This window comes from Eretmochelys imbricata, chromosome 23 (genome assembly GCF_965152235.1).
Source record: "Eretmochelys imbricata isolate rEreImb1 chromosome 23, rEreImb1.hap1, whole genome shotgun sequence".
NCBI lineage: Eukaryota > Metazoa > Chordata > Testudines > Cheloniidae > Eretmochelys > Eretmochelys imbricata.
The window spans coordinates 6255906-6323401 of record NC_135594.1 but is presented as its reverse complement, the minus strand read 5'-3'; the positions used below and the strand labels follow the sequence as shown (position 1 = coordinate 6323401).

General features: G+C 62.5%; 4 protein-coding genes across 7 annotated transcripts in view; 2 read left to right on the top strand and 2 right to left on the bottom strand.

The window, feature by feature from the left end:
* Positions 1-8025, bottom strand: part of RTN2 (reticulon 2) — a 19338-nt gene extending 11313 nt beyond the window's left edge. The window contains exons 1-4 of the mRNA XM_077840772.1: positions 7995-8025; positions 3429-3473; positions 1529-2017; positions 804-992 (exon numbers count right to left, since the gene is read on the bottom strand). Of these exons, the coding sequence (XP_077696898.1) occupies positions 804-992; positions 1529-2017; positions 3429-3473; positions 7995-8025 (754 nt within the window). The remainder of the gene's footprint in view (positions 1-803; positions 993-1528; positions 2018-3428; positions 3474-7994) is intronic.
* Positions 8026-12163: 4138 nt separating this feature from the next.
* Positions 12164-15413, top strand: PPM1N (protein phosphatase, Mg2+/Mn2+ dependent 1N (putative)). Its single transcript, XM_077840771.1, has 5 exons — positions 12164-13069; positions 13890-14011; positions 14302-14412; positions 14635-14695; positions 15363-15413. The coding sequence occupies exons 1-5, from the start codon at positions 12164-12166 to the stop codon at positions 15411-15413; spliced, it is 1251 nt and encodes a 416-aa protein (XP_077696897.1).
* Positions 15414-38035: 22622 nt separating this feature from the next.
* VASP (vasodilator stimulated phosphoprotein) lies at positions 38036-52844 on the top strand. 4 transcript variants are annotated; one of them, XM_077840667.1, is made up of 14 exons: positions 38036-38108; positions 39075-39224; positions 45818-45989; positions 46836-47004; positions 47246-47309; positions 47853-47896; positions 48334-48569; positions 48855-48979; positions 49325-49385; positions 49629-49680; positions 50005-50050; positions 50967-51042; positions 51597-51654; positions 51923-52844. In XM_077840667.1, the coding sequence occupies exons 2-14, from the start codon at positions 39190-39192 to the stop codon at positions 51958-51960; spliced, it is 1176 nt and encodes a 391-aa protein (XP_077696793.1). In that variant the 5' UTR covers positions 38036-38108; positions 39075-39189; the 3' UTR covers positions 51961-52844. The 4 variants fall into 4 exon arrangements, with proteins under 4 accessions (XP_077696793.1, XP_077696794.1, XP_077696792.1 ...); XM_077840668.1 differs by having other exon boundaries at positions 48852-48979; positions 49632-49680; XM_077840666.1 differs by having other exon boundaries at positions 48852-48979.
* Positions 52845-58743: 5899 nt separating this feature from the next.
* Positions 58744-60921, bottom strand: OPA3 (outer mitochondrial membrane lipid metabolism regulator OPA3). The gene is made up of 2 exons (XM_077840272.1): positions 60756-60921; positions 58744-59304 (listed from the first exon to the last, which is right to left on the bottom strand). Exons 1-2 carry the CDS (start codon positions 60895-60897, stop codon positions 58976-58978), a joined length of 471 nt encoding a protein of 156 aa, XP_077696398.1. The 5' UTR covers positions 60898-60921; the 3' UTR covers positions 58744-58975.
* Between the last annotated feature and the right edge of the window lie 6575 nt (positions 60922-67496).

Sequence of the window (67496 nt, the reverse complement as noted above, 5' to 3'; positions counted from 1 at the left end):
AGAATGCCGAGCTGACTCCAGCTGAGAAGGATTCTGCTAACTGGAACCCCCTTTCCCCTGCAGGGTCAGTCGGATACACCCTGTTCTTCAGTGCTGCACAGCTGTGTAGCAGCCCCTGCGCCCCACCCCAGAGCTGGCTGCATTACAGCACTGGGCGAGGGATCCCTGTATAACCAGCCCCTGCGCCCCACCCCAGAGCTGGCTGCATTACAGCACTGGGTGAGGGATCCCTGTATAACCAGCCCTTGCGCCCCACCCCAGAGCTGGCTGCATTACAGCACTGGGCGAGGGATCCCTGTATAACCAGCCGCTGCGCCCCACCCCAGAGCTGGCTGCATTACAGCACTGGGCAAGGCTCCCTGTAAAACCAGCCCCTGAGCCCCAGCCCAGCCTGGCCCTGCAGGAGGCTGGAGCGTCCCCGTTCCAGCTGTGGCATTCTCTGGGAGGCATCTGCCAGCCCCAGTCTCTCCTCTACTGCTCCGGGACGTGCTGCTGTCAGCACCGGGGCTATGTTTACCCGCTGACTCGCCTGCCCTGGGATCCTGCTCTGGCACCAGCCCAGAAGCTGGGAGGAGCTCTTGGGGGCGGGGGCTGAGGCAGCCCTGCCAGCACCCAGCTGGGGACTCCAGTGCTGCGAGTTCCCCACGGCAATGCCCTATCCAGAACACCAGTGCGGTGAGCTTCCCCAGAGCAGTGCCCTGCCTGGGACTCCAGTGCTGCGAGATTCGGCCACAGCCCTGTTATTCACCTGTCCCTTGGCCCCCACCCAGCTCCCAGCTTCTGCGTCTTCATTGGCTGCTCACCTATCATGTATACTCCCAGAGTGCTCCCGGATTGGTCCAGCCCATCCAGCTGCTGTTCTGTGATTGGTTCCATATCTACCGGCTCCCCCTCCTCCTGTGGCTCCAGATCCTCCTCCCCTGGGCTGGGGGCGGCTGAGGTCTGTGGTGGGTGCTGGCTGCCCTCGGCGTAAGCGAGCCCAGGGGTGCCCCCTGCAGGACACGGCATTAGGGCTTTGGGTCCCGGGCGGTCCCCTGGTGCTGTCTCCGGAGCAGCCTCTGCCACAGGCAGGGGGGTGAGGGGTCATTGCCAGGGTCATCGCCTGCCTGACACCCCACGAGCCCGGCGGTGGTCCCCTCCAGCAACACAGCCTGCTCCAGCCCCCCAACAGAGCCCCTGCTCCATCCCCCAGCCACCACCTCCCTTCCCTTCCCCCCGCCAGAGCCCCTCTTCCATCCCCCCATCTGCCACCTCCCTTCCCTTCCCCCCCCAACAGAGCCCCTCCTCCATCCCCCCAGCCACCTCCCTTCCCTTCCCCCCCAACAGAGCCCCTCCTCCATCCCCCCAGCCACCACCTCCCTTCCCTTCCCCCTACAGAACCCCTCTTCCATCTCCCCATCTGCCACCTCCCTTCCCCCCAACAGAGCCCCTCCTCCATCCCCCCATCCGCCACCTCCCTTCCCTTCCCCCCCAACAGAGCCCCTCCTCCCCCCCCCCCACAACAGAGCCCCTCTCCCATGGTTCCTACCTGAGTGTGCGGTGAGGGCTCCCGGCTGCTCTGCTGCCCCAAAAGGGCGGGGGCAGGGCCCACCCCTGCCTGGCATGACTTGTGGCTCTTCCCACCCCAGGGAGCTGGGCTCATCCGCGTAGCTCAGCGGGGCATCCCAGGCCGAGAAGGGTTCCAGCCCCTGGCACTGCCCGGCCAGCAGCCCCTGCTCGCCCTCGGGCGACTGGCACAGGCTGGGGATGTTCTCCAGGCTGTCGCCCAGCGCGGGCACCAAGGTCTCGCAGGTCTCGGGGCGGGGCAGGGGGCCCCTCATCCGGCGGGCCAGGGAGTCCCGCCGCCCCCGGGGGCCAGGCTCGCTGGGGGGGATGGCGTCGGGGCCACCCGCGAAGGTGATGTAGGAGAAGGTCAGCTCCCTCGGGGTCCCCCAGTCCAGGGACGTCTCCTCCTCCTCGTCCTCGGAGAACTCCCGCGCCGTCTGCAGCTCCGGGAAATCCGACTCGTCATTGCCGCCTGCCGGGGAGGCGCGGGGGTTACTGGGGCAGAGAGGCCGGGCAAGGAGGGAAAAGGAACCTCAGACCCCTGCCAGGGACTGGACTGTGGGGGATCTGCCCTGCCCCCCTCCCCCCACAACTCCCTGATGAAGACCGGACTGTGGGGGATCCAACCCCCCAAACCTCACCAGGGAGCGGGCTATGAGGGGCTCTGCCCCCCCTCAGCCTCCAATGGGGGACTGGACTGTGGGGGATCCAACCCCCCAAACCCCACCAGGGACCAGGCTGTGAGGGGCTCTGCCCCCTTGTGATGAAGTGGGGGGTTTTCTTGTTTTTTTCTTGTTTTTTTCCAATGGTTTGCATGCAGAAGGGGGTGGGACTCAGTTTCCCTGGGTATTACTGGTTTAATGAGGTGATGGGAGAAGGAGTTTGTTGGTACAGAGAACCCACGAGGGAACTTGGGACCCCGGCCAATGGCCTGGAGAATGGACACCCCAGCGACTGGTGACCAGGACGCCCAGCTCGGGAGTCACAGGCGGGTCTGGGCAGTGGGAGAACAATGGGCTGCGGAGAGAGGACCCTGGTGTCCTGACCAGCTGGTTCCAGCAAAGGACTGGCTGAGAGGAGAGGAGGCCCAAGCAACCCTGTTTACCTGGATAGAAGAGAATGGACAGAGGTGGGGCTTGTGGGCAGGTGATATCAGATGCCCAGCTGGAAAGGGGAGGTGGGGGGGTGGGGGTCTCGGGACTGGAGAGAGAGAGCAGGCAGAGCCCACCTGGATGCAGGGGAGACTTGGATGTGCTGGGCTGAGGGAGGCCAGGCCTGAGGCCCTGAGAGTTTCCTGTGCTGGGTTCAGACGCTCAATAAACACTCCTGTTTTACACTGGCTGAGAGTCGCTCTGGTCTAGAGATCAGGGTGGCATTATTCCCTCTGGGCGTGGGGGTCCCAGGGGTCCAGAGCGAGTGGACTCCCTGAGGGGGCCCACACCGAGAGACAGGTGTGCTAAGGATCAGAGAGGTGCGGTTCCAGGAGGCGGAGGGGCTTAACCCCCCAGACAGAGTGGATCCCCGAGAAGGGCTGTCACACTGAAGGGGACCATACGGGGCCAGGAGTGGGCAGGACCTGTGAGTCCGTGACACCCGTCATCCCCCCGATGGGGACCAGGCCATGGGGGATCCAACCCTCCAAACCCCACCAGGGACCGGGGCTGTGAGTGGATCTGTCCCCCACACACTGTCAACCTCCCAATGGGGACTGGGCCATGGGGGATCCAACCCCCCAACCCTCATGGGGGACCAGGCTGGGAGGGGATCTGCCCCCCATCCTCCAGGCTGTGGGGGATCCAAACCCCATCAGGGATGGGACTGTGAGGGGCTCCGCCCCCTGTGCTGGGAGCTCTGGGGACAGGGCATGGGGGGCAGAGACTCACCGTCTGTGGAGTCAGGTGTGGTGGAGACAGTAGAAGGAGATTCTTCTGCAAGAGACAGAGGGAGGCATGAGGGTCAGTCTACTCCAAAGCCCCAGACCAGCAATGAGTCCACACACCCCTGAGCCCCCAACCCCTCCACCCCACTCCCTGCAGCCCAGCGCCCCCTAGCGCCACACTGGCTCATCGGGGCCAGCACTGACTGCCAGGGGAGAGCACCCTCTACTGAGCACCTCAACCCACTCCCTGCCAGGCACTGAGCATTCCTGGGGGCTCAACCATTTTGCATCTTTTACTACCAGACCAAACCCTGAGCAGTGATTCCAAGCAGCGCAATCTAACCCACTGCCTCACCCGATGCCCAGGCTGCGGGCAGGTGCTGACTAGAACATCCATTGCAACAAACTCTCTCCTATTCCCGGCCCTGCTGACCAGCGTCCTCACTAATCCCAGGGGAGAATGCCCCGTTCAGCTGCAGGATATAAGTACCTGTATGAAAAGACCCAGGGGATCTCTCCAGCACCCAAGCTGCATCCTTCGCCCACATGCTGTCTCCCACTCTGTTCCCCTTCCTTCCCCCAGCCCCTCCCAACCATCACCACCCCCCTTGCTCTAACTGCCCCCCAATATATGCAGGAGCAGTTTGCTGGGGAGACTCAGAGACAGGCTGATCTGAGCTGGGGTCCTTGGGATGGCTTTACCCTGCAACCCCCCCTATTGGGTCACTGACTCTTGGGGCAGCCCCTTGGGGCAAACTTCTTGGTTGGAGGGCCACATCTGGATGGGGAAATTGCATGCAGGGCCAAGAATGTAGGGCTGGGGCAGGGAGTTGGGGTGCAGGAGGGAGTGTGGGGTGTGGGAGGAGGTGCGGTATGCAGGAAGGGTCTCAGGGCAGGGAGTTGGGGTGCAGGGTTCAGGAGGGGTGCGGCAGGGGGCTCAGGGCAGGGGATTGGGGCGCAGGAGGGGTGTGAGGGCTACAAGGGGGCTCAGGGCAGGGGGTTGGGGTACAGGGTGCAGGAGGGGTTCAGGGTGCGGCAGGGGGTTGGCGTGCCGACAGGGAGCTTAGGGCAGGGAGTTGGGGTGCGGGGTGCAGGAGGGGTTCGGGGTGCAGCCTCTGGCCTGGCGCCACTTACCTGGAGTGGCTCCAGGATGGCAGCAGCATGCAGCGGGGCTAAGGCGGGCTCCCTTCCTGCCCTGGCCCTGCGCCGCTCCAGGAAGCGGCCAGCACCATGTCCCTGCGGCCCCTGGGTGAGCGGGGGGCAGAGGGCTCTGCGCACTGCCCTCCCCTGTGGGTACCCATTGGCCACGGTTCCCATTGGCCACGGTTCCCTGTTCCTGGCCAATGGGAGCTGCGGGGGACAGTGCCTGGAGGCAAGGGCCACACACGTAGCCATCTGCCCCCTTCTCCCCCAGGGGCCGCAGGGACATTGTACCGGCCACTTCCAGCAGCAGTATGGGGCCAGGGCAGGCAGGGAACCTGCCTTACCCCCGCTGCGCCATGGGGCTGGCAATCCCGCGGGTCAGATCCAAAGCCCTGGTGGGCCGGATCCGGCCCCCGGGCCATAGTTTGCCCACCCCTGCCCTAGCCAGACCCAGGGGGCCTATTTCAGGCTGCCCAACAGGGGGCACCACGTGCGAGCCCCACTGGCTGAGGCAGGTCTCTCCCCACAGACGGTCGGGCAGGTGCTGCCACCTCCCACCACAGTCTGTTCTGGGAACTGACCTCATCCCCTCCCCACGGCTGCTCAGAGCCCCGCCATGTTGAGGCCAGGGGGTTAATGCAGGAGCTGGGCTGGTGCCAGGGCCCTGGCAGGTGAAGGAGCCTCCTCCTGCCCCAAACTGTCCGGTTTCCTGGCAGGTCTGGTCAGGACAGGGGGGCTTAAGGCAAAGCCCAGCTGCTGAGAGGAAAGGGCCGGGGGTGAAGGGAGGGGCACTGTGCTGCAGGGTTCGGGAGGGGGCGCTGTGCGGCCAGGGCAGGGCTCAGGAGGGGGGCACCGTGCAGCCAGGGGCAGGGCTCAGTAGGGGGTGCCATGTGGTCAGGGCGGGGCTCAGCAGGGGGCGCTGTGCGATCGAGGCAGGGCTCAGCCCTGTGGTCAGGGGCAGGGCTCAGTAGGGGGCGCCATGCGGTCAGGGCGGGGCTCAGCAGGGGGCGCTGTGCGATTGAGGCAGGGCTCAGCCCTGTGGTCAGGGGCAAGGCTCAGCAGCGGGTGCCATGCGGTCAGGGCTCAGCAGGGGGCGCTGTGCAATCGAGGCAGGGCTCAGCCCTGTGGTCGGGGCAGGGCTCAGCAGGGGGTGCCGTGAGGTCAGGGCTCAGCAGGGGGCGCTGTGCGATGGAGGCAGGGCTCAGCAGGGGGTGCCGTGAGGTCAGGGCTCAGCAGGGGGCGCTGTGCAATCGAGGCAGGGCTCAGCAGGGGGTGCCGTGAGGTCAGGGCTCAGCAGGGGGCGCTGTGCAATCGAGGCAGGGCTCAGCCCTGTGGTCGGGGCAGGGCTCAGCAGGGGGTGCCGTGAGGTCAGGGCTCAGCAGGGGGCGCTGTGCAATCGAGGCAGGGCTCAGCCCTGTGGTCAGGGGCAGGGCTCAGCAGGGGGCGCTGTGCGATGGAGGCAGGGCTCAGCAGGGGGTGCCGTGAGGTCAGGGCTCAGCAGGGGGCGCTGTGCAATCGAGGCAGGGCTCAGCCCTGTGGTCGGGGCAGGGCTCAGCAGGGGGCGCTGTGCTGCTGGTGGGAGATTGTTGTCCTTTGAATCACTGATGTTAAGGCCCTGACTCATTCACCTTCCAGTTCCCCAGGCTCTTCCGCAAAGGGCTGAGCCCCGACCCCAGGGCACTGGCCAGCCTCTCACTTGGGGAACAGCCAGTAACGCTGGTGCCTGGGGTCAGCCCTGCCTGCAAATGTGCCCCACAGCACAGCGCCCCCTAGTGTGATTGCGGGAATGGGTCAGCCCTGCCTGTGCCTATAGCACAGCGCCCCCTAGTGCAAACTGCAGGAATGGAGTTAGCCCTGACCACTCGCCCATCGAGTCCCGGTGAATAATGGCAGGGAAATGAAATTCCTGTTTTACCAAATACTTAAAGAGTTTTTGGAACTTTGTTTTTAATCTGTGACTGGGACCAAACCCCTCCTGCATGTTCCTGAAGCAGGAATGAGGTCGGCTCCCCGAGGCGCATCTAGGGAGCTGCCCAGAACAGAGCACATGATGTCTCGGCCACCCAGGGCCAGAGAAGCCTGGGGGCTGGGAACGATTTTCGGACAGAAAAGGGAAATTTTAGAGCAAAACCGAAATTTTCCTGAGAAATGTTCAATGTTGCAGAAAGTGAATTTCCCTTCAGAAAGTCTCAGTAGTAAATTCCGGACAGGGACATTCAGCTCTGTGTGTGTGCAGGGCCTGGCACAATGGGGCCTGCCCCATGGCTGCAAGGTCTTAGGCCCTACCATAACACACCTAATAGCTGTAAAATGTACAGCACCTGGCACAATGGGGCCTTCCCCATGGCTGAGGGGGTCCCTAGGCACTACCGTAATACACCTAATAGCAATACAAATGTACAGCACCTGACACAATGGGGGCCTGCCCCATGGCTGGAGTTCCCAGCTGCTACAGTAACACACCCAATAGCAATACAAATGTACAGCACCTGACACAATGGGGGCCTGCCCCATGGCTGGGGCTCATGGATGGTACCCTAATACACCTAATAAACAATAATCATTCCTGCCAGCACCTCTTGTACCCTGCGGCTTGATCCTTAGCAGCCTCAGGCCTGGGAGTCCCCCCAGCTCCCGCGGAGCCCCGACCGCCCCCGGCCCTGCGTCCTGGGCTGGAGTGGGGGGTGGCTGGGTCACCCACCGGCCCCGCCATCGGATTTCAGCACTGTCCCCCCGACCCCCCAGAGCAACGGCGGGGAGCGGCCCCAGCCTGGGGATGCGGATGGAGCAGCGCCCCTGGGGGCACCAGCTGCGGCAGGGGCCAGACTCCGCCCCAGGCCCTCGGCTGCCGCTCTCCGCCCAGCCCAGGTGCTGAACCGGCCCGGAGCCCGCGACGCGCCCCGCCCAGGGGCCCTGCAGCCCCCGGGAAGCCGCCTGCCGCCGCGCTCGGGCCACGGCCAGGCCCCGGGGCGCAGAGCAGCTGCCCGCGGAGCCGGAGAGAGATTCCCCCGCGTCGGGTCCCCAGCGGCCCGGCTCCGTCCGGGGACCCCGCCAGCACCGCAGCTGGAGCCGCTAGGCCGGGCGGGGGGCGCACGGGGGCACCGGACAAGATCCCTCCACGCCCGGGCCCGATCCTCCCCACGCCCCCCCCCCGCCCCGCCCGGGCCCGATCCTCCAGCCTGACCCTGGTCCCGCCCGCCGGGCCGGGCCGATGCCCCCACCCAGTCCCGATCCACCCTCCCGGCTCGGGGCCCGCTCCCCCAGCCTGCCCAGCCTGCCCCTGGTCGCCCCCCGCTCAGGCCCCATCCCACCTCCCTGTCCCGATCCTCCCCCCCGCGGGCCCGATCCCCCGGCCTGACTCTGGTTCCTTTCCCCCCCCCGCCCGGGCCCGAGCCCCGCGCCCCGCCCCGCCCCGCCCGCTACGTACTGCAGTGGGCGAACCCCAGGACCTGCCCCATCGCCCCGCAGTTCCCTTCATGGGGCTCGCGGTGCGCTGCGGCGGCGCTGCCCCCCGGCTCCCCCCGGCTCTCATCTCCCCGGCCCCATGCTGCTGCCGCCGGCCGGCCTGATGGGGAAGCCGCGGCTCTGCAGCTCGCTGCCCCCTCCGCGCCGGCCTGCGAGCGATTGCGGGGGGGGGGGGTGGGGGGGGCTGCGGAGGAGGGAGGGCGGCGGCTCACAAAGGCGAGGGGCGGGGAGTGTGTGTGTGCGGGGGGGAGAGACGCAGACAAAGGGGGACTGAGACAAAGGCGCAGGAGAAGGGAGAGAACGTGGGGGGCAGATCCTGGTGGGGATGGAGAGGGAGGGGTGGGGGTAGGTCCTGGAGGGGTGGAGAGGGAGAGGTGGGCGTAGGTCCTGGGGTGGGTGCAGAGGGAGGAGTGGGGGCAGATCCTGGTGGGGTGGAGAGGGAGGGGTGGGGGTAGGTCCTGGGGGGATGGAGAGGGAGAGGTGGGGGTAGGTCCTGGGATGGCTGGGGGGGGGGGGGGTAGGTCCTGGAGGGGTGGAGAGGGAGGGGTGGGGGTAGGTCCTGGAGGGGTGGAGAGGGAGAGGTGGGGATAGGTCCTGGGGTGGGTACGGGGGGGGGGGGTAGGTCCTGGAGGGGTGGAGAGGGAGGGGTGGGCGTAGGTCCTGGGGTGGGTGCAGAGGGAGGAGTGGGGGCAGATCCTGGTGGGGTGGAGAGGGAGGGGTGGGGGTAGGTCCTGGGGGGATGGAGAGGGAGAGGTGAGGGTAGGTCCTGGGATGGCTGGGGGGGGGGGGTAGGTCCTGGAGGGGTGGAGAGGGAGAGGTGGGCGTTGGTCCTGGGGTGGGTGCAGAGGGAGGGGTGGGGGTAGGTCCTGGAGGGGTGGAGAGGGAGGGGTGGGGGTAGGTCCTGGAGGGGTGGAGAGGGAGGGGTGGGGGTAGGTCCTGGAGGGGTGGAGAGGGAGGGGTGGGGGTAGGTCCTGGGGGGATGGAGAGGGAGGGGTGGGGGTAGGTCCTGGGGTGGGTGGAGAGGGAGAGGTGGGGGTAGGTCCTGGGGTGGGTGCAGAGGGAGGGATGGGGGTATGGCCTTGGGGTGGGTGCAGAGGGAGGGGTGGGGGTAGGACGTGTCTGAGAGCACTCTGGGGAAAGAGGCATTAACAGCGTGATGGGATGGGAGTGGGGGGGGAGGTAGTCGCAGGGGCCATGCTGGGCGAGGGTAGGAGCCCCTCCTCCACCTGGTCATCCCAAACCGCTACCCCCCAGCCTATGCCATGCCCCCCTGGCACTCTGAGCCCCTCCAAACTCACTCTCATGCCACCCCAAGCACCCAGATCTGCAGCTCCTGGGCATGGGGGCCGGAGTGCCTGGCTCACCACCCGGGGTGCAGCTGGTAGGGCCTGTGGGGACAGGGCATCTCCATGGAGATGGTGGGACCCTGGGCATCACTTCCCCCAGTGGGTTGAGGGCGGGGCCAGAGTTGAGCCCCCACCAGAGGTGCAGCCCAGCCCGGGACTCCTCGCCAGGCTGAGTGGGGTGGCACGGACCCTGCACTGGGGTGACCAGACAGCAAATGTGAAAGCTCGGGACAGGGGTGGGGGGTAATAGGAGCCTATATAAGAAAAAGACCCAAAAATCAGGACCGTCTCTATAAAATCAAGACATCTGGTCACCCTACCCTGCGCTGCCCCACCTCCTGCCTAGGGGTATACAGCCTGGGGACCACAGGGGACAGCACCGCCCCCTTCTGGGCGTAACAGAGTCAGCACGTTAGTAATGACCCAACACTTCTCTAGTGCCTCTCCCTACGGATACCCCCAGCATGCTATGCAGCTACCTCTGGGGTGGGGCATGGGGCTGTTTATACAGGGATCCGTCGGCTGGTGCTGAGATGCAGCCACCTCTGGGGGGAGGTAGGATGCATAAATACAGTCACCCAGCAACTGTGATGAAGTGGGGGAGTTTCTTGTTTTTCCTTGTTGCCTAGGGGGAATTTTCTTGGTTTTCCTATAGTTTGCATGCAGAGGGGGTGGGACTCAGTTTCCCTAGGTGCTACAGGTTTAACAAGGTGATGGGAGAGGGAGTTTGTTGTTACAGAGGACCGGCGAGGGAACTTGGGACCCCAACCACTAGCCTGGAGAATGGATACCCCAGCGACCGGTGACCTGGTGACCCGGAGGCCCAGCTCAGCAGTTGCAGCCGGTTCTGGCCAGTGAGAGGACAATGGGCTGTGGAGAGAGGACCCCGGTGTCCTGACCAGCCGGTTCTGGCCCGTGGGAGAACAATAGGCTGTGGAGAGAGGAGAGGAGGCTCAGGCGACCCTGTTCACCTGGAGAGAAGACAATGGACAGAGGCCAGGATTGGGGCTGGTGTTAGCAGATGCCCAGCTGGGAAGCAGGGGGGCTCAGGGCTGGAGGGAGAGAGCAGGCAGAGCCCAATTGGATGCAGGGGAGACTTGGATGTGCTGGGCTGAGGGAGGCCAGGCCTGAGGCCCTGAGAGTTTCCTGTGCTGGGTTCAGATGTTCAATAAACCCTCCTGTGTTATGCTGGCTGAGAGTCTCTCCAGTCTAGAGAACAGAGGGGCATCATCCCCTTCGGGGCGGTGGAGGCCCCAGGGGTCCAGAGCGAGTGGACTCCCTGAGGGGACCCACTGCGAGAGACAGGTGTGCTAAGGCTCAGAGAGGTGTGGCTCCAGGAGGCAGAGGGGCTTAACCCCTGAGGGAGAGTGGACCCCCGAGAAGGGCTGTTGCACTGAAAGGGGCACCCCCTATGGACCGCACAGGGCCAAGAGTGGGCACAACCTGTGAGTCCGTGACAGTAGGGCCTGTGGGGATGGGGCATCTCCATGGAGACAGTGGGACCCCAGGCATCACTTCCCCACGGTGGGTTGAGGGTGAGGCCAGAGCTGAGCGTCCGTCACAGGTGCAGCCCAGCCCAGGACTCAGCGCTGCCCCTCACCGGGCTGAGCGGGGGGCACGGACCCTGTGCTGCCCCCGCCCCCCACCTTGGGACCACCAGGGGACAGCACCGCTCCCTTCTGGGCATAACAGAGTCACTACATTAGTAATGACCCAATGCTTCTCTAGCGCCTCTCCCCACGGATACCCCCAGCATGCCATGCAGCCACCTCTGGGGTAGGGCATGGGGCTGTTTATACAGAGATCCGTCGGCTGGTGCTGAGATGCAGCCACCTCTGGGGGGAGGTAGGATATAGAAATACAGTCGCCCGGCAACGCTGCCCAGCAATTTGGGACAGGAAGTGAAAACAAGTCAAGTTTCTGTGTGAAGCTGTGTGGGGAGAAGCCCTGAATTCAACCTGGGAGAAAAGCAGCATATGCCAGCTGGGCCCTTCTGCTCCCCCCTCCCCAGCTGGGCCCTGCTGCTCCCCCGCAAAAGCCCAGCTGGGCCCTGCTGCTCCCTCCCGCCACAACCCCAGCTGGGCCCTGCTACTCCCCCACACACAACCCCAGCTGGGCTCTGCTGTTCCCCCCAACCCCACAACCCCAGCTGGGCTCTACTGTTCCCCCCAACCCCAGCTGGGCCCTGCTGCTGCCCCCAGCGCACAACCCCTGCAGCTCCCCTGCCGCTCCCCCAACCCCCAGCTGGGCCATGCTGCTCCCCCTGCCCAGAAAGGAACAACCCCCAGACAGCTCGGCCAATGGGCCCCAAATGGACACTTTCGTGATGGCACCGTGGGCCTGGTCCCGCTTGCCAGTCTGGCTGCACTCTGCAGAATACCCACAGTGGCTAGGGCGGGGCTGGCCCTGGGTCCCGCTACCCACACCCCAGCTTCGCATGGCCCATGCTGCATGCTGGGCCATGACCGGGCAGGGATTAGGAGATTTAACATTCCATATTTAGCTGCAGGATGAGGAATTATGGTGCCAGGGAGGACAGAGCCGCCACAGCCCCCACAGTGCATGTGTCCCTGGGGCTGCCAGGGGGCGAGCCGGCCGCACAGCATCATGGGGGCGCCAGGAAGGCCCCGGGGAGTCGGCAGGGGCAGGGTGCAGCCCCTGCAGCTGAGCCACTGAAACCTACCGGAGATCAGAGGGCTGGTGCCAAGCGGTGACCGGGCGATTCCCCAGGGCACTTGGTCGGGGGCACCAGGCTTGGGAATAGGGTGAGTACCCGGGGCACAGGATGGCGACCTTTGTGCGACTGCTGGTGTCAAAGGCAGAGCGGATGGTCTCGCGTCTCTTCAAGGCGGAGCGTGGCGAGGGGCCCGGCTCCTTCCTGGAGGCGCCGCGGACGGAGAAGCTGCTGGAGCAGGGCGAGGGGGGCGGGCTGCGCTACGGGCTGGGCGCCATGCAGGGCTGGCGGGCCCACATGGAGGACGCGCACACGGCTCAACCCCAGCTGCCGGGCAGCCTGGCCACCTGGGCCTTCTTTGCCGTGTACGACGGGCATGCAGGAAGCACGGTGGCGCAGTTCTGCGCCCACCACCTGCTGGGGGAGCTGGTGGTGGGCGAGGCCTTCACGGGGGGCGTGGAGTCGCCAGAGGCGGTGAAGGGGGCGGTGCGGGAGGGCTTCCTGCACATCGACAGCCGCATGCAGGCTCTGGCGCGTGCCGAGGGCTGGGAGCACGCCGGCTCCACCGCCGTGGCCGTGCTGGTCTCACCGCGCCATCTCTACTTCATCAACCTGGGCGACTCGCGGGCCCTGCTGTGCCGGGCCGGCCGCCTCACCTTCTACACGGAGGACCACAAGCCCAGCCGGCCGCGGGAGCGGGAGCGCATCGAGAACGCCGGCGGCACCGTCCTGCTGCAGCGCGTCAACGGCTCCCTGGCCGTCTCCCGCGCCCTGGGCGACTTTGACTACAAGGCCGTGGCCTGGCGGGGCCAGACGGAGCAGCTGGTGTCCCCCGAGCCCGAGGTGTACGAGCTGGCGCGCTGCCCGGGCGAGGACGAGTTCCTGGTGCTGGCCTGTGACGGCGTCTGGGACGCCTTTGACACCGAGGGGCTCTGCGCCTTCGTCCGCTCCCGCCTGCAGCTCGGCAGGGACCCGCAGGCCGTGTGCGAGGAGGTCCTGGAGGCCGGGCTCTACAAGGTGCAGCAGGGATGGGGGGCAGGGCCATTGGCCTCTAGCGGTCGCTGGTTTCCAGCTGCAGGGTGGGGTGGGGCAGGGAGTGGGACATAGGACCTTTCTCCTAGGGGGCACCGGTTCCCATCCGGCCCCAGGGCAGGGACTGGCTGGCTCAGGGGGGCGGGGAATGAGGCACAGGACCTTTACTGTCTATGGGGCACTGACCCCAGGGCAGGGCACTGGCTAGTGTGGGGAGGTAGGGTGGGGAATAGGACGTGGTGATTTTCCACTCTAGGAGGTGCCTGCTCCCAGCCAGCCAGCCACAGCATGGGGGCGCGGGGGGAATGGCCTGTTCCCTCTAGAAGGCGCTGACTCCCATCCGGCCCCAGGGCAGGGACTGGCTGGTGCGAGGAGGTGGAGGGGAGGGACTGAGACATGGGGCCTGTCTCCTGTAGGGGGTGCCGGCTCCCATATGACCCCAGGGCAGGGACTGGCTGGCTCAGGGGGCAGGGAATGGGACACAGGGCCTTTCCCCTCCAGCAGACAGTGGTTCTGTTATCTCTGCCTGGCCAGATGTTTGGGGCAGAGGGGTTGGGGGGAGATGAGGGACCCCCCTGCCCAACACTGTCTGGTTCGATGGATTTCCTGCCCTGGGCTGGGGTGGTACAGATCAGGCTGCTCTCCTTGTCTGGCTGTTGTATGGGCCCTTGGGCTCCATGCTGGGCCGTATCCGGGCATAATGCCCCCTTGGGCTCCCCCCATTCTAATGACCCATCAGGGCCCCCTACAGCCGCCTGTCCCCACGCTCGCTGCCCCCTGACCTGATTGGTTCTCCCCTGCCCAGGGAAGCCGCGACAACATGACCTGCATGGTGGTGTGCTTCCGGGGGGCCCCCGGCACCTCCCAGGCCGCCCTGCAGAAGGAGCGGGAGCTGGACGCCCACCTGGAGAGCCGGGTGGCAGGTGGGTGAGGTCGAGCCTGGGCAGCACCAGGCCCTTGGCTACAGGGCAGCTAGACCAAGGGACCCAGAGCGGGAGGCACCCACGCCTGCCTGTGCCAGCTACTGCCCCTCAGGTCACGGGCGGGAGCAGGGACAACAGGGAGGGGAGTAGGGGGAGGGCAGGGGCAGATGGGGTGAGAACGGGACGGGGGGCAGGGGCAGTGGGGAGGGGGTAACCAGGTGCAGTGTAGGGGCAGAGCGGGGCTTTGAGTGCCTGGGCAGAGCCAGTCATGAGCCAGCCCCTCTCCCCACAGAGCTGTATGGGGAGCTGCAGGAGCAGGGGGGCTGCCAGCCTCGTGGCCATCTTCCGGTGCCTGGCGTCCGAGGTGAACCCCAGCCTGCCCCCCGGCGGGGGTCTTGCCAGCAAGTGAGTACAGATCCCCCCCGCCCCCCACAGCGAGCACCCCCACTACATGGAGCCCCTGGCACACAGTGCCTCTGCCCCAGGCTGGGGTCTGGCTCACAGTCCCATGTGGCTCCATGGGAGGGGAGGGGGTGAGAAGCCCCAGGCCCTTAGGGGACCCCGAGGGGGTGGGGTAGTGAGGGGCCAGGCACTGCCTCAGGGCTGACCCCTGCTCTCCCCTTGCAGAAGAGCCGTGATCATGGAGGCCTACGAGCACCTGCGTCGGAGCTATGAGGCCCAGCAGCCAGTAAGGACTGAGCAATCTGCGGCCCCCACCTCAGCCCCCACTCCCTCCACCCCACGGCCCCCAGCCCAGCCCCCGCTCCCTCTGCCCCACAGCCCCCAGCCCTGCCTCCTCTGCCTCATCGCCCCCAGCTCCTACCTCCCCCAGCCCCTATCTCCTCTGCCTTGCAGCCCCCAGCCTCTACCTCCCCCAGCCACTATCTCCTCCGCCGCACGGCCCCCAGCCCCCGCTCCCTCTGCCCCATGGCCCCCAGCCCTGCCTCCTCCACCCTACTTCCCCCAGCCTCTACCTCCTCCACATCGTAGCCGCCAACTCCCGCTCCCTCCGCCTCCGGCCCCAGCCCTTGCCTCCCCCAGCCCCTACCTCCTCTGCCCTGCAGCCCCAGCCCCTGCTCCCTCTGCCCCACGGCCCCCAGCCCTGCCTCCTCCACCCTGCAGCCCCCAGCCCCTACCTCCCCCAGCCCTTACCTCCTCCGCCTCATAGCCCCCAGCCCTGCCTCTTCAGCCCTGCGGCCCCCAGCCCTGCCTCCTCCACCCCCTGGCCCCCAGCCCCTACCTCCCCCAGCCCCTACATCCTCCACCCTGAAGCCCCCAGCCCCTACCTTCCCCAGCCCCTATCTCCTCCACCCCATGGCCCTCAGCCCCTGCCTCCTTCGCCCTGTCACCCCCAGGCCCTGATCCCTCCGCCCTACATCTCCCAGTTCCTGCTCCCTCCTCCCTAGGGCCCCCAGCCCAGCTCCCTGCCCTCTCTGCCCCAGGGCTCCCAGCCGAGCCCCCTTCTGCTCACCCCATGATCCCCTTCTCTCTCCACCCCACAGCCTCCAACCCAGCCCCTCCGCTCCCCACCCCAGCTACCTTGTCCCCCATCCTGTTCTCCCCCCCCCCCCCGCACTCCCAGCGTCCCCTGTAAACCCCAACCTGTAGCCCCCACCCGGGCCTGGGCCCATGTGACACCCCTGTTGCTGTCTGCTCCATTGCAGGGACGCTGTGAGAGTGGTGTCCCCTGCTGAGCAGACCTCCTGGGGCAGAGGATGGGAAGAGGATACTGGACCACCCCTTTCCCTGACAGCTCCACGTGCCCCCCCGCCCGATGGCTCTGACAGGCCCCCTGACCTTCCCCAGCCCCGACGGCTCTGCCAGGCCCAGGGCTCCCTGCCTGGCTCTGCTCTGGTGCCAGAGGAAAGGCCACAGCACAAGGGGACGGATGCTGCCGGGGCCTGCGTGGGTCCCCCCATCACCGCACGGGAGTGCGTGGCACAGGGAGAGGGCGTTGGAGGTTAGGGGGCAGCCCGGGGCTCAAAGGCAGGGGCAGGACTGAGAGCAAAGGACTCCTCCCGCCCCAGCAAAGACTGATGCTTGTTGCCAGGCGCTCGGATCCTGCCGCAGCCTCCCTCCAGGGCAGCTAGAGACCTCTCCCCGTCCGGTGCCCCCAAAGGGGCCGCTCACAGGTGGAGCAACAGACATGTCACCTGCTGGCTTCCGCCGTCCCGTCGCTGTTTGCCCCTGTCCCGAATCCCCCCAGACCAGCTCCTGGCCATGCCCAGCCCTCACCCGGACGCTCCCGGGAGTGAATCTGATCACTGCACCTAGAGCTCATCGCTGTAATGGGGGCTTGACACACGCTCTGAGCTCAAGCCCAGCCCAGCCCTGGTGTGCAGGGAAAGCCCAACAGAAAGTCCCGGCCCCCCGGGATCCCCAGCCCGAGGAGCGAAGCGTGAACCCGTTTCTCCCCCGTACTCGGCTCCTCGAGACTCCAGCCCCCTTTGGCTGAGGGGCCCCAAAGTTCTGTGGTTTCAGGGACTCTGGTCCCTCGAATCCCCGCTCCATGATGGACGGCTCCAGCGGTTTTGTGCCCCCCACCTGGCACCCCAGAGTGGATTGTCTCTGTTTGGAGAGCCCAGGAGGCCTCCTCTTCCTGGCTGTGGCCTTCCCATCCCATGCTGAATCATATGGAGACGGGGGCTTCCTTTGATCCCATGCTGCTCAGTCTCACTGGGGACAGGTCGCCAGCCATGCCCGTCCCTCCTGCCTGGTCCTCCCTGGGCTCGGCCACAGCCGTCCAAGCAGAGTGTCGGTGAGTGTCCATAGCTCCCCGTGCAGCGGGAATACAGCCCTGGCACAGGGATATTCCTCACCAGCTGCCCCGGCTTTTGGAACCGACCGCACTCGCTGCGATTGACAGCCCAGTAACACCGCCCCCCAGCCAGGATTGCCCCCAGCTTGACAGCCCGGTAACGCCGCCCCCAGCCAGGATCGCCCCCAGCTCGACAGCCCGGTAACACCACCCCCAGCCAGGAGCGCCCCCAGCTTGACGGCCCAGTAACGCCGCCCCCCCAGCCAGGATCGCCCCCAGCTCGACAACCCGGTAACGCCGCGCCCAGCCAGGATCGCCCCCAGCTTGACAGCCCGGTAACGCCGCCCCCCAGCCAGGATCGCCCCCAGCTCAACAGCCCGGTAACGCCACCCCCAGCCAGGATCGCCCCCAGCTTGACGGCCCAGTAACGCCGCCCCCCCAGTCAGGATCGCCCCCAGCTCGACAGCCCGGTAACGCCGCGCCCAGCCAGGATCGCCCCCAGCTTGACGGCCCGGTAACGCCGCCCCCCAGCCAGGATCGCCCCCAGCTCGACAGCCCGGTAACGCCACCCCCAGCCAGGATCGCCCCCAGCTTGACGGCCCAGTAACGCCGCCCCCCCAGCCAGGATCGCCCCCAGCTCGACAGCCCGGTAACGCCGCGCCCAGCCAGGATCGCCCCCAGCTTGACGGCCCGGTAACGCCGCCCCCCAGCCAAGATCACCCCCAGCTTAACGGCGCGGTAACACCGCCCCCGCCCCAGCCAGGATCACCCCCAGCTTGACGGCCCGGTAACACTGCCTCCAGGTTTATAGCCCAGTAACTCTGCACGCAGCCAGCTGCTGCAACGGCTGGTCGCTCGAGGGTCAGTCCCTGGCTTTATAGCCCAGTGACCCTTTGCAGTGGATTCTTTGGAAAGGAAAATGCAGACCAAGCTGTTCTCTCTGGCTGGATCGATGTCCAGCTGGCTCCTCCCCGGCTCTAGAGCTCTGGTTACCTGCTGTGTAAATGGTCCTCCTGAGGGCCTTCTGCACCACAAAAATAAAAATTCTGCGCACGATATTTTAAAATGCTGCAAGATTCTGCAAATTTTATTTGTCAAATATGGCAGCTCCAGCATGGCATTGGGGAGCACAGGCCATTGCCTGCACAGAGGTGGGAGATCACTCTGCTGTACCCAATCCTGACACAGCGCAAGGACCGGGCCTGCCCCAGAAACACCCCAGGGCCCTGCCCCTCTGTGCCAGGTGCACCAGGTGTAAGCAGGCAGGCTCAGCCCGGCAGGATCGAAGTGTGGAGGGGCTTAGAGTGGGGGGATAGAGCTTGGTAAGTGGGTCTGGGTGTGGGGGGCTTAGTGGGGGGTCCAGATGCTGGGGGAGTGAGGCTCAGTGGGGTGGGGATCCAGGTGTAGCTGGTCGGGGCTCAGTGAAGTTGGGAATCTGGGTGCAGGTGGCTCGTCAGGGTCATCCAGGCGTAGAGGGAGTGGGGCTCGTCAGGGGGGTTTCTGAGTGCAGGGGGGTAAGTCATTATTCTGTGGGGAAGCAAAGAAATCTGCGGGGGACATGAATTCTGCGCACATGCAGTGGCTCAGATTTCCCTCAGCGGTAGAATAGGCCTTCGGCAGCTCTGCTTGACAAGTGGGTTGGTCAGAGAAGCAAATTGAGGTTCCTGGGGCTCGGGCAGCCTGGGCTCGCGCACTGGTTGCCAAACACATTTGAAGCATATGATTGTAGCCCATATACAGAACTCTTTCTACACAGGCTGTACATGCACCCCCCTGTACACACCCCCCCCACACACTGTATACATACACCCACTGTACACACACACACGTACACACCCCACACACACACACACCTACACACTGTATACATACACCCACTGTACACACACACGCGTACACACCCCACACACACACACACACCCCTACACACTGTATACATACACCCACTGTACACACACACACACGTACACACCCCCCACACACACACACCTACACACTGTATACATACACCCACTGTACACACACACACACATACACACCCCACACACACACACACCCCCACACACTGTATACATACACCCACTGTACACACACACGCGTACACACCCCACACACACACACACCCCTACACACTGTATACATACACCCACTGTACACACACACACACGTACACCCCCCACACACACACCCCTACACACTGTATACATACACCCACTGTACACACACACACACGTACACACACCCCCCACACACACACCCCGTTCACACACAGACAATACACATGAACCCTGTATACACACTGTACACACACACACACGCTATACATACACACACACACACACACACAAACACATACATACCCCATACACACTCACCCCCCCACACACGTACACACCCTGTATGCACACGCACACACAATACACAGGCAGCCTGTACACAAGCATGCTATATGGACACTTGTACACACCCCACATACACACATGTACACACCCCCCCACACCATATACATGCATACACCATACACACCTACAGACACACCCTGCACACACACACACACACACGTATAAATCCTATACCGCCCCCCCCCCGAAGCATTGGTATGTGGTGAGTTTCCCAGTGCTATGTTACATGCTGCCCTTTGAGTAACAATCAGGACAGCCGAGCACGAGGTGTGGTACGACCCACTGACGGAGGTCTGTGACACCGGGGGAGGGTGCCTGTGGGGGAGCATGTCTGAGCATGCAGGGGGGGGCGGTTGGGTGTCTGTGTGGGGAGGCCTGTGGGGGGGGACACAGGGTACACGAGGAGGTTGGATGTGTGTGTATTGGGGGCATGTGAGGGAGTGTGTGTATGTCAGGAGACGGGCATGTGTGTATGGAGGTAATGGGGGTAGGGAGTGCATGGGGGGGCTGTGTGTGTGTATGGGGCTGTGGGGGGCAGCGCGTGCATATGGGGGGGCTGGGTGTGAGTGGAGAGCTGTGGGGGGCAGCGCGTGCATGGGGGGACTGGACATGTGTGTGTATGGGGCTGTGGGGGGCAGCGCGTGCATGGGAGGGCTGGACGTGTGTGTGTATGGGGCCGTGGGGGGCAGCACGTGCATGGGGGAGCTTGGTGTGTGTGTGTGTGAGGGTCATGGGGGGCAGCGCGTGCATGGGGGGCTGTGTGTGTGTGTGTGTATGAGGGTCATGGGGGTCAGCGCGTGCATGGGGGGCTGAGTGTGTGTGTATATGGGGGCCGTGGGGGGCAGCGTGTGCATGGGGGGGCTGGACGTGTGTGTGTATGGGGCTGTGGGGAGAGGCGCGTGCACGGCGGGGCTTGTTGTGTGTGTGTATGGGGGCCGCGGAGGGCAGCACCTGCATGGGGGGGCTGCGTGTGTGTGTGTATGGGGGTCGTGGGGGGCAGCGCGTGCATGGGGGGATTGGACGTGTGTGTATGGGGCTGTGGGGGGCAGCACGTGCATGGTGGGGGATTGGATGTGTGTGTGTATGGGCCCATGGGGGGCAGCGTGTGCATGGGGGGGGGCTGGGCATGTGTGCGTGAAGGAGGGCTGTGTGATGGGAGGGTTGTAACATATAGTCCTGTGCTCCGAAGCGTATGCTGGGGTCACCCACCCACCCACCTCGTGGCCTGGGGAGGCCGCGGGGTGGGGCCCTGGGGCCGCAGGGCTGAGCTCACCTGGCTCGGCCATCCCACGTACCCTTCCCTTTGCCAGGGGCCGGCGCTGTCTCCTAGGAGGGTCCAGGCCAGCTGGCAGCAGCCCAGGGTGGTGGGTCCTTTCCCTGCCCTGTGAGAGGGGAAGGTCTGGGCAGCTGGGCCACGCAGCTGGTGCTGGGGCATGAGGTACAGGACCTGTTTGGACTCGGGCGCTGAATCCATGGCTCCTGATGTGCCAACCCAGAGTTCCCAGCCATGGGTGTCTGTCACCCAGCCCAAAGCTCCCCACAGTGCAATAGACAGGGGGCTTGGGGCACCAGGGGTCTCTGGGATGGATACAAGACTGGAGAGAGATGGGCTCATGCCATGGAGGTCGGGGTGGGGGCTCTGGGACTTTGCCTGTCTGGGGGCAGGGAGTGGGTGGATTCCTGCTCCATCTGGGAGCTTAGACCTGGAACCGAAGGGGTCCTGGGGACTGACATTCTCAGCCCTGACACAGAAAAACAGATGTGTTTCGTACATATTTTGTGGTTTGGGAAGAATCAGTATGGGGCTTCCCTATCTTACAATGATGAGGAGACCATCCTATTCCAGCGGGAACTGAAGTCAAACATCTGTTTCAATTGGCAGGACCAGATAACTTGCACCCAAGAGTATTCAAAGCATTGGCTGAGGAGCTCTCAGAACCATTAGTAGGGTTTTCTAACAGATCTTTGACCTTTTGGGGAAGGTCCAGGGATCTGGGGAAATGCCATGGTTATAAATGGGATGATTTGCCTAATAGGCCGGTTAGTGGGTGTCACGGAGTCCCCGGGTGATGCTCTGGAACTGCTCCCTACGAAGCCAGGCAGGACTCTGGGGAAGTCTCCTTTCTGTGCGCAGCCTGTCTGCAGGACACACAGCTCACACAGCTTCCACCTTCCTGGGTCTGCCCCTCCGTGCGCTTCCCACAGCGAGTCAGCCCAGGAGGGGTCCTGGGGAAGCCAGAGGGTCCTGCATCCCAACTTCGCACTCAGAGGTGACTCTCAGCCAATCAGTAAAACAGAAGGTTTATTAGACGACAGGAACATGGTCTAACACAGAGCTTGTAGGTGCAGAGAACAGGACCCCTCCGCTGGGTCCATTTTGGGGGGCAGTGAGCCAGACAACCACGTCTGCACTTCACTCCATGTCCCCAGCAGGCTCCAAACTCTCTCCAGCCCCTCCTCCTCTGGGCTTTGTCCCTTTCCCGGGCCAGGAGGTCACCGGATTCCTTTGTTCTCCATCCCTTTAGCTCTCACCTTGCAGGGGGGAAGGGCCAGGTCATCAGTTGCCAGGAAACAGGGTGTTGGCCATTCTCTGTGTCCAGACCCCTGCACACACCTGCCCTCTAGGGCTCTGCAATGATCATACACCCTTACCCCACCACCTAGAGACTTAAGAACTGCATAGGGGAAACTGAGGCACCCCTACAGTATTCAGAGGAAGCATTAAGAACAGTCCCATTTCGTCACAGTGGGACATTGATCCTGGGCAAAATCCTGGGAAGGCTGATCCAGGAGACGATCAGTACTGCACTGAAGGGCGTCAGTGTAATGAACAGGGAGCACATGGGACATAGGGCTTGGCAAACGCTTCTATGGCTTTTTGATGAGCTTATAAATGTGCTAAAAGCTAAAAGTGACTGTGTTGGCAGAAGAGGGTCAGCCTGTGTCAGGCACTTGACTCCATATGATGGAAAATTTCCACGCTCCGGGAACCACAGAGTCCAGATTATATGTTGGCTAGCGCTCAAAAAGACACGGGAAAGGGGGAATTGTCCCCTGTGGGGCACGTCTACTAGGGGACTGGGTGTCAGCCGGACGCATGTCAGTGTCTTTATCAATGATCAGGAGGAAAATATCAACCCGTAGCTGGGGGAAGCTGCAGATGCCACAGTAGCCGGGGAAGTAAATGATGGCATCACATGGGGCCAAGCTGCGTTTTCACCGCCAAATGGCAGGTCACGTCTAGGAGCCGGGGCTGTCGGTCACGCGGCCGGGATGGGGATCACCCCCTCAGGAGTAGTGACTCTGGAAGTGTGTGTGTGTGGGGGGGTGTCCCAGTGAACCAACTGACCTTGAGCTCCCTGAGGTACCTGAGCAGAGAAATTGTGAGCTGGCCCTCACTGCACCAGCCTTAGGGTACGAACCCATGCTTCATGGTGCTCTAACATTCACCCGCTGATGCAGACAGTTTTGCAAATTGCTGGGCCGCACCAGGGCCAAGGGGAGGGTTAGTGGGGCAAATTGGGGTCCACTTGAGCCTGGGGGGGCAGAGACAAAGCGACAGGAACACAGGAGGGTCGATATGTTCTGCGCATTCTAAAGTTTTGGGGTGCACACCTGGGGCGTGTACTCCGGCTCGGCACCAAAGGGTCTTCCCCAGAGGGCGTGACTCGCAGCACCAGGACAGGGAACCTATATCTGCAGCAATATTCAAGGCATGTCCAGCTCTAGGAATTGGACCAGCTTCGGGGTGTTCGTTGGAGAGACAGTTTTGTGAAGGTGCTGGGAGCCCGTGGGTCATCAACTGGTCGAGACACTTAGCTGGTGTTAGGATCGATGACATCACCACTTGGCCTCTCTCCTCCCCCATCTCAACACCTGGAAGACAGAGACTTTGAACTGGGGAGATTGGTCCCAGGCTGGCAGGGAACCCAGCCTGTGTATTGAGACCTGTGAGCTGCCTTTAACGTCTATGAGGGCAAGACACTGCTTAATTCAAATCTTGCTTAGTCTGTAGAATTTACACTGCAAATTAGTTTTTTCTTATGTAACCAACCTGGATCTCTCACTTGTTACCTACAATCATTTAAAATCTGTCTTTCTGGAGTTAATAAATCTGTTTTATATTTTACCTAGAACAGTGTGCTTTCGGTTGACGTGCTCGGGGAATTTCCTTTGACGAACTGGCTGTCACGGACTCACAGGCCCTCGTGCTCTTTCAGCTCCATGCGATCCCTGGGGGGAACCCCCTTCAGTGCGACAGCCCTTCTCGGGGGTCCACTCTCCCTCGGGGATTAAGCCCCTCCGCCTCCTGCAACCGCACCTCTCTGAGCCTTCAGCGTACCTGTCTCTCGCCGTGGGCCCCCATAGGGAGTCCACTTGCTTTGGACCCCCAGGGCCTCCACTCCCAGAGGGAATAATGCCCCCCTGTTCTCTAGACCGGAGCGACTCTCAGCCAGCGTAAAACAGGAGGGTCTATTGAGCATCTGAACCCAGCACAGGAAACTCTCAGGGCCTCCCTCAGCACCATACATCTAGGTCCGTCCAGCCTCCAGGGGGGCTCTGGCTGCTCTCTCCCAGTCCAGCAGCCCCCTCCTTCCAGCCGACCATCCTATATCATCTCCCCCAACAGCTCCTCCCCTGTCCTTTGTCCTCCGTCCCAGGTAAACAGGGCGCTGGGGCCCTCTCTCCTCAGCCCTTTGTCCTCCCACTGGCCAGAACTGGCTGGCTCCCAAGCGGGTCTGGGCTGGGCCTCCCAGTCACCCGTCGCTGGGGTCCCCAGTCTCCAGGCCATTTGTCCGGGTCCCGGCTGCCAGGCGAGGTCACACCTGGTCCCCTGCAACAACAAACCCTCCGCCACCACCTCGTGACACACGCAGCGCACGGGGAAACTGCCTTTGCCCACCAGAGGCCGCTGTGGGGCCATAACAGCCAGCAACAGCTGGAGCCTCTTCGCCTGGCGCCGAGGGTCTTAGCAAAAGTCACCCACACTTATGCCCACCACCGAGGCATTGGTGCGGCACACAGGGAAACTGAGGCACCCACAGTATTCATGCAAAACAGTAAGACTCACATAGGCTCCCATACAACATAATAAAGAGGAAAAATCCACTTTGTCACAGGGGCACCGACAGAGCTGGAGGAGGGGAGCCCAGGGCTGGGCTGGCAGGGGGCTGCGGGTCGGGAGTGAGGGGCACTGGCAGAGCTGGGGGGAGCCCAGGTCTGGGCTGGCAGGGGGCTGTGGGTGGGGAGTGAAAGGCATCGGCAGAGCTGTGTCTGGGGAGGGGCACTCTGCTGGCCACGTCCGTGGGCCGAGCCCTGTGCTGGGGGCTGGGGGGTGCAGGATTCAGCCCCCTCTGAGCCAGGCCGGAGTGTGGCTGGAGCAGGTGCCTCTGGGCCAGGTGCCGCAGGGCCCCACCAGCTAAGCAGGGATCAGGGTGAGGGTCAGGCTGGTCTTCGCAGGACAGAACTCTGTCTCGGGGGTGGGGAACCAGTAGGGGCCTTCATCCACCTCCTGCTGGGCACCATCCTCTTCACCCATCTGCCCTGCTCCCCCTGCTGTCAGGAGTCACAGAATCACAGAATATCAGGGTTGGAAGGGACCTCAGAAGGCATCTAGTCCAACCCCCTGCTCAAAGCAGGACCAATCCCCAAATTTTGCCCCAGATCCCTAAAGGCCCCCTGAAGGACTGAACTCACAACCCTGGGTTTAGCAGGCCAACCCTCAAACCACTGAGCTATCCCTCCCCCAGCCTTCCACACCCCCATCTCCCCTGACTTGGGTGGTGAGGGTTGCGGGGAGCTGGGGGGGTGAGTGTGGGCCTGTCGGGGCGGGGGGGGAGACAGGGACCCACATGGCCCCAGAGCAGAGGGTGGGTGGTCAGGGTGACCAATGTCCTAGCACTGACCCCACTAAGGAATTGGGAAGCAGTGAGGGCGCAGACATCCCCCCTAATGCCCCAGCCCACAGTGGGAGGACCCTCTTAGACTGGGGCGGAGGTGGGAAGCCCCCAGTCACAGTTGTGTGGCCAGGTGGTGGTGGGGCCTGGGGGACCCTAGGAGCTGCCTTCTAGGAAGGGTGAGAATCAGGGTGGGGGTCCCCAAACGGTAGATGAAGCGGGGAGGCTGTTCCTCATGCCCCAGAGAGCCAGGGTGAGCGGGGGAGTCAGGTGCAGCTGGCGGGGAGGGGGGCCTGGGGCAGTAGGCAGGGGTCAGCCCGCGGCTGCTCTCTACTGCTCGCTGTGTTAGAAATCAACAGGAGGGACCCGCCAGGTTAGGGGGGCTGAGGGAGGCCAGGCCCGGAGCCAGCAGAGTCTGGGGGGCAGGGGGAGGGGGTATCACAGAAGGGGCTCAGGTGCCTCAATCAATGTCCCCATGAACCCTGACCCACATCAACCCCCGGTCCCCCAATTAACATTCCCCTGAACCCCGGCCCCCCACCAACTCCCTGCCCCACAATGAATGTCCCCCTGAGCCCTGGCCTCCCATCAACTCCCTGCCCCCCAGTCAACATTCCCCTGAGCCCCGGCCTGTCATCAACTCCCTGCCCCCCAATCAATGTCCCCCTGAACCCTGGGCCCCATCAACTCCTAACCCCCCAATCACTGTTACCCTGAACCCTGATCCCATCAAACCTCTGCTCCCCAATCAATTTTCCCATAAACCCCGGCCCCCCATCAACTTCCTGCCCCCCGAATCAACGTCCCCATGAACCCTGTCCCATCAATTCCTGGCCCCCCCAACAACACTCCCCAGAATCGCAGTCCCCCATCAACCCCCTGCCCCCAATCAACATTCCCCAGAAGCCTGGCCCCCATCAACCCACTTTCCCCCCATCAACGTTCCCTTTGACCCTGGCCCTCCCATCAAATCTCTGCCCCCCATTCAGCAATATCATCATCCTCACTCTATGCGGGGCATTTGCGAATTTTTTGAGAGATGGGAGTCGTCAGGGTTGGGGGGTTCTGGTTCTGCTTCTCTAGCAGGTCCAGTTGGTGTTTTCACTCCCTCTCTCTTCCTGCTTTCTCTCATTTTCTTCCATGGCCCTTCTGCATGCAGCTTCCTCTTCTTTGAGCCTCGTTTCTGCCTGCCACATTTGATACTCCCGGTCCTTTGCCTTCTCTTCTGCCTCCAGTCTGGCCAGCTCTAGGTTTGTAGCTTCCTCTCTGGTTGTCATTTTCCTGCTTTTCTCTTCCTACTTCCCCTTCCCAAAATAAACAAACAGCAAATAACAAATCTGTGACCTCCTCCTGACTGCTCTTAGCCACTGTACTTAAGACTCACTTAGAGTCACAAATATCAGTGCTTAAAGGGGAACTTCACTTGGAGTAACAAGCCACACATACACCCTGCTCACTGCACCGCTCTGATGTTCCCCTCTGGGGTTATCTGGACCTGGTGATCTGTTAGGTCACTCCAGTCCTTGACTCTGGGAGCCAGCCTGACCCTGCTCTGCTGTGAGAACGCCCACTCCTGGGCTGTTCACGCACAGCCCCTGGCATGTAAGCTGTTCCCAGCTGCTTGCATCCGAATGACACTAGCCAATATCTCCAGTCCCAGACACACCCCTGGGAACCGCCGTCTTGCAGGGTCCAGTTATACCCGCTGGAAGTTTATATAAGTTCATCAATTTAACCAAGAAATGGATGTGTACCAGGCCTGTTCTCCGAAGGGGGGCCTCTGACACACTGCAAACCAAACACATTGCTTCAGGTAGAATAAACAGACCAATTTATTAACTATAAAGGTAGATTTTAAGTGATTATGAGTCAAAGCGTTTTTGGCAATTAATTGATCTTTAACTATTCATGGTAAATAGGCCCAATGGCCTGTGATGGGACACTAGATAGGGTGGGATCTGAGTTACTACAGAGAATTCTTTCCTGGGTATCTGGCTGGTGAATCTTGCCCACATGCTCAGGGTTCAGCTGATCACCATATTTGGTGTCGGGAAGGAATTTTCCTCCAGGGCAGATTGGAAGAGGCCCTCGGGTTTTTTCACCTTCCTCTGTAGCATGGGACATGGGTCACTTGCTGGAGGATTCTCTGCACCTTGACATCTTTAAACCATGATTTGAGGACTTCAATAACTCGGACACCGGTGAGAGGTTTATTGCAGGAGTGGGTGGGTGAGATTCTGTGGCCTACATTGTGCAGGAGGTCAGATTAGATGATCATAATGATCCCTTCTGACCTTAATATCTATGAATCTATGAAAACATAACAAGTCAGATTTGGTCAAATGAAATAAAAACAAAACGCATTCTAAGCTGATCTCAACACTTTCAATGTCCTTAAAAACTTAGATGCTTCTCACCACAGGCTGGCTAGTTGCTCTTCAGTCAGGCTCTCCCCTTTGATCAGCGCTTCAGTCACTTGGTGGTGGTGGTGTCTGTAGATGTAGGTGGAAGAGAGAGCATGGCAAACGTCTCTCCCTTTTATCATGCCCTTTCTTTCCTCTTGGCTTTGCCCCCCACCCCTTCCAGAGTCAGGTGAGTATTACCTCATCGCAGTCTCAAACTGCCCAAAGGAAGAGGGTGACTTGCTCAAGGGTCTAACAGATTCTTTTGTTGCTGACTAAGCCAGTGTCCATTGTTCCTGTGAGGCTGGGCTGGGTTTGTCCCATCCATGCCCTGATAAGGTGTGAACTGCTTCTCTGTTCTTGGAGAGTTTTGTCTGGGCTCGCTTTAGGCCATGAGGATACATTTTCAGTCTTATAACTATATATGTGAAATTATAACCTATAACTTCACTATAACATTACTGTAACAATTACTATAACATCACTATAACAACCATGCTCCGGGCATCATAAACCTTCCGAAGACACCCGACATGACTAACTCTGCATTGGATACTACACAATCATTTTATGAAGATGGACATGGGGTGTAAGGTGTTACCCCGAGGCACAGAGCATCACACCTCCCCTCTTAGTTTACTGCAAGAGGGTTAGTCACTGACAATCTCGAAGGCAGTTTGTTGTTATAATTCTCTTGGCATCCAGCCATTAAGGCCATGAGGCAGCATGCCTCAGATTCCCCATTCACACACAGTAAAACAGGTTTTTATGGTTTCTCTATCGTGATAAACTTTAAACCTGTTTACAGGTACTAATTGAGAAGTAGTATTATCATAAGGTTTAACATCTGTGTCAAATTACTTACCCCAACTTAACATTAACACCAAAATTTTTATCCCAGCTGTGCGTTTACAAGTATCTTTATGATACCACACTCTCTGTTCAGTTAGTGTAGTTTGAGGTTACTTTGTTCATTACTCATGGTGTCCTTTGACTCTCTCCCATGTAATCAGTCACTGGCTTAGAATCATAGAATCATAGAAGATTAGGGTTGGAAGAGACCTCAGGAGGTCATCTAGTCCAACCCCCTGCTCAAAGCAGGACCAATCCCCCAACTAAATCGTCCCAGCCAGGGCTTTGTCAAGCCGGGCCTTAAAACCCTCTAAGGATGGAGATTCCCCCACCTCCTTAGGTAACCCATTCCAGTGCTTCACCACCCTCCTAGTGAAATAGTGTTTCCTAATATCCAACCTAGAACCCCCCCACTGCAACTTGAGACCATTGCTCCTTGTTCTGTCATCTGCCACCACTGAGAACAGCCGAGCTCCATCCTCTTTAGAACCCCCCTTCAGGTAGTTGAAGGCTGCTATCAAATCCCCCCTCACTCTTCTCTTCTGCAGACTAAATAACCCCAGTTCCCTCTGCCTCTCCTCATAAGTCATGTGCTCCAGCCCCCTGATAATTTTTGTTGCCCTCCGCTGGACTCTCTCCAATTTGTCCACATCTCTTCTGTAGTGGGGGGACCAAAACTGGATGCAATACTCCAGGTGTGGCCTCACCAGTGCCGAATAGGGGGGAATACTCACTTCTCTTTCCCTCCAGTGTTTCCCTTTGTATGGGCTGTTAATTTAATCATGTTTCTGGCATTTTGATATCTCAGGGGCTGGCAAGATAAGGGTCCAGGGGAATCCTGCACATTGGTTGGCCCTTTGGGGAGCAGTCTCCCAACCCCAGGACTGTACATATGTAGAAAATCCAGCTCCCCTTTTGGGGTTACCCTGTAGTTCTCCCTCCCAGCACTGAGTCCTCCCCTGCCCCCTAGAGGGCTGTTATCGGTGCTCTCTGGGCTAGGTGTTTACCCTTCGATCAGATTCACCTTTTCCCGGCAGCTTTCCCATAACTGCTCCCTGCCTCTCACCAGCCTGGGGGGAAACACCCCCCTCTCTGTCAGTTGAGTCATTTGTGATCTCACAAACCACCACCTGGCAACGTCCTGATCTCAACTCCTCTGCCGTCACAGGCGTTGGAGCTGCATCTTGATGTAAAGAGACACAGTTACCTTCCAAAACCTTATCAGAAATAGCATCCTGAAAAACTAGGACCTGGTTTGGGGTACCCTCCGCCACTCCTTTCTCTATCCCCGAGAAGTCAGCTGCTCCCCTCCAGGAAGCCGGTTACACAATTCCCTCTCACAACCTGGGTCACAGGCTGAGTGCCTGGGTGCATAGAGGCTGACCCAGCCATCCTCCTAGAGTCCTGGGCATCCCGCCCCAAGTGACCAGTGAGGAGACATTCCTGTACACCCACTATTCTTTCCCCAGTTTATGCCCCTGGGCCCCCTCCTGAGACACATTTCTCTGTGCTCCCGAGGAAGGGCTCTATCTCTTGTTCAGCTGCAATAATCTCCCAGCTAACAACTGGGACAGTTTCCTTAACCACTGACAACACCTCTCCTGCCCCTGGCCCGAGGGCATGTTGCCTTCTGCCAGAAAGGAGCTAGTCTCGCCCCCTTCCATGCTGGGAAACACCCTGCTTCCCTCTGTTACAGAGTCACAGGAATCCTCACCCACCTTAATGGTTTCTGAGGTCCCCGACCCCTTCTCTGGGCTCTCCTCTGGAACACATTGCTCTCTGCTCCCCCAGTCAATGTTCCCCTGAACCCCACCCACTCATCAACTCCCTGACCCCCAATGAACAGTCCCCTGAAACCCAGACTCCATCAACACCCTACCCCCCAATTATCATCCACATGAACCCTGCCCCCCCAAACTGCCCAATGGCCCCCAATCCACATTCCCCTGAACCCCACCCCCATTAACCCTCTGCCCCCTAATTAACATCCACATGAATCCCAGCCCCCATCAACTCCCTACCCCGCAAACAATGTCCCCAGGAACTCCAACCAGCCATCAGCTCCCTGCTCCCCTGTCACGGAGTGTGGGGGAGTCCAGGCCCTGCACCCCTCTTCCTGGGATTCACTGAGACTCTCAGCCAGCCAGTAAAACAGAAGGTTTATTGGACAACAGGAACACAGTCCAAAACAGAGCTTGTGGGTACACCCAGGACCCCCCAGTCAAGTCCTTCTGGGGGAGCAGGGAGCTCAGACCCCAGCCCTGGGGTTCCCTGTGTTCCTCCACCCAGCCCCAAACTGAAACTAAACCCACCCAGCAGGTTCCCTGCTGCAGCCTCCATCCACATTCCTGGCAGAGGTGTCACCTCCCCATCCCCCTCCTGGCTCAGGTGAGAGGCTCTCAGGTCTCCCATCCCCAGGGCACATTCCCAGGTCAACACTCCCCCCTCCCTGCTGAGTCACATCGTCACATCCCCAATCAACGTTCCCCTAAACCCCAGCCCCCATCAACCCCTGTCCCCCAATTAACATCCCCTTGAACCGCGGCCCACAATCAACCCCTTGCCCCCTAATCAATGTTCCCCTGAACCCCAGCCCCCGTTAAGCCCATGTCCCCCAATTAACATCCACATGAACCCCAGCCCCCATCAACTCCTGGCCCCCAAATAACGTTCTCCTGAGCCCCAGCCCCCCCATGAACTCCCGGCCCCCCAATCAACATTCCCCTGAACCCCAGAACCCCATCAATTCCCTGCCCCCAATCAATTTTCCCCTGAACTCAGCTCCCCATCCCCTGAACCCTGGCCCCCATTAACCCCATGCACCCCCATCAATGTCCCCATTAACCCTGGGCCCCATCAACTCCCAGCCCCCCAATCAACATTCCCCTGAACCCTGACCACCCATCAACTCCCGTCCCCCAATTAACATTCTCCTGAAACCCACCCCATCAACACCCTGCCCCCCAATTATCATCCACATGAACCCCGCCCCCCCAACTGTTCCCTGCCCCACATTCCATGTTCCCCTGAACCCTGCCCCCAATGAACTCCTGGCCCCCCAGTCAATGTCCCCATGAACCCTGGGCCCCATCAACTCCCAACCCCCAATCATTGTTACCCTGAACCCCGATCCCATCAAACCTCTGCTCCCCAATAAATATTCCCATAAACCCCGGCCCCCCGCATCAACTTCCTTCCCCCCAATCAACATCCCCCTGAACCCCAGCTCCCATTAATCTCCTGCCCCCCAGTAAACTTTCGCTTGGCCCCGGTCCCCCATCGACTTCCTGCCTTCCCAATCAACATCCCCCTGAATTCGTCCCCATTAACTCTGGGACCCAATTATCATCCACATGAACCCCGGCCCCACCCCAACCACCCCCTGCCCCCCAATCCACGTTCCCCTGAACCCCGGCCACCCATCATCTCTCTACCCCCCAATCAATGTCACCAGAAACATCATCTGCCATCAACTCCTTGCCCCCCGATAAACATTCCCCTTAACCCCGGCAGTCCCATCAACTCCCTGCCCTGCAATTAACATCCACATGAACCCCAGCCCCTATCAACTCCTGGCCCCCCAATCAATGTTCTCCTGAACCCCAGCCCCGCATTGACCCCCTGCCCCCCATCAACATCCCCATAAAACCTGGTCCCCATCAACTCCCTGACCCCCAATAAATGTCCCCCTGAATCCCAGCCCCCCATCAACTTCCTGTCCCCCGATCAACGTCCCCATGTACCCCGGCTCCCCATCAGCCCCCTGCCACCCAATCAACATCCCCCTGAACCCGGCCCCCCATCAGGCCCCTCGCCCACAGTCAACGTCCCCATGAACCCTGGCTCCCATCAACTCCCTGCCCCGCAATCAGTGTCCCAATGAAACCCAGTCCCCCCATCAACCTCCTGCTCCCCAAAAAACATTCCCCTGAACTCCAGTCTCCCATCAACTCTCGGCCCCCCAGTCAACATCCCCATGAGCTCCGGCCCTCCATTAACCTCAGCACCCCATTAGTCCCTGCCGTCCCCCCACTGCTCTTCCCCAGGTGTGTGGGGCCGCCTGGCCTGGCTGCAGGGGCTGCAGATTCAGGCCCTGGTGCTGGGCCCTGTCCTGGAGGGAGCCGACACCCCCCCTCCCCAGGCCCAGCCTAGCCTATGGCTCCCCATAGGCTGGCCCAACTGAACGGTGCGGGACCGGCGGGCTGGTTTGGGGAAGCCCCCGCCTGACCCCTGCTGTGGGAGGGGTCTGAGCCAGGTGGTAGTGGGGGGAGATGGGAGCCCCCAACACTGCAATGGGAGGGGTTTGCTCAGCTCCAGGGGAGGCTCAGAGCAGGGCCCTGGGGCAGCCTGGGAGAGGAGTGGGGGGGGGAACCTGGTGCCCCCCCAGTCCAGCAGCCGCTAGAACTGGAGACCCCTGGGAGTGCTGGGTGGTCCTGAGAACTGGTGGGCGGGGTGGGGGGTGCCTGGGCACAGCTGGAGCTGGGGGGGCACAGGCTGGGCACACGCAGAGCTGGGTGGGACAAAATCCAGGCAGAAGTGAGAGCTGGAGCGGGATTGGCCAGGCACAGCCAGAGCTGGGGAGGCACAACTGGGGCTGGGGGGGGGGCACAGGCCAGGCACAGTCAGAGCTGGGGGGGCACAGGGAGGGAACAGTGAGAGCTGGGGGGAGTGGCTGGGCACAGTCAAAGCTGGGAAGGGCACAAGCCAGGCACAGTCAGAACTGGGGGGGTGCAAGCCAGACAAAGTCAGAGTTGGGGGTAGACAGCAGGCACTGTAGGATGTGGGGCACAAGCCTGGGATTGTGGGGCACAGGGAAGGGGGTGCTGTGGGGTGCAGGGCAGGGGGCGGGGCAGAAGCCCTGGCACTGTAGGAAATGTGGGAGGGGGCGCTGTGGGATGTCGGGCAGGGACTGCTTTAGGGGATAGGGTAGGCAGTCTTTGGGGAGCAGAGCAGGAGCCCTGGCATTGTGGGGTGCAGGACAGTGTGTGTGTGTGTGTGTGTGTAGAATAGAATCGTAGAACTAGAAAGGACCTTGAGAGGTCATCTAGTCCAGTCCCCTGCATGACTCAAGGCAGGACTAAATATTATCTATTCTAGACCATCCCTGACGGGTGTTTGTCCAACCTGCTCTTAAAATCCCCAATGATGGAGATTCCACAACCCCCCCAGGCAATTTATTCCAGTGCTAAACTAACCTGACAGTTAGGAAGTTTTTCCTAATGTCCAACCTAAGCCGCCCTTGCTGCAATTTAAGCCCATCGCTTCTTGTCACAGCCTCAGAGGTTAAGAAGAACAATTTTTCTCCCTCCTCCTTGTAACAGCCTTTTGTGTACCTGAAAACTGTTATCAGATGCCCTCTCAGCCTTCTCTTCTCCAGACTAAACAAACCTAATTTTTTCAATCTTCCCTCTTAGGTCATGTTTTCTAGACCTTTAATCATTTTTGTTGCTCTTCTCTGGACTCTCTCCAATTTGTCCACATCTTTCCTGAAATGTGGCGCCCAGAACTGGACACAATACTCCAGCTGAGGCCTAATCAGCGCAGAGCAGAGCGGAAGAATTACTTCTCCTGTCTTGCTTACAACACTCCTGCGAATACATCCCAGAATGATGTTTGCTTTTTTTGCAACGGCATTACACTGTTGACTCATATTTAGCTTGTGATCCACTGTGACCCCAGATCCCTTTCCGCAGTACTCCTTTCTAGGCAGTCATTTCCCAGTTTGTATGTGTGCAACTGATTGCTCCTTCCTAAGTGGAGTACTTTGCATTTGTCCTTATTGAATTTCATCCTATTTACTTCAGACCATTTCTCTAGTTTGTCTAGATCATTTTGAATTTTAATCCTATCCTCCAAAGCACTTGCAACCCCTCCCAAACTTTATAAGTGTACTTTCTATGCCATTATCTAAATTGTTGATGAAGATATTGAACAGAACCAGACCCAGAGCCGATCCCCACTGGACCTCACTCATTATGCTCTTCCAGCATGACAGTGAACCACTCATAACTACTCTCTGGGACCGGTTTTCCAACCATTTATGCACCCACCTTAGAGTAGCTCCATCTAGGTTGCATTTCCCTAGTTTGTTTATGAGACAGTCATGGGAGACAGTATCAAAAGCCTCACTAAAGTCAAGATATACCACTTCCTTCCTTTCAACAAGGCTTGTTACCCTGTCAGAGAAAGCTATCAGGCTGGTTTGACACAATGTGTTCTTGACAAATTAGCTGACTGTTATTTATCACCTTATTAGCTTCTAGGTGTTTGCAAATTGATTGCTTGATTATTTCTTCTATTATCTTTCCGGGTACAGAAGTTAAGCTGACTGGTCTGTGTGACGCAGCAGGGAGCGGGGAGTGTTGACCTGGGAATGTGGCGGGGGAGTTTTACTGGGGATGACAGGTTTCAGAGTAACAGCCCTGTTAGTCTGTATTCGTAAAAAGAAAAGGAGGACTTGTGGCACCTTCGAGACTAACCAATTTATTTGAGCATGAGCTTTCGTGAGCTACAGCTCGCTTCATCGGATGGGGATGGGAGACCTGAGAGCCTGTAACCTGAGCCGGGAGGGGGAGGGGAAGGTAACACCTCTGCCCAGGAAACTGGACAAAGGCTGCAGGAGAGAGCCTGCTGTGGGGGGGTGGGGGTAGGGTTTCAGTTTTGGGCTGGGTGGTGGAACGCAGGGAACCCCAGGCTGGGGTCTAAGCTCCCTGCCCCCCAGAAGGATTTCACTGAGGGGTCCTGGTTGTACCTACAAGCTCTGTTTTAGACTGTGTTCCTATTATCCAATAAACCTTCTGTTTTACTGGCTGGCTGAGAGTCACGGTGAAACCCAGGAAGAGGGGTGCAGGGCCCAGACTCCCCCACACTCCATGACAGTCTGTAATTTCCCGGGTTGTCCTTATTTTCCTTTTTATAGAAGGGCCCTATATTTGCCCTTTCCCAGTCTTCTGGAATGTCTCCCGTCTTCCATGACTTTTCAAAGATAATCGCTCATGGCTCAGATATCTCCTCAGTCAGCTCCTTGAGTATTCTAGGATGCATTTCATCAGGCCCTGGTGATTTAAAGACATCTAACTTATCTAAAAAAGAACAGGAGGACTTGTGGCACCTTAAAGACTAACAAATTTATTTGAGTATAAGCTTTCGTGAGCTACAGCTCACTTCATCGGATGCATCCGATGAAGTGAGCTGTAGCTCACGAAAGCTTATGCTCAAATAAATTTGTTAGTCTCTAAGGTGCCAAAAGTCCTCCTGTTCTTTTTGCGAATACAGACTAACACGGCTGCTACTCTGAAACCTAACTTGTCTAAGTAATTTTTGATTTGTTCTTTCCCTATTTTAGACTCTGATCCAACCTCATTTTCACTGGCATTTACTATGTTAGACGTTCAATCGCCACCAACCTTCTTGGTGAAAACTGGAACAAAGAAGTCATTAAGCACCTCTGCCGTTTCCACATTTTCTGTTATTGTCTTTCCCCCCTCATTGAGTAATGGGCCTACTCTGTCCTTGGCCTTCCTCTTGCTTCTGATGTATTTGTAGGGTGTTTTCTTGTTTCCTTTTATGTCTCTAGCTAGTTTGATTTCGTTTTGTGCCTTGGCTTTTCTAACGTTGTCCCTACAGACTTGTGTTATTTGTTTTTATTCATCCTTTGTAATTTGACCGAGTTTCCACTTTTTGTAGGACTCTTTTTTGAGTTTCAGATCATTGAAGATCTCCTAGTAAATCCAGGGTGATCTCTTATCATACTTCCTATTTTCCTAGGCAAAGTGGGATAGTTTGATCTTGTAACCTTCATAACATCCCTTTGAAAAACTGCCAGGTGTCTTCAATTGTTTTTCCCCTTAGACTTGCTTCCCATGGGATTTTACCTACCAACTCCCTGAGTTTGCTAAAGTCTGCCTTCTGGAAATCCATTATCTTTATTGTGCTGTTCTCCCTGCTACCATTCCTTAGAATCACGAACTCTACCATTTCATGATCACTTCCACCCAAGTTGCCTTCCACTTTCAAATTCTCCACCCGTTCTTCCCTATTTGTCAAAACCAAATCTAGAACAGCCTCTAGAACCTTTATAATCAAATCTAGAACCTCCTCTAGAATAAAATCTAGAGCCCCCACTCTGGGTATGTGTGTGCACATCCCCCTACTCCGTGTGTGTGTGCGCGCATGTCCCCTTGTACGGTGTGTGTGCTGCACATCCCCCGCCCGTGTGTATGCATACTGTGACAGGGTCTGGCCAGATGGCTACAGGAAAGTAATAGAAGCCAGATATATTAGCCCCAGGCTAAGTAGGTCCCTTTTCCCTGGGTAAGGTAACAGGGAAGTTTCCAGAACAATCAGCAACCTTCTGGAGACAATTAAGACAGGCTGATTAGAACACCTGCAGCCAATCAAGAAGCTGCTAGAATCAATTAAGGCAGGCTAATCAGGACACCTGGGTTTTAAAAAGGAGCTCACTTCAGTTTGTGCTGTGCATGTGAGGAGCTGGGAGCAAGAGGCACTAGGAGCTGAGAGTGAGAACGCGGACGGTTGGAGGACTGAGGTGTACAAGCATCATCAGACACCAGGAGGAAGGTCCTATGGTGAGGATACAGAAGGGGTTGGGAGGAGGCCATGGGGAAGTAGCCCAGGGAGTTGTAGCTTTCACACAGCTGTTCCAGGAGGCAGTCTAGACAGCTGCATTCCACAGGGCCCTGGGCTGGAACCCGGAGTAAAGGGCAGGCCTGGGTTCCCCCCAAACCTCCCAACTCCTGGTCAGACACAGGAGTCGTCGACCTGGACTGTGGGTTCAGAAAAACGGCCAAGCTGAGGGCTGCCGTGAAGCTCCAAGGCGAGCAAATCCGCCAATAAGCACAAGACCCACCAAGGTCTCGGAGGAACTTTGTCACAATACACACAGCTCCCTCGTGAGAAGCGAGTGCTGCTCCCTGCTCACGGGGTTGCCCCCTTAGCCCTTGCTCAGTGGAGCTGGATTCAAATCCCAGGGACACACTGTGGGGTCCTGACAGCTGCTCCCCAGGGACAAACCCAGCATGGGCCTCTGATTTCACAGTGTGACGCAGTGGAAGGAAATGGTGTCATCTGGTCGGGGCTGTGATGTAACGAGTCCAAAGCAGCATGCAAAAGGATCTCCCGAAGCTGGGTGATTGGGCAACAAAATGGCAGCTGAAATTCAGTGTTAAGAAATGCAAAGGAATGCACATTGGAAAACATCATCCCAACTGTACCTACAAGATGACGGGGTCGCAATGAGAGATCTTGGAGTCATTGTGGATCGTTCTCTGAAACCACCTGCTCGAGGTGCTGCGGCAGTCAAAAAAGTGAACAGTGTTGGGAAAGGGATAGATAAGACAGTACATATCCTATTGCCTCTAGAGAAATCCATGTGCGCCCACTCCTGTACTATTGTGTGCAGTTCTGGTCACTCCATTTCCAAACAGGTGTATTGGAATTGGAAACGGCACAGAGAAGGGGATGGAACAGCTTCCGTATGAGGAGAGATTAAGGAGACTGGGACTTTTCTGCTTGGAAGAGAGACGACTAAGGGGGAATACGATAGACGTCTATAAAATCATGACTGGTGTGGAGAAAGTAAGGAAGGAAGTGTTGTTTACTCCTTCTCATAACACACAAACTAGGGGTCAGCTGATGAAATTAACAGGCAGCGGGTTTAAAACAGACACAAGGGAGTACTTGTCCACACAACGCACAGTCACCTTGTGGAACTTGCTGCCAGGGGATGTTGCGAAAGCCAAAACTATAACTGGGTTCAAACAAGAACTAGGTAAGTTTATGGAGGGTAGGTTTATCTATGGCTGTTAGCCAAGATGGGCAGAGACGCAACCCCATGCTCTGGGTGTCCCTAAACCTTTGACTACTAGAAGCTGGGACAGGGGATGGATCACTCAATAATTGCCCTGTTCTATTAATTCCCTGTAAAGAATCTGGCACTGGCCACTCTCAGAGACCAGATGCCGGGCCAGTGGGGCCATTGGTCTGACCCAGTGTGGACAGTCTTATGTTGAGTTAAAAATAGGTATAGCTGGGAATACAACCCAAGAGTCCTGGCTCCCAATCTCCGCACTAAGCTGGGCAGAGAACCCCGTAGTCCTAGCTCCCAGCTGGGCAGAGAACCCAGAAGTCCTGGCTGCCAGCTCCCCCGCTCTCAGCAGGGCAGAGAGGCCAGGAGTCCTGGCTCCCAGCCCCTGCCCCCTCTCTGAGCAGGGCAGAGATTCCAGTAGTCCTAGCTCTCAGAGCCCTGCTCTCAGCGCTAAGCTGGGCAGAGAACCCAGGAGTCCTAGCCTCCAGCCAGGCAGAGAACCCAGGAAGCCTGGCTCCCAGGCCCCAGGCTCTCAGCAGGACAAAGAACCCAGGAGTCCTGGCTCCCAGTCCCCCGCTCTCAGCGCTAAGGTGAACAGAGAACTGAGGAGTCCTGGCTCTCAGCCCCCCCGCCGCTCTCAGCTGGGTGGAGAACCCAGGAGTCCTGGCTCCCAGACCCCCGCTCTCAGCGCTAAGCCGGGAGGAGAAACAAGGAGTCCTGGATCCCAGTGCTAAGGTGGGCAGAGAACCCAGGAATCCTGGCTCCCAGCCCCCCACTCTCAGCACTAATCTGGGCAGAGAACCCAGGAGTCCTAGCTCCCAGCCGGGCAGAAAACGCAGGAGTCCTGGCTGCCAGCCCCCCGCACACTCTGCAGGGCGGAGAACCCAGGAGTCCTGGCTGCCAGCTCTCCCCCCCCCTTCCCCTTTGCAGAGGGCGGCGGCTGGGGGCGGGCCGAGCCGAGCCGAGCGGTGCATTGTGGAGCCGCCGGAGCGCAGCAGGGGGTTGGAGCCCGCAGCAGCCGGGACCGGGGACCGGGACCGGGACCATGCGCCCCCAGAGCCGGGGCAGCCAGGGGCCCAGGTAGGCGGGAGCCGCAGTCAGCCCATGGGCCCCCGCCTCCGCTGCGGCCGGGAGTGAGCGCCCCGATCCCGGCCCTCGCGCCCCCCGCCCGCTCCGCCACGCCCCGGCCCGGTTCCGAGCGGCACCATGAGGTGAGAGCCAGGTCGTGCGCCCGGGGCGCTTTGTCCGCGGCCTGGGGGTCCCGGAGGGGGGGGCTGGGGGTCCCGGAGGGGGGGACGCGGCCCTGGCCGGAAGCGGAGCCCGGAGCCACCAGATCGGCGGCGGCGGCGGCGGCGGCGGCGGCGGCGGGGGGGGGTCCCCTGGGAATCACTCAGGTGCCTCCTTCCCCCGGCCTCTCTCCTGCACCCACCGTGGGGGGCGGGAGACGCCTCCCGTGGGGCCTCGAGCCCCCAGCGCTCCTGGCAGGGACTTGGCCCCCCTGCGCCCATCCCCGGGCCCCCCCCGCCCAGTAGCTGAGAGCCCTGAGGTTGGCCCAAGGGGAGCATAGAACCCAGGCGTCCGGGACGGGGTGGGGTGGGTGTTGTGCTGCCAGCGTGTCTGCGGGGCGGGCAGCTGCGGGCCCCCGCCCTCCCCCGGATCGCTCCCGGGGCAGCCTCTGCCTGGTTCCCTGTGTCCCTCCCCCCCAGGAGACCTAGAGACGTTTGAGCTGGATCCTGTGGGGCAGGGGCTGGCTTGTCTCTGATGTCACAGCCCGCTGTGGCGGGAGTGAATGACATCACCTGCTCAGGGCTGTGATGTCATGGTTAACGACTGGCAGAGCTGGGGATAGAACCCAGGAGTCCTGGCTCTCAGCCCCCCCTGCGTTCCAACCACTAGACCCCACTCCCCTCCCAGAACCAGGGACAGAACCCAGGAGTCCTGGCTCCCATCTTCCCCCACAACCTCCAGACCCTGCTCCCAGGAGTCCTGGCTCCCAGCACCCCCGCCCCACACTAGACCCCACTCCCCTGCCTGCACTTGGAGTCTAGCCCTGTACCTCATTGTCCCCGTGGTGCTGGCTATGGATGCAGCCCCCCCGCAGGTGGTTGGGACGGGGTGTGTGTGTGTGGAGGGGGCCACAGCTGCGTCTCCAGCTGCTGGAACTTACCCTACCCTGGCTACGGATGAGGGGGAGGAGAGATGAGGATCCTGCAACCCCTGTGCAGGGCAGCCCCCTCCCTGCCTTTGGAAACAGGCCCCCCCCCCAGTGCTCACAACTGTGCTTATGGGGGGGGGGGTCGTCCCAGGAAAGCCCCCCCCCCATTCCCGTGCTCCGCAGCTAAGCATGCCCCCAGCTGTCTGTGCCAAGGGGGGGTTTGGGGCTGCCTGGAGGGTGACCCTCACTCCTGCACCTGGGGTCTGGGCTCAGCTGTTAGTGCTAAACATTCCCAAGCCACTGGGGGGGGGACCCAGCATGGGTGGAGGGGGGGAGAAATGCTCCTGGTGCTTGAAATTCCTGCTCTGTTGGGCGGGAGGGGGTGGACCCGTTCCTGAGCTGCCCTTTGACCCCCAGGCCTGGGCTCCAGCAGCTGACGAGATTGAGGGTCCTGACCCCCATGAGATCAAAGGGCAGAGTCCCCAAGTCGACTTAGAGTGATTTGGAACTGCGGGACAAACCGGGGGGGGCTGCAGGTTGGGGCACTGGCAGAGCTCGGTGGGTGGGGGGAGCCCAGGGCTGGGAGCGTCAGGAGTGAGGGGTGCTGGCAGAGTGGGGGGGAGCCCAGGGCTGGGCTGGCAGGGGGCTGCGAGTCGGGAGTGAGGGGCAGCAGGGGGAGAGCAGACTGGTATCTTCCCAGGTCTGGTGCTTCAAGCTCTGTCCTGTGGTTTGGCCTGGGGCGGTGCAGGGGCCATGGGGCCGACCGTGGGGCCTGTCTGGCTTGGAGGGTGCCGGAGCCGCAGCGTCTGCATATTGCTAAAAAGCAGGAAATGGCCACAGGCACATCCTGGCTTTCCCTTCCCGTTTGTGTGTGGGGGGGTGTCCCGGTGGGGGGCTCTCCACAGGCCCCTGGCCTAGGGCTGGCCTATGGGTGAGGGGCCTGGAGGCAGCCTGGGCTGCTGACCCCTGAGCTAGAGCAAAAGGAGGGGTGATCTTGGGAGGGCCTGGGGCTGTGCCCCCCAGATGGGCCGAGTGCACTGGGGCCCTGCTCATGAACACCAGGGCCCGACCTCCACCCAGTGCATTCTGGGATCCTGGGCACTCCTGTCTCCGTGTGCTGGGAGCAGAGGCTGCTGGGAGCATGGGGTGGGGGGGTCGCATTGGTGCTGGGAGCAGCTGCAGTGGCCGGTGCTGGTTCTGGGGGGGGGCCTGGCCAGGCTGTCTGCTCCCACCTGGGCCACAGGTATCTGGCTGCTGCTTGGACCAGGCGCTGGGGTCCCTGGGCAACAGACTGTGGGGGGGACCCCTTGGCTGCTGTCTGGCCTGGGGCAGGAGATGCTGCCAGGAGGGTCTCGTGGGGTATTCGAAGGGTGAATGAGGGTCTCCCTTCCCTCACCCCACCCCTGGTGCCTGCGGACACACCCAGCCCTACTGCGGGGTTAGCGGGACCCCAGATGGGGGCTCTCCCCATGGTGCCCTCAGAGCAGGCACTGTGGGCGGGGGTGGGGAGGGTCTGTTACACCAGAGCAGCCTGATGCAGCTCTGGGGTCTGTCCAAGTGGGTCCCCTCTGTCCCCTGACCCCCATGGCCAGCCTGGGGAGAAACCCCCCTCCCCCAGGCACTGTACCACAGCGAGCAGGAAGTGACTCAGGGTCTCACCCAGGAAGTGGGTGGGGGCTGGGGAACAGGGACAGTCCCGTGGGGGTGGGGGGCGGCTCCTGAACTCAGGCCCCAGCTTGACCAAAGCCGAAGCCTCTGGACTCTGGGGGTGGTCGAAGCCAAAGACCCAGGCCTGCCTTCACCCCAAACCCACCCAGATGCAGAGATGGGGCCTCCGGCCGACCCCACCCCACAGGGCTGGGCTAGCAGGGGCTGCAGGGTGGGAGCCCAGAAGCAGGGAAGGTTGCCCTGGGCCTGACTTCTGCACACTAGCACGCTCCTCCCCAGAGGCAGCTGCCTCTCCCTCCAGCTTTGGTGCCTCCCTGAAGGTCAGGCCAGGCCTGATCCCAGCCCCCCCACCCCACCAGTGACCAGTTGCCTGTGGGGGGGCCAGGGGATGGGTTGGGGGCTGCAGGATCTCAGCCCTTCCTCTCGTTTGTTTTAGGGATGGGTGGGTTCCTGACCCCCCACGAACAGGGTGATGGGGGTGGGGGGCTGTGCCTGTTTCCCATCCCCCCCCCTCCTCCTCCTCCCCCCCACCCCATCTGAGACAAACAGGCTCTGGCCTTCAAACCTGCCCTTATATGGTCACAGATAGCCGCTCCCCCACCTCTTCCTGCTCTGGAGTCTGGCCCCCCCCAGGTGCTGCCTCCGGGGCTGTTGCCCCACCCCCTGGTGTCCTGGGGGGGGGGCGGGCTGGGAGGAGCCTGTGGGAGGTTAGGCAGGGAAGCCTGGTGGTGGTGGTGGTTGGGGAGTCAGGCAGGCAGGGAAGCACGAAGTGGGGGGCGGGAATTGTCTGAGCCGGGTCCCTGGCCCACAGCCAGCGCTGCCTCAGTCTCTGGGCCGGCTGGTCGGGTGCTGCAGCTGGCTGGGACCCGCTGCCTGGCAGCCACTGCCACCACTCCCAGGGCAGCTGGACACCCCATAGGATCCTGCTGCAGATGGACCTTGTGTCCACACCCCCCCACCAGCGGCTGGGGTGGCGTTTTCCTCTTGGCATGGGGGAAACTGAGGCACAGAGGGGCAGGGACTAGCCCAAGGTCATGCAGCCAGCGGGGATAGAGCCCAGGAGTCCTGGCTGCCAACCCCTCCCCCTCCCATGCCCGCAGGACATTGGGAAAGAGCGGTGACTGGCGGAAGTGGCTCGTGGTCAGGGCCTGTTGGTCAATTGCCACCCGGCAGACAGCCTGCGAAGCGCTCCGTGATGGGCAGTGCCGGGTGCGGGGGGGGGCGGGTCTCAGGGAGCCCCTGGGGTCCCAGCAGCTCTCAGGGTGCTGCTGGCTGGGGAGCTGCCAGGCTCCCAGTGTTGGGGTGTCACGGGCCGGGCAGGGAGGGCCTGGGGCACAGGGAGGAGTCAGCAGCCTGGGCTTGCCTGGCCTCCCCTCCCCCGCAGCAGCTGGGCCAGGCCTGGGGCTGCCGCGCCCTGTTTGGACTGTGGGAGCGGCAGCTGCTTCCGCTTGGCCTGCGGGTGCTGGGGAGGGGCTGGGAGCTGGCGACATGTGTCTGCCCCCCCCCCCCAGCTGTCGGGCACCCTGGCGCTCGTTGTGGGAAGGGTGGGGGCAGATCTGGGCCCTCAGGGCGGCTGAGCTTCCCCTTGGCCTTCCTGTGGGAGACATGCCAAGATCCCAGGTGCCCCTGTCAGGCTCAGAGAACATGGGTGGGGGGGAGGTGCCCCAGCTCCTGGGGGCAGCGGGAGTGTTAGGGGCCTCCAGTAGCAGCGACTCAGGGTGTGAATTGGTGTCACCCCCCTCCCACACTGCCAGCGCCCTTCAATCCCGACCTGCAGCCTCCTGCAATCCCTGCCCTGCCCCCTGACTCTGCCGGCGCCCCTCAATCCCGACCTGCAGCCTCCTGCAATCCCTGCCCTGCCCCCTGACTCTGCCGGCGCCCCTCAATCCCGACCTGCAGCCTCGTGCAATCCCTGCCCTGCCCCCCACTCTGCTGGCACCCCTCAATCCCGACCTGCAGCCTCCTGCAATCCCTGCCCTGCCCCCTGACTCTGCCGGCGCCCCTCAATCCCGACCTGCAGCCTCGTGCAATCCCTGCCCTGCCCCCCACTCTGCTGGCACCCCTCAATCCCGACCTGCAGCCCCCTGCAATCCCTGCCCTGCCCCCCACTCTGCTGGCACCCCTCACTCCTGACCTGCAGCCTCGTGCAATCCCTGCCCTGCACCCCGCCTCTGCCGGCGCCCCTCACTCCTGACCTGCAGCCTCCTGCAATCCCTGCCCTGCCCCCCAGTCTGCTGGTGCCCCTCAATCCCGACCTGCAGCCTCATGCAATCCCTGCCCTGCACCCCGCCTCTGCTGGTGCCCCTCAATCCCGACCTGTAGCCTCCTGCAATCCCTGCCCTGCCCCCGACTCTGCTGGTGCCCCTCAATCCTGACCTGCAGTCCCCTGCCAGCCTAGCCCTGCCCCCCCACTCTGCCAGCGCACCTCACTCCTGACCCGCAGCCCCCTGCCTGCCGAGCCCTGGCAGAGACGGGGCCATAGATGAGCCGGGGCAGGTGGGGCAGGCTGGAGCTGGCTGGGCAGGCCACAGGCAGGATGCTGGGTGCTCCCCCTCAGCTGCTCCCTGCGGCCCCTTCCCTGGCTGTTGGTGCCCCCCCTGCCAGCAGGGCCCATGTGCAGGGCGGCTGGCCTCGCGTGACTCGGTTCCTGTGCGGTGGCCTGTGCCTGGCGTAATCTTCCTGCAGAGGAAACCCCCAGCCCCCGCCCTAGCGGCTGGTGTCTCCTGGTGGGTCAGCCAGTGCCCCATGGGGCTGGGGGCCTATGTGAGGCTCTTGCGCCCTGCTGCCTGCTGGAGTGATACCAGCGATGGCAGGGGGCTCGGGGGGGGGGGGGCACGCTCTGTGTATAGTGGGGGTGGGGAACTGCTCAGCAGTGGGGGAGGCCCACGGCCCCAGGATGCACGTCCTGGGCGGACACCCTCGCTCGGTGCCCGGCGGGGCTGGGGGTGTGGGGCTGGGAGAATGGCTGAAGGTGGAGGTACTGCTAGTTCCCCTGGGCGCTGCTGTGGGCCGGGGGCAGGGCAGCAATCTTGGGGGGAGGGGTTCTGTGCCCAGGGGTGGGACGTTCCCTCCTCATTGGGCAGCCTGGCTTCGGGGCCAGGAGCTTTGAGGTTGCAACCCCAGGGATGGTCTCTCTGCTCCCTGCCCTCAGTCAGAAGGGACCTGGGCCTGCTTCTCTCTACCCCCCCAGGCAGTGTGTGTGTGTGGGGGGGCGCTTCTCCCCCTTGGGATCCCACCACTGGCACCTGTGCTGCCTTCAGCACCTCCCGTCCCCAGGACCCAGCAGGCACAGGGACACCCAAACCAAACATCCCCTGGTGGCCCAGCCGGGACCCTGGGCTGGGAGTGGGACCTGAAGCCCTACTTGGGGGAGGGGGGGGCTGAACTACATCAGGGGGCTATTTTCCAGCCACCCCAGAGAGGGGTCCCCCAGCTGGCTCCCACCCACACACTTTGGGGTTTGGGGGCTGTGAAGATTCCTGGGATTTTGTGACTGATCCCACCAACTCTGAGCGGGGGGGGCAGAGCCGGGATGCTGGGGTTCTGGGTGGGGGGTCTAGGGGTTAATGTGGGGGGGGGATGGGAGTCAGGACTCCTGGGTTCTGTGCCTGACTCTGCCATTCCATTCCCCTCCCTGTGCCTCAGTTTCCCCTGTACAGTGGGCTGATCCCTGTCCCCTGGGGTGCGGTGCCCCCCTGCGTGTCTGGGCCTGGAGTGCACTGGGGGTTCCCCTGGTGCTAAAGGGTGAGCTGCCTGCTGGGCTTGCGGGGGGCTCAGCTGGTTCACTTTGGCGCGGGGAGGGGCCTGCAGGAGCTCCTCCCTCCACGTTCACCCCCTTCTCCCTCCGCAGCGAGACGGTCGTCTGCGCCACCCGTGCCACGGTGATGCTGTACGACGATGCCAACAAGAAGTGGGTGACGGCGGGGAGCGGCCCCCAGGTTGTCAGCTGGGTGCAGATCTACCACAACCCGGGCACCAACACCTTCCGCGTGGTGGGCCGTAAGATGCAGTCGGACCAGCAGGTGTGGGGGCTGGACTGGGAGGGGGGCCCTGGGACCAGCCAGGCATCAGGGGCTCAGGCTGCGCCCCAGGAGAGGGGCTGTCGGAAAAGGTGGCCCCAGGGCCCTGCACCCCCTGTGATCTGCCCTTGTGGGAGTCCTGGCTGGGGGGGAGGGGGACTGGATCCCCCTTGGGTGAGGCAAAGCTGGGCATTGTGGGGCTGGCTCTCCTGGCCAGTGTTCCAGTCGTCCTGCCCCGGTTCTCCCCAAGTGCCCTGTCCCCAGAGTTTGCAGCTTGTCCTGTCCCCTAGGCTGCCTCCCCCTCAGGAAATGTGTGCTGGGCCCTGACCTGTGGGTTTGGGGCTCATCCTGGGAGCCCCCCTGCAGAGCTGAGGACTGGGTGGCCCAGGAGCTGGGCGGGGGGGGGGGGGGGGGGGGGGACACCTTCTGCAACCCCCTGCTATGGGAATTGTAGGCTTCCCTCTGGTGCCGGAGGGCACTGCCAGCCCCTCGTGCTGTGCTTGGCAGAGCCAGTGCCAGGGCTGGTGGTCTGGGCAGGGGCAGGCCAAATCATCCTACCCTTGATACTCTCCCCTGCCCCCCCAAACTCAGGTGAGAAGCCAGGGGTCCTGCCCCCCCATACTCCCCCTCCAGAGCTGGGGTTGGAAGAACCCGGGGTCCTGGCCCCAGCCCCTCCTGCCCTCTGAACAGGGACATCCCCATACCCAGGCCAGTCCCTGGGTGGCAGCTGCTCTTGTTTGTGTCTCACCTCCCCCCCGATACCCCCCCCCCCCGTGGCCTTGGTATGGTCCTTGGGGGGGCTGGGATCCCATGGCCCCCTGCTGACCCAGCTCTCTACCCCCCCCCCAGGTGGTCATTAACTGTGCAGTAATGAAGGGGATGAAGTACAACCAGGCCACACCCAACTTCCACCAGTGGCGTGATGCCCGCCAGGTCTGGGGTCTCAACTTCAGCACCAAGGAGGACGCCAACCAGTTCGCCAGTGGGATGCTGCTCGCCCTGGACCAGCTGGAGGCGGGTGAGCGGTGCCCGGCCCTGCCCCCATCGCCCAGGGGGTTGGGCACGGCTTGGGTGGGGGCTCAGGCTGGAGATGTGGGGACTTGGTCCCACCGCAGTGCCAGGGTTTGGGGGGCTGGAGGGCGGGTCGCCCTGTTGGAGCTGTGGCCGGGGGTGGGGAGCCAGCGCTCGGATTTCTGTGGGGGAAGCTGGGGGGTGGAACCTGTTGCTGACCCCCACCCCCATTGTGTGTCCCGGTGCAGGCTTGGCTCCGTCCGGGCCATCCCAGAACGGCCCCTCCCCAGATGAGATGGAGCAACAGAAAAGGTATGGTGTCTCTCTCTTCCCCTTGCCCCCCCCCCCACCTGCGCCCTCCCACCGGTCCCCCACCCCCTTCCCAGACCTCTGGTGGGCTTGGTGGGGTGGGCAGTTGCAGGGGCCGTTAGCAGGAAGGGTCTCTCAGGCTTGGGGGGCGAAGGGGAGTCAGGGTGGCCCCGGGGTGGTGGTCGGGGGTACAAGGCACCTTCCCCCATCCCATCCTGGGCCCCTCGGTGAGGGCTGCCCAGTCGCTGACGCCCGTGCCCCAGGTGATTACTGAAGTGACCTCTCCCCCCTCCCCCTCCACCCCCGGCTAAGCCCCCGAGCGGCTGGAGCGGGCGCTGCCGGCTCAGCCCCTAATCGGCTTGCGGCTGGCGGGGCGAGCGGCTGCCCAGCATGTGTGGGTTCGTGGTGTCAGGGATCCTGGACCCGGGGTCCCCCCAGGCCTCGCCACGCACGTGAGTGACTGGGGGGGCGGAGATGCCCTGGGGGGGTCCCTGGGTATTTGTCCCCCCCCCCCCCTTCCAGTTCTCACCCCTCTTTGTCTCCCAGGCAGCAGCAGGAGCAGGAGCAAGAGCGCCGGGTGGCCAGTGCAGGTGGGTAATGCAGTGGGGGCAGGCGGTGGGGAGTCGGGGGGCAGGTGGCCCAGCTCCGGCACTGGGAGTCGGGATTGGTCTGTCGCACACGATCGGCCCCCTTCCCCCCCCCCCCCCCCAGCCATATCTCTAGCCCCACAGGACTGCGCCCATGGGAGCGTGGGGGGTGTCTCCCCACCTCTGCCTCAGCCCAGCAGGGTTGCTGCAAGTGGTGGTGTTGGCGGGAGGGGGGTGCCCCAGGGATTTCAACAATTCACGTAGTGGGATTAGTTCTGGGTGCTGGGGGAGGGGGGTCGCGTGGGGCCCCCAGTCCCCAGGGTGGTCTTGCCTGGCTAAGAGGGTCCCAGTGGCATCTGCTTAGACCACTTCTCCTCCCCCCCCCGCCCCCCCCCCGGTGCTCCAGCTCCCTCTAACCCCCCCTTGGTCTTGTGTGGCAGGAGCTCCAGCGACCCCTTCGGGGGGAGGCCCCCCGCCGCCCCCGGGGCCGCCACCCCCGCCAGGGCCGCCTCCACCACCCGGCCTGCCCGCCGCTGCTGGGGGGCCACCCCCTGCGACTGGGGGGCCACCTCCCGCCCCTCCTCTGCCTGCTGCACAGGGCCCGGGGGCGGGAGGCGGGGGGGCCTCCGGCCTGGCAGCTGCCATCGCAAGCGCAAAACTCAGGAAAATCGCCAAGGTGGGTGGGGAGGAGCAGGATTGGGGCGGGGGGGAGTGGGGTGGGGGCGGAGTTGGGGGGAGGAGGGGGGGTTGGAAGGAGGTAGGGGTTGGGCGGCCCCAGCCCAGGCTGGGTCTGGCACTGGAGGTGGATTGGCCTGTTGCGGGGCGGGGGTCCCTGCGGAAGGGGGGCCCAAGGCATCGAGCAGGGCTAGAACCGGGGAGTGTGTGTGTGTGTCTGTGGGCTAGTGGGGGAGGGATTGCGGTGCTGGGCCTGGTAATGACTCTGCTCCCTGTCCCCCAGCAGCAGGAGGATGGCGCTGGGCCGGCGGGGGGCAGCCCCAGCCCCGGGACGGCCCCAAAGAACGAGGCCAGCCGCGGCGGGGGGGGCGGGGGCCTGATGGAGGAGATGAGCGCCATGCTGGCCAGACGGTGAGGGGCGGCAGGGTGTGTGTGTGCTGGGTCTCCATGTTGGGGGGGGGGGGGGCAGGGGGATCTGTGTTGTGGGGCTGGGGTGGTGGTGGTGGGGGACGGGGCTGTGCTCTGGGAGGCTGGGGGCTCTGTGCCGGGGGGTAGGAGGTGCTGCCCTGTGGGTGTGGGGCTGGGGCATGGGGGGAGATCCCAGACGTGTCCCCAGTGCTGACTCGGCCCTGCCAGAGGGTCGGGGGCTTGCCCGAGAGGGATCTGTGCCTCCTGGCCGGGGGCGGGGGTGGCGGCTCTCGGGGCGGGGCAGGCCTGGGTGGGCGCTAACCCCACTCTCCCTGTCGCCCCCCGCAGGCGGAAAGCCACGCTGCCGGGCGAGAAGCCTGGGCCGAAGAAAGATGAGGACATTTCCAGCGTGAGTGTCCTGCCCCCTCTCCGTCCCGCGGCCTGTTCCTGGGGAGGGGGCAGATGGGCTGGGGCCTGGCCAGGCTTGGCGGGGTCTGTGCTGAGTCCTGGATCTGCCCAGCAGTGCAGGAGGGAGCTGGCCCCACTTCTTGGGGGGAAGGAGATTCCCCTGGGGCTCCTTGGGGGGAGAAAGGGGAGCTCGCCCAGGGCCACAAGACCCACTGACACCCCCCCCCCTTCGTTCTGCCCCCAGCAGCAAGACACCGCCGAACCCTCAGGTACTAGGACCTCGAGCCTGCAGAGCGGTGAGTGTGGGGGGGCCCCGGCCAGCCCCAGAGACCCCTGTCTCCCAGCATGCCCAGGGGGAGGACAGGTGGAGCAGGGCATGCTGGGAGCGGACTGAAGGCGGGGCAGGGGAGCGGGGGACAGGCAGCCCTTCACCTGGGCATTGTGCTGCCTGGCACTGGCTGCGGGGGGGGGAGGCCCACGGATGGGGGGGTGGTTCACACCTTGGACTCTCTGCTGGGGTGGCGGGGCTGTGTGTCTGAGGGGCCCCCCCTGCAAATTCCTCTCCCCATTGACCTCCCCAGTGAAAGCGCCAGGCACCCATTTCTCCCCTCTCTTGGCAGACTTGGTGCGGAGGCCCTGGGAGAAGAACAGCTCCACCCTGCCCAGGTGGGTGCTGCCCGGCTGGGCCATGGGGAGGGTGGGGGTCCAGGCGGCTGGAGCCAGGAGGGGCCGGGCTGGGCTGGGCCAGGGGTCTGTCTGCCTCTCTCTTCCCCCCCAGGCGTAGTGAGACCCAGGAGAGCAGAGAATCCCCCAGTCCCGCCCGGAGTAGCACCAGCCTCTCGGGGTAGTGCCCGGGCGTGGGTTGGGGCACCGAAGCCATGGGGCAGATATGGGGCAGTCCGAGCGGTGGGGGGGGGCACTAGGCCTTGCTCCAAGGGAGGAGGAGGTGGGTATCCTGGACACAGGGGCTGGTGGAGCAGGTGGGCCCCTGGAGGGAAGTGTGTGGGGGGGGGTGGATGGGGACACCATGGCCAGGGGCTTTCCGGCTGGGCAGTGGTGCCAGGGCCCAGAGCTGTCCCTAGAGCTGGGCATGGGGCTGGCGCGATGCAGAGCCCAAGGCGCAGGGCTGGGTAGGGCTGCGGCTCCCTGGAACCGTACCCGCTGGGCAGCAAACAGAGCCACACCACCTGGCTTGGCCTCCCCTGATCCTTCTGAATATCTCCTCGTCCTGCTGCGCCCTTAGCCACGGCGTGATACCTCAGGCCTACCGTGAATATCCCCCCACCCCAATTGCACGTGGGGAAACTGAGGCACCAGGCTTGGGAGGGACTTGCCAAAGAGCACAGTAGCACAGGTGGGGAAAGAGCCCAGGAATCCTGATGCCCCTCCCGTAAGTGGGCTGCCTGTTAACTCTGGAACCTAATGCTGTCTGTGTGTCACCCCAAGCTGTGGAGCCCCCTCAGTGGCAAGGCTCTCGGACAGGGGTGGGATCCCTGCCAAAGAGGGACATAGAGCCTCGTGGAGCTTCTCACCCCTAACCCCTGCTCCGTTCTCCCTCCTCCCCCCCCCCCCCCCCGCCCAGGATGAAATCAGCTGCCCCCAGCAGCACAGAGCCCCCGGCCAGCACAGATGAGTCCGGCCTGGAGCGGATCAAACAGGTACCAGGGTGGGGGAGGAGCCAGGAAACCCGGCCCTGGGGTGACATGGGGTTCGTTCCTAACCCTGGGACTCTGCTCGGTGACTGGAGCAGGACCCCATGACCCTGAGCATGGAGGTGGGGGTCTGGATTGGGCTGTTGCTGGGGGGAGGGGTGTAGGGGTGGTGGTGCTGGAGGTGGAGTTTGCATGGGGAGGCAGTGGGGGGGGGCTGTGCAAGTGCCCGGTGTTGGGGGGGAGGCATGCTGGGGGCTGTTGCAAGACTGTATGTGGGGGGGCATGGGGGGACACTGGGGGGAAGAGAGGGTGCCAGGGGGCAGGAGTGGCTGTGCACAGGGGATGGTGCGGGGGGGGTGTTCCGGGGGGGAGGGGTGCCAGAGGAGGGGGCAGGGCTGTGCGTAGGAGGGGGTGCTGGGGAGGTTCTGGGGGTGGGGCTGCATGTGAGGGGGTGCCAGGGGAGAGGGGCAGGGCTGCACGCAGGGGTGGTGGTGGGGGAAGGGTTGTACACGAGGGGGTGCAGGGTGGGCCGTGCCCCCTAACGCTGCGCCCTCACCCAGGAGCTGCTGGAGGAGGTGCGCCGGGAGCTGCAGAAGCTGAAGGAGGAGATCATCGAGGGTGAGCCACCTGTAGGGGTCGCTGGGCTCGCTTCCTGCCTGCTTGGTGCGGGGGGCCCGTGGCATGAGGGATCCAGGGGGAGGGGGGTGTTCTCTGTGCGCGGCCCCAGTCCCCTGCAGATGCCCCAGCTCCTGAGCAAGGGCTGCTTCAGCTCGGAGCCCCCTGGCTGCTTCCCGGTGGCCGTGGGGCCGCCTGGCCTGGCATGTCTTCCCCTCTCCCCCCCATCTGGCTCCTGGACACTTACCACCCCGCCCTTCTCTCTCTGCAGCATTCGTCCTGGAACTGAGGAAGCGGGGCTCGCCCTAGCCCCCCCATCCCACCCGGCCGGCGGTCCCAGGGCTGCCGAGGCTCCTGCGCCACCCACGGGTTTATCGTCTTTGACACGCGCCCCGCCCCCTCACACTTGAAGCCCCTCCCCCATGCACCCCCTCCTCCGGCCGATGGTTACCGGGGCGCCAGCCCCACTGTGCAATTCCAGGGGGTGGCCCAAATTCCTGGAGATTTCCCCCCCCCCCATCCCTCTGGGGCTGCCCCGGGAGCTCCCAGGCTGTGCCTTACCCCTGGGGCAGGAGCAGAGCAATAGCACCCCCTGCAGGCTGCTGCCTACCAAAGGGCCCCTCCCCCTCAGACAGCAGGGCTTGGGGGGTCTCTGGGAGGAGTCGGCGTCATTCCTGCCCCCCAGGAGCAGCCGCAGAGCTGCCTCCCCCTGGGGGCCTGGCATGATGGAGAGATTCCCTGAAACACCCCTGCCCTGCCAGGAATTGGAGGGCCGGGGATCCCCCCCCCAGTCCCGCCCTGCGCCCACTCACTGCTTCCTGGCCCCCAGCTCTGCTGGGTTCAGCTTATTTTATATTTTTTTACACGGGGGGGGAGGGGGAGTTTTTTTATCTTGGGGGTGGGGGCCCCCAGCTGGGCAGTGACAGGAACTGTCCTGAGGGGGGGTTGATCCTTTACCCCTGGCTGGGGAGGGGCAGACTCTCCGCTCTTTTCTATGCGGCTGTTAATGTTCACTTTATTTTTTTGGGTTGTTGGTTTTTTACTGATTTCTGGGGCATTTGTGCCCAGTACCAGGGTGAGATGCTTTTCCCCTCCCCTGCGCCGTGCCGCCTGGCACCGGGCCCCCCAACCTGGCACCGGGCACGGACCCTTGGTACCCAGTTCTGGAATAAACCTTTCCTTTTTGTAAGTTACACTCCTCCCTCTGTCTCATTGCGGGGCAGGACGCCTGGGTTCTATCCCTGGCTTGGGGAGGGGAGTGGGGGCTGGGGGTTAGAGTGGGGTGTGGGAAGGGGGTTCAGGGGTCACAGCAGGGCCACTAGGCTCTACTCAAAGATAGTTTGTGCCTTTGTGGGGGGGTGGGGGGGCTGCATCAAACCCTCCCTCCCAGCCTGTGCCGAGGGGGGACAGAGGGGCTGCTGTAATCCAGCGTCGTTGCCTGAGCGACACCCCAATTATCCCCCACCGAGCGCCTCACCAGCCCCATCAGCCAGGGCTGGGCCTGGGCCCCCCCTTACGCCCCTCAGCATCCTCTGCCTGCTGTACCCATCCCCCCGGGCTGGCAGCAGGGCCAAGCGGGGCATCTGGGCCCTCCCAGAGCTGCCCGTGCCAGATGCCTGCCTCGGAGCCCCACTCACCCTGGCGGGGTGAGAGGAGGGGGACAGCGGGGGTTGGGGGGGGTGCACCTGGGGCGTTGCTGCTGCCTCCAGCCAGGCTGGGGTGCATGGGGCGGGGAGGCCACAAAGGCTGGGACTAGAATAAATTCCAGGTGCCCTGAGGGGGGTGGGGAGGGGGGGGTCAGGGCAGCCCCAGGAGGCTGCGGGGTTGTAACGGTCATAAAGGGGATCCCTGCTCTGCCTGGAACCACCTCCAGCACCAACAGGGGTGGGAGGTGGGGGGGCCCCACTACAACCCAGCTGTGGCCCGGGCAAAGGCCTGGGGAGGGGTCCTGCCCCCCAACACCCTCCGCCTCGGAGCCAGGGGAAGCCAGGTGCCTTGTCACCGCATGGCCTTCTCATTAAGCACTAGGAAGGGTGGAACTGGGGTTGGGGGGTGGGAGCAGGGAGCGGGCTGGCCTGGCTCCAGGTGGGGGTGGTGGGGTGTAGGGCTTTGCCAGGGACACAAGCTGGGCTGTTGCTGGAGTCGTGTCCCCCCCACCCCCCGAACCTGGCCACCTGCAGGCAGACTCAGGCCTGGACCAACTTGGTGGGGGGGTGGGGGAATCCATCTCCCTCGAGGGCTGGGGCGGGGGAGCAGGGCCCAGGGCCCTGACTGGGGTCCAGCACCTCCTGCTGCCCAGGAGCTGCCATTGCTGGGCAAATTGCAGGGGTGATGCCATTTTCGTGCCTGCCCTCACCAGGTGCCAGCTGGCAGAGACGCACAGCCCAGCCCCCGCCAACCTCTCCCTGCCTGGCCAGGCCTGTCCCACCCCCTGCCAACCTCTCCCTGCTTGGCCCCAGCCAGGCCCACACCCAGCCACCTGAACTCTGCCCCCTGGCCAGGCCTGCCCCAGCCAGCACCCCCTCCCCACACACAGTTGTGGGGTGTGACCAAGTGGGACTGTTCTTAATGTTTCCTCTGAATAGTGTGGGGGTGCCTCAGTTTCCCTTGTGCAGTTCTTAAGTGTCTAGGTGGTGGGGTAAGGGTATATGATCGTTGCAGAGCCCTAGAGGGCAGGTGTGTGCAGGGGTCTGGACACAGAGAATGGCCGACACCCTGTTTCCTGGCAACTGATGGCCTGGGCCCTTACGGTACGAAACTGTAGAAAAACCTGAGTGCCTCCGGATTAAGTTTAGAAGTGTGAGCAACAAGAGAGATGTAGTGGTGGGAGTCTACTATAGACCACCGGACCAGGGGGATGAGGTAGATGAGGCTTTCTTCCGGCAGCTCACGGAAGCTACTAGATCGCACGCCCTGGTTCTCATGGGTGACTTTAATTTTCCTGATATCTGCTGGGAGAGCAATACATAGACAATCCAGGAAGTTTCTGGAAAGCGTAGGGGACAATTTCCTGGCGCAAGTGCTAGAGGAGCCAACTAGGGGGGGAGCTTTTCTTGACCTGCTGCTCACAAACCAGGTAGAATTAGTGGGGGAAGCAAAAGTGGATGGGAATCTGGGAGGCAGTGACCATGAGTTGGTTGAGTTCAGGATCCTGACGCAGGGAAGAAAGGTAAGCAGCAGGATACGGACCCTGGACTTCAGGAAAGCAGACTTCGACTCCCTCAGGGAACGGATGGCCAGGATCCCCTGGGGGACTAACATGAAGGGGAAAGGAGTCCAGGAGAGCTGGCTGTATTTCAAGGAATCCCTGTTGAGGTTACAGGGACAAACCATCCCAATGAGTCGAAAGAATAGTAAATATGGCAGGCGACCAGCTTGGCTTAATGGTGAAATCCTAGCGGATCTTAAACATAAAAAAGAAGCTTACAAGAAGTGGAAGGTTGGACATATGACCAGGGAAGAGTATAAAAATATTGCTCGGGCATGTAGGAATGAAATTAGGAGGGCGAAATCGCACCTGGAGCTGCAGCTAGCGAGAGATGTCAAGAGTAACAAGAAGGGTTTCTTCAGGTATGTTGGCAACAAGAAGAAAGCCAAGGAAAGTGTGGGTCCCTTAATGAATGAGGGAGGCAACCTAGTGACAGAGGATGTGGAAAAAGCTAATGTACTCAATGCTTTTTTTGCCTCTGTTTTCACTAACAAGGTCAGCTCCCAGACTGCTGCACTGGGCATCACAAAATGGGGAAGAGATGGCCAGCCCTCTGTGGAGATAGAGGTGGTTAGGGACTATTTAGAAAAGCTGGACGTGCACAAGTCCATGGGGCCGGACGAGTTGCATCCGAGAGTGCTGAAGGAATTGGCGGCTGTGATTGCAGAGCCATTGGCCGTTATCTTTGAAAACTCATGGCAATCGGGGGAGGTCCCGGATGACTGGAAAAAGGCTAATGTAGTGCCAATCTTTAAAAAAGGGAAGAAGGAGGATCCTGGGAACTACAGGCCAGTCAGCCTCACCTCAGTCCCTGGAAAAATCATGGAGCAGGTCCTCAAAGAATCAATCCTGATGCACTTGCATGAGAGGAAAATGATCAGGAACAGCCAGCATGGATTCACCAAGGGAAGGTCATGCCTGACTAATCTAATCGCCTTTTATGATGAGATTACTGGTTCTGTGGATGAAGGGAAAGCAGTGGATGTATTGTTTTTTGACTTTAGCAAAGCTTTTGACACGGTCTCCCACAGTATTCTTGTCAGCAAGTTAAGGAAGTATGGGCTGGATGAATGCACTATAAGGTGGGTAGAAAGCTGGCTAGATTGTCGGGCTCAACGGGTAGTGATCAATGGCTCCATGTCTAGTTGGCAGCCGGTATCAAGTGGAGTGCCCCAAGGGTCGGTCCTGGGGCCGGTTTTGTTCAATATCTTCATAAATGATCTGGAGGATGCTGTGGATTGCACTCTCAGCAAATTTGCGGATGATACTAAACTGGGAGGAGTGGTAGATACGCTGGAGGGGAGGGATAGGATACAGAAGGACCTAGACAAATTGGAGGATTGGGCCAAAAGAAATCTGATGAGGTTCAATAAGGATAAGTGCAGGGTCCTGCACTTAGGACGGAAGAATCCAATGCACCGTTACAGACTAGGGACCGAATGGCTAGGCAGCAGTTCTGCAGAAAAGGACCTAGGGGTGACAGTGGACGAGAAGCTGGATATGAGTCAGCAGTGTGCCCTTGTTGCCAAGAAGGCCAATGGCATTTTGGGATGTATAAATAGGGGCATAGCGAGCAGATCGAGGGACGTGATCGTTCCCCTCTATTCGACATTGGTGAGGCCTCATCTGGAGTACTGTGTCCAGTTTTGGGCCCCACACTACAAGAAGGATGTGGATAAATTGGAGAGAGTCCAGCGAAGGGCAACAAAAATGATTAGGGGTCTAGAACACATGACTTATGAGGAGAGGCTGAGGGAGCTGGGATTGTTTAGCCTGCAGAAGAGAAGAATGAGGGGGGATTTGATAGCTGCTTTCAACTACCTGAAAGGGGGTTCCAAAGAGGATGGCTCTAGCCTGTTCTCAATGGTAGCAGATGACAGAACGAGGAGTAATGGTCTCAAGTTGCAGTGGGGGAGGTTTAGATTGGATATTAGGAAAAACTTTTTCACTAAGAGGGTGGTGAAACACTGGAATGCGTTACCTAGGGAGGTGGTAGAATCTCCTTCCTTAGAGGTTTTTAAGGTCAGGCTTGACAAAGCCCTGGCTGGGATGATTTAACTGGGAATTGGTCCTGCTTCGAGCAGGGGGTTGGACTAGATGACCTTCAGGGGTCCCTTCCAACCCTGATATTTTATGATTCTATGGTTCCCCCCCACCAGGTGAGAGCTAAAGGGTCGGAGAACAAAGGAATCAGGTAACCTCCTTGCGCAGAAAAGGGGAAAGCCCAGAGGAGGAGGGGCTGGAGGGAGTTTCAGTTTGGGGCTGGCTGGAGACATGGAGTGAAGGGCAGACATGGTTGTCTGGCTCACTGGCCCCCAAAATGGACCCAGCTGAGAGGTCCCGTTCTCTGCACCTGCAAGCTCTGTTTTAGACCATGTTCCTGTCGTCTAATAAACCTCTGTTTTACTGGCTGGCTCAGAGTCACGTCTGACTGCAAAGTTGGGGTGCAGGACCCTCTGGCTTCCCCAGGAGCCTGCCTGAGCGGACTCGCTGTGGGAAGCGCACAGAGGGGCAGAGGAGGCTGAATGCTCTGAGGTCAGACCCAGGAAGGTGGAAGCTGTGTGTCTTGCAGACAGGCTGCTCACAGAAAGGAGACTTCCCGAGAGTCCTGCCTGGCTTCATGGGGAGCAGTTCCAGAGCATCGCTCAGGGACTCTGTGACAGGTGGGGATGGGGAGCGGGCAGCTGGTCCCTAGGGCTTCACTCCAGCAGGGCAGCTGTCGGCCAGTTTCTCCAGGCCCAGCCATGGCGGGGGGGGTTGTCTGGCAAAAAGTTATCCTAAATCTGCCTGCCCCAGCCCTGCTCCCTGCAGCTGCGGGTGAGGGCCAGCAGGGCTGATGTGCAGGGCAGGTCCCTGGGCAGGGTGCTCCCATGGGGGGCAGATGCCCTGGGCATGGCACCCCCCAATAACTGCTCAGAAACCAGCCCCAGGCCTCTGAAGCAACTGCAACCAGGACTGACATCTCTGCCTCCAACTCTCAACCCCACGCTGCCCATCAAGCAGGACCCTTCTTGCTCAAGGCCCTGTGAGCAGGTGTTGCCCCCCACATGGGCTGCATGGCCAGCAAATGGCTTCCCGCCAGCAGTGCCAGGGGGCTCTCGCTAAGGTCCAGAGTGGTGGGGCTGATAGGGCACCTGGGTTCTGTTCCCAGGGCTGCCCAAGCCCTCGGCACCGTCCAGGGCCAGTGTGGGCCTTCCCCCCACCCCAGAACCGGGCCTCCCCAACATCCCTGTCCCCTCCCCAGCCAACTCCCAGAACCAGGCCTCCCAGCCCCCTCCCCATGGCTCCGCCCCCTCCAGGCAGAGCCAAACTAAGGAAGCAGCCAGCCCAGGCTGGTTCAATCCCTGGACCAAGCCAAGGATGCCCTCGCTAACACCAGCCACGGGGGAATCCTGGGGGAGCAGCCCCACCTCTCTGGGCTAGGGCAGAAAGTGTCCAGGGCAGCCCCTGCCCCTGCTAGACCAGCAGCAGGGCCTGGCCATGTGGGTCCTGTTGGACTGGAGGAGCTGGGGGGCCCTAGGCCTGCATGGAAGGGGGGCGCATAGAGACCTCCAACCCCTGCCCCACTGCATTAATCAGCTTTGCCCGTGCAGCCCCACCCAGTGGCTCCCCCTAGGAATCACTCTGGCCAGGCTGCCCCATGGACCCCGCCGCATGGAGTGCACCCTCGGCCAGGCACCCGGAAAGGAGGTGGCTCTGGCTGGGCCCCCTGCTGCCCGAGCCATGACAGGCCCTAGGGAAGGGGCCGATCCCAGACCCCGGGGAAGGATGAGCTGGGACCAGGTCCAGTTTCTACAGGAGCCCCGGGCCCAAAGGAGTGCTGCTGGCAGACCTATGGCTCCGCCCCTTTTCCCCAGCCCCGCCCCAATCATGGCTCCGCCTCCTCAGCAGCAGGTGGGTTTTAATGGATGACTATTTACACTGTAGAAAACTCAAACTCTGCAGGAGCCGAGGCTGGTCATGAGCCGGGACCCCCCAGCCCACATGGGGGGCCTGTCTCACTCGCTTCGTCCAGCGCAGGCTCCTCCCGGCCCCAGCCAGCTCTGCGCCCTGGCACCGGGGGGCAGGGCCCACACACGCCAGGCTCCTCCTTGGCAGCCCGTCCCGGGGGGGCCCCTATTTCTTGGCGCTGGTGGAGACGTCCAGCAGCAGGCGGTTCACCTCACGCAGCTGCGCGTCCAGGGTCTCCACGGCCAGGCCCAGCTCGGCCACCTGCTCCTGCAGGCCCAGCAGGGTGCTGCTCTGCTCCTCCTCCTTCCTCCGGGTGTTGGAGGCCTGGCGCGCGTACTCCAGGAAGATGCACAGGCCGCCCACGCCGAAGACGATGGCTTCGCCCAGCAACTCCGCGCCCAGCTCCGCTGCCGCCTCCTCGTTCAGGGGCTTGATGGTGGCGCCACGGAAGCCCATGATCCGCATCTTGGTTCGCATCTCAACCCAGTGGTACACTGCAGGGGGGAGGGGCATGAGTGGGGGGGCTGCCAGCCCAGCCCCCCGCCGGCCCGGCCCCGGCCTCCCCATAGCCCTGCCGGTGCCCCTCGCTCCCGACCTGCAGCCCCCCGCCGGCCCGGCCCCGGGCCCCCCATAGCCCTGCCGGTGCCCCTCGCTCCCGAGACGCAGCCCCCCGCCGGCCCGGCCCGGCCCCGGGCTCCCCATAGCCCTGCCGGTGCCCCTCGCTCCCGACCCGCAGCCCCCCTCCGGCCGGGCCCCGGGCCCCCCATAGCCCTGCCGGTGCCCCTCGCTCCCGACCCGCAGCCCCCCACCGGCCCGGCCCCGGGCCCCCCATAGCCCTGCCGGTGCCCCTCGCTCCCGACCCGCAGCCCCCCACCGGCCCGGCCCCGGGCCCCCCATAGCCCTGCCGGTGCCCCTCGCTCCCGAGACGCAGCCCCCCGCCGGCCCGGCCCGGCCCCGGGCTCCCCATAGCCCTGCCGGTGCCCCTCGCTCCCGACCCGCAGCCCCCCTCCGGCCGGGCCCCGGGCCCCCCATAGCCCTGCCGGTGCCCCTCGCTCCCGACCCGCAGCCCCCCTCCGGCCGGGCCCCGGGCCCCCCATAGCCCTGCCGGTGCCCCTCGCTCCCGACCCGCAGCCCCCCACCGGCCCGGCCCCGGGCCCCCCATAGCCCTGCCGGTGCCCCTCGCTCCCGACCCGCAGCCCCCCACCGGCCCGGCCCCGGGCCCCCCATAGCCCTGCCGGTGCCCCTCGCTCCCGACCCGCAGCCTCCCGCCGGCCGGGCCCCGGGCCCCCCATAGCCCTGCCGGTGCCCCTCGCTCCCGACCCGCAGCCTCCCGCCGGCCGGGCCCCGGGCCCCCCATAGCCCTGCCGGTGCCCCTCGCTCCCGACCCGCAGCCTCCCGCCGGCCGGGCCCCGGGCCCCCCATAGCCCTGCCGGTGCCCCTCGCTCCCGACCCGCAGCCCCCCGCCGGCCGGGCCCCGGGCCCCCCATAGCCCTGCCGGTGCCCCTCGCTCCCGACCCGCAGCCCCCGCCGGCCCGGCCCGGCCCAATCAGGGAGCTGTGTGGGGGCGTGTCAAGGGTCACTTCACGGCTTTGCTTTGTGGGTGCCTGTTCACTGTGAGCCGTGGGCCCGCCCTTGGGCTCCGCCTATTGGCCCTCTGGACCCACGCCCCGCCCTCAGTCTCCAACCATTGGTTCAACGACCCCGGTTCCGCCCCGCGCCCCCATTGCCCAGCTATGCTCTTTGCCCCGCCACCGCAACAATCCCATTGGCCTGCAGAGATCCAGGCCCGCCCCCGCATCGCCTCCATTGGCCCGCAAAGCTCTCTGTCCCGCCCCCGCATGCGCCCCGTTGGCTCCATGTACTCGCAGCCCCGCCCCTCCGGAGCCCCATTGGCCTGTAGCCCCGCCCCATTGGCTCAGCGCCCCGCACGCGGCCTGTCACTCACGCTGCGCGGGCGGCCCGCAGACGTAGGCCCGGAAAAAGGGGCTGGCGCGAGCCCCTGCCTTGATGCGCGCGGCTAGGGGCCGACTCAGCTGCCGCACGCCCAGGTACAGGAGCTTCGCGATGGGGAACGCGCCGGCCACCATCCTCCCACCCGGCGGCCCCGCGCCGCGCCGCCGTGACGTCAGCGCGCAAGCCCCGCCCCGTCGCCTGCAGCGCCACTGAAGGGGCGGGGCGCATAATATGCAAACGAGGCTCATGAATATGCGAGTTTGCGCCGTGCGTCCGCCGGATAAGTCTAATCAATATGCAAATTAGAAGGTGGGTATGCAAAAGAAGTTATGAATATGCAATAGCTGGGTATGCATTCCAGACGTGCGGCGCCCGAGTATAGGCAAATCCTTGCCCGAGTATGTAAATTAGCTCATGGGTATGCAAATTAGAACACGGGCCACCTCCCCACGTGTCTCCCACCCCACTTCCCGCCCACCCCGCAGGAGCTGAGGTGGAGCGCGGCGCCTGGCGGCTTGTCAGAGCCTGGGGGCGGGGCCAGGAGAGCGGGGCGGGGTCTCGGCAGGGGGCGTGTCCCCGGCAGTCAGGACTGAGCGCTAGGGGGCGCCGTGGAGTGGGGTCCGAGGGCTCGGCAGGGGGACTGGGCGGGCGCCGTGGATCGGGGTCCGGGGGCTCGGCAGAGGGACTGGGGGGGGGCGCTGTGGATCAGGGCAGGGGCACTGGGGGACGCTGTGGAGCGGGGCCGGGGGCTCGGCAGGGGACTGGCGGGGCGCCGTGGAGCGGGGTCCGGGGGCTCGGCAGGGGGACTGGCGGGGCGCCGTGAAGCGGGGTCCGGGGGCTCGGCAAGGAGACTGGGGAGGCGCCGTGGAGCGGGGTCCGGGGGCTCGGCAGGGGGGCGCTGTGGATCAGGGCAGGGGCACTGGGGGACGCTGTGGAGCGGGGCGGGGGGCTAGGCAGGGGGACTGGAGGGGGGCCGCCATGGAGCGGGGTCCGGGGGCTCGGCAGGGGGACTGGCGGGGCACCGTGGAGCGGGGTCCGGGGGCTCGGCAGGGGGACTGGGGGGGGCGCTGTGGATCAGGGCAGGGGCACTGGGGGACGCTGTGGAGCGGGGCGGGGGGCTAGGCAGGGGGACTGGAGGGGGGCCGCCATGGAGCGGGGTCCGGGGGCTCGGCAGGGGGACTGGGGGGGGGCGCTGTGGATCAGGGCAGGGGCACTGGGGGTCGCTGTGGAGCGGGGCGGGGGGCTCGGCAGGGGGACTGGAGGGGGGCCGCCATGGAGCGGGGTCCGGGGGCTCGGCAGGGGGACTGGGGGGGGCGCTGTGGATCAGGGCAGGGGCACTGGGGGTCGCTGTGGAGCGGGGCGGGGGGCTCGGCAGGGGGACTGGAGGGGGGCCGTCGTGGAGCGGGGTCCGGGGGCTCGGCAGGGGGCGTCTCCCCGGCTGTCAGCGCTGGCCCCCTTGCTCCACGCAGCCCGCCAGCCCTGTGCAGTGGGGGCTGCGTTTGACAGGAGCCGTAGAACAGCTCCTGACTCTGCCCCGCAGAGGCCCCTCCCACGGCTCTTCCCCGCACCCCGCCTTCGGCCACTTCCCTGGCTTCGAGATTCTCCCTAACTCCTTGTCGGGCCGGGCTGTTGAGACGCTGCCGGGCTCTCCCCAGAGGGGGCTGCATGTGGGTGCTGGGTGAGAGCCCCGGGGGTGGTGCGGGAGGCGGTCTGGGGCCCTTCCCTAGTGTGCAGGGACGCGAAGGACCCTGCACTCACAGTGTCTCCCCACAGGCGCAGTGGGGTCTGTGTCTCCTGACTGCCCCCTGGTGGCTGGGGAGGGTTTGCGGGGCACTGCGGGGGTTTCCCTATGATTGGGGAAGGAGTATGGGGGGAGGCCCATGAGCTATGGCTGGGGTCTCTTCCCCTGATGAGCTGTAACGAACCCCCCCGGTGCTTCCCTGACCTTGGGGGCCCAGGGACAAAAGGAAAAGGAGGGTCCCTGGTGGGTTTATCCTCTTAAGCCCCTGCCCCCATCTGACCACTCTCCGCCCTACCCCACCAAGTCCTGACTCCCCTCTCACCCCCCCACTCATGGGCCCCCTCCCGGCCTGAGTCTCGCCCCGGATCGGACTAGCCTCCCTGGGGCATGCTGCTCCCATCCATCACCCCCATCACAGGGTCCTTCTCCGCTGCCCCTGCCTGCTGCAGCCTGGAGTCTGCTGGGGCTGATCAGAACGGAGCCGGGCCCTCCCCCAGACCAAACCCCCCGCACAGGACGGGGGGCTTGGCTATCGATGGGGCTGAGCTGTGTTCAGCGCTGCAAAGTCTCACCCAGGCTCCCCACCAGCTGCTCACCCCCTGTCTGGGGTCACGGAGTTCGTGTGAGGACAAGGGCCCAGCCAGGCCAGGTGGCTCCTAGCCGGGGGCTGCTCAGGGTCGGCCCCGTGTCACCAGGGCCGTGCGAACAGCCTGGAGAGAGCTGCAGGGCTGGCCGGAAGCGGGGTTGGAGTGAAGAACAGCAGGGCTCCCCGCCCCCAGCTGGCCGCAGCCATTGGCTCAGCTCCAGGTTTTTTCTCCCCGGGGGAGCTCCAAGCACTGAACGAATTCCCCAGTCCCCAGTGCGTGAAGGGAAACAGGCAGGGTAAATGGGAATAGAACCCAGGTGTCCTGGCTCCCAACCCCCCTGCTCTGACCACTAAACCCTACTCCCCTCCCAGAACCAGGGATAGAACCCGGGAGTTGTGCCTTCCAGCCCCTATGCTCTAACCACTAGACCCCACTCCCCACGTCAGGGGTAGAACCCAGGAATCCTGGCTCCCAGCCCCCCCTGCTCAAACCACGAGACACCGTTCCCTCCCCAGAGCTGGGAATAGAACCCAGAGGAGGTCTGGGCGGAGGAATGGCAGGGCCAGTGCCCCCCTTCCAGCCCCGGAGGTCCCCTGGAGCGGGTGGGGAGCTCAGGCTCCATGGCCCATTGGCTGCTGGGTTCTCTACTGTGGCTGCAGGAATCCGTCAGGGCCTGCGTGGGGTTCCTTGCCCTCTTGGGTGGGGCGCAGAGCTCTGAGGGGAGCAGCTGGGGGAGGAGGACGATGGGGTCACCGTTGCCTTGGGCTGGATCTGGGCAGCACCAACAGAAGCTGGAGACTCGGCAGTGTGTCTGCCATACAGGGCAGTCCGACTGTGAGGGCTGGGAGCCAGGACTCCTGGGTTCTCTGGGGGCGAGGGAGGGCACTGACCTTAGGGAAGTTGGGTGGGTGGTAGGATCAAGTGGAATTAGGTAAGAGAGAAAACTAAACAAACAGGCAAAGGGAAAATCTCCCCCTTTGACTCCACCGCCAAGACGCTGACTGAAGCAGCGCTGAGGTTGCCGGTGTCCCAGCTGTGCTTCCCCCAACTCAGGACCACGCAGGGAGAAACCGCTGCTGCAAAGGGGTCATGGGGGGCAAGCAGGGGGGGTGGGGTAACTCCCCTCACCAGGCAGCAGGGGGCGCCTCACCTGGCACGGGGAGCGTGGGAGATTCCTGGGCCTGAGCGCTTCCTGTTTATTCCCGGGAATGTTCCCATTGCAAAGCCCCCTGCCCGGTGACGTGGGGAGCAGTGCCGGGGTCAGGCAGCCGCTGCTTGGCCGGTCACTGCCTGTCACCCTCTGACCCCTCTGCCCCCGGGAGAGGCAGCGGGGGGCACGGGGGGCACCTTTACCAGTCAGCTCAAGGTCAAGGAGGCTTTATTAAGATTAGACCGAAGAATGGCTTGTTATGCAGTGGTGAGATGCAACCACCTCTGGGGTGGGGCATGGGGGCTGTTTATACAGGGGCTCTGTGCCTAGTGCTGAGATACAGCTGCCTGTCTAGTGGGGAGGGCATGACCCACAGCTCATGCTGAGTGCCAGCACCAGGGTGGCACCTTTGTGGGCAGTGTAGGATTCCCAACTGCAGGGCAAGGAAACATCTGGGACACGCTTGGGACCAGAACCTTGGCCCAACCCAGCCATTGCCCCCCACTTCTGTGCAGGACCTTGGTTCTTCTGCCCCCCCCCCCCCATTCTGACAAAGAGGGCCCTGGCTGGCCCCTGCGCATAGCCGGGGCTGGGTGGCTCATGTGGGGTGAACAGCCCATGACAATGGCTGGGTCCCACTCGGTGGCTGAGCCCCCATTCACTGGTGGGGTAGGGAGCAGCCTCGTGGGGGGGGGCATCGCTGTGTCTCCTGCACCAGCCCCTTGGGCTGCTCCAGCGAAAGGAGAACCAGGCAGGATGGCTCACGGGCCTCGTTCAATGTACAAGGCAGTGGAGGGAGGGGAGTGTGGTCCAGGGAGTAGAGCAGGGGAGAGCTGGAGGTCTGGACTCCTGGGTTCTCTGTCCCCTCTATGGGAGAGGCCTGACGGCTGGTAATTGGCGCTGAGGAGCCAGGACTCCTGGGTTCTGTCCCTGGCTCCAGGATGGGAGTGGGGTCTAGACAGAATATAGAAATATAGGTTAGAGCAGGGGGGCTGAGAGCCAGGACTCCTGGGTTCCCATGCCCAGCTTTGGGAGAGGAGTAGGGTTTAGTGGGGGAAAGCGGGGGGAGGGGGCGCTGGGGGCCAGGACTCTTGTGTGACCTTTGACCTGACTCTCAGGGCCCGGGGCCAGGACGCGAAGCCTTGTGGTGCGGGGCTGGTGCCTGGGCGCACGGTGCCCCCCTCTCATCCCTTGCAGAGCTGCGTCCTGCCCCTCCAGCATCCATCTGCCTTCCCCGTCGCATTAACGACCCATCTGCTGGAACCTGGAGCCAGGCGCTGGAGCAGGGTCGGGGCAGGGATCCCCCTGCCCCCACCAGGAGCAGCACGCAGGGCAGATGGGCCAGACCTGCAGCCTCCTTGCTCAGTAACAAACCAGTGTCCAGCCCAGCGCTCCTGAAAGACCCTACAATAACAACCCAGTGGAGGCCCCTCTCAGGGGAGGGCTGAGCAGGTGTGCTGGGGGAGCGCCGCACAGAGCCACCCCCTGAAATCCCATGAGTGGCCAACACCGTGGCCTGCAGCACACTCCGCTCCGGGGGACATGCGTGGGCACAGCTGCCTCCCCCCCGCCGCCTAGCCCCTCCCGTTCCCAAGCCCCCTTCCTCCCCCAACGCCAGGGATGCTGCCGACTGTAGTGCATTCTGGGAGCTCAGGCCCAGCTCCGCCAAGCTGTTTAGGCTCCCAATTCCCACCGGGCCTCGCCGAGCGGACGCTCCCAGCTGGTGCCCGAAGAGCAGAGCCAGGCCCCCCATTCGCCAGACTGCCTCCGAAAAATCAGGAGAGCCACAAACCGTTGTGTGTGTGTGTGTGTTTGGGGGGGGGTCTTTATTCTCCCTGCAGGGCCTGAGCCCCCCAACCTTTCCCAGCTTTTCTCCCCAGCCGGGAGAGCCGGAAACAGCCTGATGCCAGCGCGATCCCTCGCTGGGCCTTGACGAAAGCGCCCGCCCAGTGCCAACGCGAGGTTCCCACGTCTGCTGCCAACATGGGCTTGGCGCTGGCTGGGGCCATGGGGAGATGCCAGCATGGGGCACCGAGAGACGCCTGTGGCAGACTCGAGATCCCTCCTCAGCTTTGTCTCAGATTGCCCTCAGGCCATGGGGCCTGCAGTAGCACCAACCCCAAATGGGGCCCCAGGGGCCGGGCGCTGCCCAGACACTGAGGAGGAGACAGCCTGGCTCAGGAGAGCTACCAGGCTGGACGGACCCGGGGCAGACTCACAGAAGGGAAGGGACTCGCCTAAGGTCACCCAGAACATTGGGCCGAGCCAGGCATGGAACCCAGGTGTCCTGGTTCCCCAGGGCAGCTAGAAACCCAGTTCAGGTAGGTTGGAGAAGTTCCTGGGTCGGCCCTGGCTCTGCCCAGGGAGATTCTGTGCCCACTGAATGCCAACAGGGTAGCTGTTCCCATCCACATGCTGACTTTTAGCTGTGGGGTTTTGGTGGTAGCCGTGGGATCCCTGGGACAGACTGGGGGACCTTAATGACCCGCCTTCGCGCCCAGCTAGCCGAACCTGCAAGGGATTCTGGGAGGTTTGGGGCTTGTGCCCTTTGCTTTGGTTTCTTTATGAGGGAGGAAGAGTCTGAAAGTGTTCAATTAAAACACCGCTTTGTTCATCCTTCCACACACCGGCCAGCGCTGCCTGCCCCCTGGCATGGCCAGATCTAGCAGCAAAATTGCTCCCTTTGGGGCAGGGACTATTTGCTCCAGAAATGTACAGTGCCTGGCACGTCTGGGCCCTGATCCCCCCACGGAGCCCCCCTATCCTTCAGTGGGGCCCCTCCAGCCTCCCCCCAGGAAATAAATAACCCTAATTAACCATCAGGTCAGCAGCATTGCCTGGCACGAGACAGCCCCATCGACACGGATGGGCACCCTCTGCTATCCACGCTGCGGACAGGGCTCCCCGCTAACCCACGGCCTGCCACCTAGGCGCACCTTCAGCCGGCTGCAGTAGTAGGCTCTTTTCTTCTGTGGACCAGCCACACCAGGGGGACTCATCCGTCCCCGAAGAGCCCCTTGGCAGCAGGGAAGCAGGGCCCAGTTCCTGTAGCTGAGGACGTCTGCCATGCCAAGGTAGTCTCTAGGCTGATCAGCAGCCCCGGTCCGTGCATCGCTGGGCTCTGCGTGGTGCCCTCGGCGGTTTCCCTGGGGTGCGTGTTTGGGAGCTCATCCTGCTGCACAGCAGTGCCCTCACCTCGCTGGCCACAGGGGGCACTGCCTGTACCAGTCGGGCGGGCAGCCCCAGCCCCCGCCT

Bases quoted from the DNA above. Each gene is read 5' to 3' on its own strand.
- PPM1N (XM_077840771.1), top strand. From the start codon at position 12,164: ATGGCGACCTTTGTGCGACTGCTGGTGTCAAAGGCAGAGCGGATGGTC. The intron at 14,413-14,634 runs GTGAGTACAGAT...CTCCCCTTGCAG, and splicing joins GGCGGGGGTCTTGCCAGCAA to AAGAGCCGTGATCATGGAGG. The intron at 14,696-15,362 runs GTAAGGACTGAG...TGTCACCCCCAG, and splicing joins GCTATGAGGCCCAGCAGCCA to GCCCTGATCCCTCCGCCCTA.
- VASP (XM_077840666.1), top strand. From the start codon at position 39,190: ATGCGCCCCCAGAGCCGGGGCAGCCAGGGGCCCAG. The intron at 45,990-46,835 runs GTGTGGGGGCTG...CCCCCCCCCCAG, and splicing joins AGATGCAGTCGGACCAGCAG to GTGGTCATTAACTGTGCAGT. The intron at 51,655-51,922 runs GTGAGCCACCTG...CTCTCTCTGCAG, and splicing joins GAAGGAGGAGATCATCGAGG to CATTCGTCCTGGAACTGAGG.
- OPA3 (XM_077840272.1), bottom strand. From the start codon at position 60,897: ATGGTGGCCGGCGCGTTCCCCATCGCGAAGCTCCTGTACCTGGGCGTG. The intron at 59,305-60,755 runs GTGAGTGACAGG...TCCCCCCTGCAG, and splicing joins CTGCGGGCCGCCCGCGCAGC to TGTACCACTGGGTTGAGATG.